This window comes from Delphinapterus leucas, chromosome 20, assembly GCF_059928025.1.
Source record: "Delphinapterus leucas isolate spDelLeu-1000000601 "Yukka" chromosome 20, BTC_Dleu_Yukka2, whole genome shotgun sequence".
NCBI classification, from domain to species: Eukaryota; Metazoa; Chordata; class Mammalia; order Artiodactyla; family Monodontidae; genus Delphinapterus; species Delphinapterus leucas.
In genome coordinates, this window is record NC_143148.1 from 664,788 (window position 1) to 725,735 (window position 60,948).

Consider the following 60,948-nt stretch of genomic DNA (forward strand, 5'->3'; position numbering starts at 1 on the left):
AAGACCTAAAGAGGAAACAAGCAATGATGAGCAACACAATAAATGAAATTAAAAATACTCTAGAAGGGATCAATAGCAGAATAACTGAGGCAGAAGAACGGATAAGTGACATGGAAGATAAAACATTGGAAATAACTACTGCAGAACAGAATAAAGAAAAACAGAATGAAAAGAACTGAGGACAGTCTCAGAGACCTCTGGGACAATATTAAACGCACCAACATTCAAATTATAGGGGTCCCAGAAGAAGAAGAGAAAAAGAAAAGGACTGAGAAAATATTTGAAGAGATTATAGTTGAAAATTTCCCTACTATGGGAAAAGAAATAGTTAATCAAGTCCAGGAAGCACAGAGAGTCCCATACAGGATAAAACCAAGGAGAAGCACACCAAGACACATATTAATCAAACTGTGAAAAATTAAATACAAAGAAAACATATTAAAAGCAGCAAGGGGGGCTTCCCTGGTGGCGCAGTGGTTGAGAGTCCGCCTGCCGATGCAGGGGACATGGGTTCGTGCCCCGGTCCGGGAGGATCCCACATGCCGCGGAGCGGCTGGGCCCGTGAGCCATGGCCGCTGAGCCTGCGCGTCCGGAGCCTGTGCTCCGCAATGGGAGAGGCCACAACAGTGAGAGGCCCACGTACCGCAAAAAAAAAAAAAAAAAAAAGCAGCAAGGGAAAAACAACAAATAACACACAAAGGAATCCCCATAAGGTTAACAGCTGATCTTTCAGCAGAAACTCTGCAAGCCAGAAGGGAGTGGCAGGACATATTTAAAGTGATGAAGGAGAAAAACCTACAAGCAAGATTACTCTACCCAGCAAGGATCTCATTCAGACTTGATGGAGAAATTAAAACCTTTACAGACAAGCAAAAGCTGAGAGAGTTCAGCACCACCAAATCAGCTTTACAACAAATGCTAAAGGAACTTCTCTAGGCAAGAAACACAAGAGAAGGAAAAGACCTACAATAACAAACCCAAAACAATTAAGAAACTGGGAATAGGAACATACATATCGATAATTACCTTAAATGTAAATGGATTAAATGATCCCACCAAAAGACACAGACTGGCTGATGGATACAAAAACAAGACCCATATATATGCTGTCTACAAGAGACCACTTCAGACCTAGGGACACATACAGACTGAAAGTAAGGGGATGGAAAATGATATTCCATGCAAATGGAAATCAAAAGAAAGCTGGAGCAGCAATTCTCATATCATACAAAATGGACTTTGAAATAAAGACTATTCCAAGAAACAAAGAAGGACACTACATAATGATCAAGGGATCAATCCAAGAAGAAGATATAACAACTTTAAATTTTTATGCACCCAACATAGGAGCACCTCAATACATAAGGCAAATACTAACAGCCATAAAATGGGAAATTGACAGTAACACATTCATAATAGGGGACTTTTAACACCCCACTTTCACCAATGGACAGATCATCCAAAATGAAAATAAATAAGGAAACACAAGTTTTAAATGATACATTAAACAAGATGGACTTAATTGATATTTATAGGACATTCCATCCAAAAACAACAGAATACACACTTTTCTCAAGTGCTCATGGAACATTCTCCAGGATAGATCATATCTTGGGTCACAAATCAAGCCTTGGTAAATTTAAGAAAATTGAAACTGTATCAAGTATCTTTTCTGACCACGACGCTATGAGACTAGATATCAATTACAGGAAAAGATCTGTAAAAAATACAAACACATGGAGGCTAAACAATACACTACAATAACGAAGTGATCACTGAAGAAATCAAAGAGGAAATCAAAAAATACCTAGAAACAAATGACAATGGAGACACGACGACCCAAAACCTATGGGATGCAGAAAAAGCAATTCTAAGAGGGAAGTTTATAGCAATACAATCCTACCTTAAGAAACAGGAAACATCTCGAATAAACAACCTAACCTTGCACCTAAAGCAAATAGAGAAAGAAAAAAAAAAAACCCAAAGTTAGCGAAGAAATCAGAAAGATCAGATCAGAAATAAATGAAAAAGAAATGAAGGAAACGATAGAAAAGATCAATAAAACTAAAAGCTGGTTCTTTGAGAAGATAAACAAAATTGATAAACCATTAGCCAGACTCATCAAGAAAAAAAGGGAGAAGACTCAAATCAATAGAATTAGAAATGAAAAAGGGGGAGTAACAACTGACACTGCAGAAATACAAAAGATCATGAGAGATTACTACAAGCAACTCTATGCCAATAAAATGGACAACCTGGAAGAAATGGACAAATTCGTAGAAGTGCACAACCTGCCAAGACTGAATCAGGAAGAAATAGAAAATATGAACAGACCAATCACAAGCACTGAAATTGAAACTGTGATTAAAAATCTTCCAACAAACAAAAGCCCAGGACCAGATGGCTTCACAGGCGAATTCTATCAAACATTTAGAGAAGAGCTGACATCTATCCTTCTCAAACTCTTCCAAAGTATAGCAGAGGGAGGAACACTCCCAAAATCATTCTACAAGGCCACCGTCACCCTGATACCAAAACCAGACAAGTATGTCACAAAGAAAACTACAGGCCAATATCACTGATGAACATAGATGCAAAAATCTTCAACAAAATACTAGCAAACAGAATCCAACAGAACATTAAAAAGGTCATACACCATAATCAAGTGGGGTTTATTCCAGGAATGCAAGTATTCTTCAATATATGCAAATCACTCAACGTGATACACCATATTAACAAATTGAAGGAGAAAAACCATATGGTCATCTCAATAGATGTAGAGACAGCTTTCAACAAAATTCAACACCCATTTATGATAAAAACCCTCCAGAAAGTAGGCATAGAGGGAACTTTCCTCAACATAATAATGGCCATAAATGACAAACCCACAGCCAACATAGTCCTCAATGGTGAAAACCTGAAAGCATTTCCACTAAGATCAGGAACAAGACAAGGTTGCCCACTCTCACCACTCTTATTCAACATAGTTTTGGAGCTTTAGCCACAGCAATCAGAGAAGAAAATGAAATAAAAGGAATCCAAATCAGAAAAGAAGAAGTAAAGCTGTCACTGTTTGCAGATGACATGATACTATACATAGAGAATCGTAAAGATGCAACCAGAAAACTACTAGAGCTAATCAATGAATTTGGTAAAGTAGCAGGATACAAAATTAATGCACAGAAATCTCTGGCATTCCTATACACTAATGATGAAAAATCTGAAAGAGAAATTAAGAAAACACTCCCGTTTACCATTGCAACAAAAAGAATAAAATATCTAGGAATAAACCTACCTAAGGAGAAAAAAGACCTGTATGCAGAAAATTTTAAGACACTGATGAAAGAAATTAAAGATGATACAAATAGATGGAGAGATATACCATGTTCTTGGATTGGAAGAATCAACATTGTGAAAGTGACTCTACTACCCAAAGCAATCTACAGATTCAATGCAATCCCTATCAAACTACCACTGGCATTTTTCACAGAACTAGAACAAAAAATTTCACAATTTGTATGGAAACACAAAAGACCCCGAATAGCCAAAGCAATCTTGAGAATGAAAAACGCAGCTGGAGGAAGCGGGCTCCCTGGCTTCAGACTATACTACAAAGCTACAGTAATCAAGACAGTATGGTACTGGCACAAAAACAGATATATAGATCAATGGAACAGGATAGAAAGCCCAGAGATAAGCCCACGCACATATGGACACCTTATCTTTGATAAAGGAGGCAGGAATGTACAGTGGAGAAAGGACAGCCTCTTCAATAAGTCGTGCTGGGAAGACTGGACAGGTACATGTAAAAGTATGAGATTAGAACACTCCCTAACACCATACACAAAAATAAGTTCAAAATGGATTAAAGACCTAAATGTAAGGCCAGAAACTATCAAACTCTTAGAGGAAAACATAGGCAGAACACTCTATGACATAAATCACAGCAAGATCCTTTTTGACCCACCTCCTAGAGAAATGGAAATAAAACCAAAAATAAACAAATGGGACCTAATGAAACTTAAAATCTTTTGCACAGCAAAGGAAAACATAAACAAGACGAAAAGACAACCCTCAGAATGGGAGAAAATATTTGCAAATGAAGCAACTGACAAAGGATTAATCTCCAAAATTTACAAGCAGCTGATGCAGCTCAATAACAAAAAAACAAATAACCCAATGCAGAAATGGGCAGAAGACCTAAATAGACATTTCTCCAAAGAAGATATACAGACTGCCAACAAACACATCAAAGGATGCTCAACATCATTAATCATCAGAGAAATGCAAATCAAAACTACAATGAGATATCATCTCACATGGGTCAGAATGGCCATCATCAAAAAATCTAGAAACAATAAATGCTGGAGAGGGTGTGGAGAAAAGGGAATACTCTTGCACTGCTGTTGGGAATGTGAATTGGTACAGCCACTATGGAGAACAGTATGGAGGTTCCTTAAAAAACTACAAATAAAACTACCATATGACCCAGCAATCCCACTACTGGGCATATACCCTGAGAAAACCATAATTCAAATAGAGTCATGTACCAAAATGTTCATTGCACCTCTATTTGCAATAGCCAGGAGATGGAAGCAACCTAAGTGTCCATCATCAGATGAATGGATAAAGAAGATGTGGCACATATACACAATGGAATATTACTCAGCCATAAAAAGAAATGAAACTGAGTTATTTGTAGTGAGGTGGATGGACCTAGAGTCTGTCATAGAGAGTGAAGTAAGTCAGGAAGAGAGAGAAAAATACCATATGTTAACACATACATATGGAATCTAAGAAAGAAAAATGTCATGAAGAACCTAGGGGTAAGACGGGAATAAAAACACAGACCTACTAGAGAATGCACTTGAGGATATGAGGAGGGGGAAGGGTAAGCTGTGACAAAGTGAGACAGTGGCATGCACATATATACACTATGAAACGTAAAATAGATAGCTAGGGCTTCCCTAGTGGCGCAGTGGTTGAAAGTCCGCCTGCCGGTGGAGGGGACATGGGTTTGTGCCCTTGTCCGGAAGGACACCACATGCCGCGGAGCGGCTAGGCCCGTGAGCTATGGCCGCTGAGCCTGCATGTCCGGAGCCTGTGCTCCGCAACGGGAGAGGCCACAACAGTGAGAGGCCTGCATACTGAAGAAAAAAAAAAAAAAGAGCTAGTGGGAAGCAGCCACATAGCACAGGGAGATCAGCTTGGTGCTTTGTGACCACTTAGAGGGGTGGTATAGGGAGGGTGGGAGGGAGGGAGATGCAAGAGGGGAGAGATATGGGAACATATGTATAACTGATTCACATTGTTATAAAGCAAAAACTGACACACCATTGTAAAGCAATTATACTCCAATAAAGATGTAAAAAAAATGTCCAAAAATGTCCTGAGGTAGGGAATGGCCAAAAAAATTCACAACTGGCAAATTTTTCAAAAAGATAATATGAAGAGGTAAGTTTTACACACTCTTTTTTTTAAAAAAGGGAAATGGATAAAAGCTCAACATCAGGAATTATTAGACTCATGCAAATCTAATCTACGAAAAGGTTTCAACTCACATCAGTCGAATGGCCATCAGCAAAATGTCTACAAACAATAAATGCTGAAGGGGTTTTAGAGAACTGTGTACCCTCTCGCTGCTGGTGAGATGTAAAGTGGTAAGAGCCAGTAATGAGAACAGAAAGGAGCTGCATTTAAAAGTAAAAACTGAGATGCCATTCGATCCAGCACGCCCACCACTGGGCCTATCACCTAAGAGCCGAATCGAGGAGACACAGGCTGACAGATCTGTACTGCAGCACTATTCAAGATAGCGAAGATATGGAAGCCGCCAAAATGTCAATCAACAGATGAATGGACAAAGAAGTGGTCCACGTACCTAATGGAAGATTAGCTTTCGAAAAAAATGAACAATGCTGTTTTCATGACTCCAGGTGAGCCCAGAAATGATCATATTACGTTAGGTAAGTGAAAAGTGTATGATATATATCCTGTGATATAAGTTATAGATGTTATCTTAAGACTCCTACCAATGAACATATTTCCAAAAGAAAAGACCATCAGAGACGTATAAAACAAACTAATAGTTAAACAAAATGAAAGGTGGGAGGATGGATGAATTAGGATTATGGGGTTAACATACATACACTAATGTATGTTATATGTATATAAACATATAACATATAAAATATATAAATTATATAATCACTAATACATATAAATTATATAATCACCAAACACCTACCAAATACCAAGGGAGGTCTACTCAACACTCTGTAATAACCTACATGGTAACAGGATCCAAAGATGAATAGATATATGTATGAAAAATTGCTCAGAATCGGTACACCCAGACAATCACAACACTCTAATAAAATTTTATCCGATAAAAATCATAAAATAAATTTAAAAAACAAACATAAGTAGGAGACATAAGCTTTTGGGAGTTTGTCCTGGAACATTCCACTACAATTTGCAACCTAGGAACACAACTTCCAGGAAGGCTCTCCTGCCCTTCCCAACCAAAGTTGGGAATGTAGAAATCTGCTGCCTTGCGGCCAATTCCCACAACAGCAGCTTTAATCCCAGTGCTATTGGTCACTTAATATTCACAAGGACTGCAGGGCTTTAAATGACACCTGCCCTCAAAAAATATCCTGCGTCAGGAATGGACATTAATATGCAAAACAGTAGAAAATCTGGAGAAGACAATTTCAAGAGGTGTTTTCACAGTGTTTTTTTTTTTAAAGAACATGAAAAAATGTTCAAAATCAAGAATTATTAGGGACATGCAAATTTAAACTACAAAAAGGTATCACCTCACAATAGTCTGAATGGCCATCAGAAAAAAGTGTCTGCAAACAATAAATGCTGAATGGGTTTCCGAGAATGGATACCCTCCTATGCTGTTGCTGGGATGTAAACTGGTAACAGCCACTAATCAGAACAGAATGAAGGTGCCTTTAAAAGGTAACAATTCAGCTACTATGTGATCCTGCCAAACCACTAATGGGCCTGTAACCCGAGAACACCAGAATTCAGAAAGACACAGGTACCCAAAAGTGCTCTTCAACGATACTTACAATAGGCAGACATGGATGCAAGCAAAATGTCCATGTACAGATGAATGGGCAAAGAAGAAGTGGTACATGTACACAATCGAATATTAGCCATGGAAAAGATGAAACAATGTCATTTGCAGCACCACTGATGAACCTAGGGGTAATCATACTATGTAAAGTAAGTCACAAAAAGAAAGACAAATATCCGATGATATCATTTACCGGTGTTATCTAAAAACTGATACCCATGAACATATTTCCACAGAGAAAGACCCATACAGACTTTGAAAAAGGTGAAAGAATGGAAAAATTAGGATGTTGGGGTTAACATGCATTTAAAAATTCATATAAAATATATAATCAAGAAGGACCTACTGCATGCCAAGGGAGGTCTACTTAACACTCTGTAATGACCAACATGGGAAAGAATCTAAACCTGATTAGATATATGTATACGTATGAATGAACCACATTCTGTACACCTAGAACAAACACAACATTGTAATCAAATATACTCTGATAACACATAAAAATTAAATTAAACAAGAAGTTATGTGACACAAGATTTGGGGTATTTGTCCTGGCACTTTACACTCTAATTTACAACCTAGGAACAGGAGTTCCAGTAAGCCTCTGTTTTCCCTAGCAATCAAGTTGAGTATGAATAAATTCCACTGCCTTGTTGCCCCTTCCTGAAACCGCAACTTTAAAAACAATGCTTATGGGTAGATAATATTCACAAGGACTGTTAGGCTGTAACTGACACCCACAATCAGGAAATGTCCAGGGGTAGGTAAGCAAAAAGTTCAAAATAAACAGACTTTTAAGATCCTATTTCCACAGGTAACTTTTACACTGTTTAAAAGAAAAGCACTTGAAAAGATGCTCTAATTCCTGTATTATTAGCGTCATGGAAATCAAAACTACAATGAGGGATCACTCCACATGAGTAAGAACAGCCATCATCGAAATGTCTACAAACAATAAATGTTTGAGAGGTTGTAGAAAAAAGGGAACCCTCCTATGCTGTTGTTGGGATCTAAGGTGGTAACAGCCACTGTAAATAACAGTATGGAGGTGACTTTACAAGGTAAAATTAGAGCTACCATATGATCCAGGAGTCCCACTCCCAGGCATATAACAGGAGAAAACCAGAATTGGAAAACACACATGCACCCATATGTACCGCAGCACAATTTACAATGTCTAAGTCATGGAAGTAACCCAAATATCCATCAGCAGATGGATGGATAAAGAAGCGGTACGTGTTCACAGTGAAATATTACTCAGAAATGAAAAAGAATGAAGGAATGCCATTTGCAGCATCGTAGATGGACCTAGAGATACATTCTAAGTGAAGTAAGTCAGAAAGGGAAAGTCAAATATCATATGATACCACTTATACCTGAAATTTAAAAATTGATACCAATGAACTAATTTACAAGAGACAAACAGGGACTTTCCAGGTGGTCCAATGGTTAAGAATCCGAGCTTCCACTTCACGGGGCATGGGTTCGATCCCTGGTGTTGGGAGAACTAATATCACGCATGTCTCACAGTAGAGCAAAAAAAATGAAATAAAAGAGAGATAAACAGACTCACAGACTTAGAAAACAAACTTATGGTTACCCAATGAGAAAGGTGAGTGAAAGGAATAAATCAGGAGGCTGGGAAAAATATTTACACACTAATACATGTAAAGTAGATAATCAACAAGGACCTACTGTATAACAAAGGGAAGTCTACTCAACACTCTCTAATAACCTATACGGGAAAAGTACCTGAAGATCAATAGACATATGAATATACATAACTGAACAAGATTCTGTACACCTACCACAAACAGAATATTTTAAATCAACTTTACTCCAATAAAAAAGAAAAATTAAATTAAGACAAAAACAAGAAGTAACAAAACAGAAGATTTTGGGTGTTTGTTATGCCACAGCCCACACTAATTTACAATTCAGAAGCCCATCTTCCACAGTGGCTCTGGTTACCCAAGTAACCAGAGAGGGGCATGAAGGAAATCCTACCACCTGTGCCCATTTCCACAACAGCAACTTTAAAACATGTGCTTATGGGCACTTAATATTCACAAGGACTGCCAGGGTGTAAATGACACCTGCTCTTAACAAACGTCCTGTGGCAGTTATTGAACAAAAATTCAAAATAGTTAGACTTTCAAAAACCCAATGTTAACTGTAACTTTTTCTCAAGTGTTTAAAAAAAAACATGCAAAGATGCTCAACATCTCGAATTATTAGACACATGCAAATCAAAATTACAACAAGGTATCACCTTGCACAAAATGGCCATCATCAAAAAGTTTACAAACCATAAATGCTGGAGAGGACATGGAGAAAAGGGGACCCTCCTATGCTGTTGGTGAGATGTAAGCTGGTAACAGCCACTATAATGCACAGTATGGAGATTCCTTTAAAAAGTAAAAATAGAGCTACCATATCATCCAGCAATCCTACTTCTGGGCGTACATCTGCAGAAAGCCAGAATTCAAAAAGACAAATGCACCCAAACCCCAACATGCACTGCAGCACTATTTACAATAGTGAAGACATGGAGGCAACCAAAACGTCCATCAACAGATGAATGGATGATGAATAAGTGGTCCATGTACACAATCAAATATTACTCAGAAATGAAAAGGCATGACCATCTCTAAGTCCATTCCTGTTGCTGCAAATGGCGTTATTTCATTCTAAGTGAAGTAAGTCAGATAGAAAAAGACAAATATCATATGATATCACTTATAGTGGAGTCTAAAAAATGATAGAAATGAACTAATTTATAAAACAGAAACAAACCAACAGACTTCAGATATCCTTCAGGGAGAAAAATTTTTAAATCTGTTACCAATCATTAAATGTCAACCTGAAAAAATTAAGCAATAAATAACATTGTAAAGGTATTAATTCTCCCCAAATTAACCTATACCAGGCACTAGCAAACTCAACCTGGAGATCATATCCAGCCTATCACCTTCTTTTGTAAATTAAATTTAACGAATGACCCACAAGAAAGGAGATGTCACGTCACACCTCTCAACGTGGCTATTATTCCAAAGTCTACAAATACGAAATGTTGTTCATGACATGGAGAAGGGAATCCTAGTACACTGTTGGTGGGATTATAAATTGGTACACCCACTATGAAAAGAATATTGAGGTCATGAAAAAAGCTAAAAGTAGAACTATCATATTAGCCAACAATTCCACTGCTTGGTATATGTCGAAAGAAAATGAAGACACCAATTTGAAAAGATACATGCATCCCGATGTTCATAGCTGCATTATTTACAATTACCAACATATGGAAGCAAACTAAATGTCCATCAACAGATGAGTGGATAAAGAAGATTTGGTATCTATACACAACAGACTATTACTCAGCCATTAAAAAGGATCAAATTCTGCCACTTGCAACAACGTGGATAGGCCTAGAATATTTACACCTCCTTAAAAATGTTAGAGAAAGACAAATACTCTATGTTCTCACTTCTCTATAGAATCTAAAAATGAAAGAAAGGAATGTATATAACGAAACAGAAATAGACTCACAGAGAACAAATTAGTGGTTACTGGTGGGGCGAGTGAAGGGGGGAGGGAAAGACAGTAGTTTGTTTCTCTAAATCCAATACGCCTATGTATGAAATAAACAAACAAGGATATATAGTACAACACAGGGAAATATAGCCATTATTTTCTAATCACTTTAGTGGAGCATGATCTATAAAAATATTCAATCCATATGTTGTAGCCCTGAGACTAATGTAATGTTGTAAATCAATGATACTTCAATTTAAATAATCCATACGGTGGCTGAATGGATTAAAGAAAGTTCAATTATACTGTGTGCAAGAGATTCATGTTAACTTCTAATCCATATATAGCATAAAATTAATGAGTGGAAAAAAATACTCCATGAAAATGATACTTGCATAACTAGTCTATTATCAGGCAAAAAAGACTTGAAGTCAAACCTTCAAAGGAAATAAGGTTATCATATAATGATAAATGGATTAATTCATCAAGAAATCATGACAATTATAAATATGTATGTATCCAGCTTTGGAGCCTCTCAACATATAAAGAATATATTAACCCACGAGAAGGGGAAAATGTGCAGAAATAAAATAAAGGTAAGAAATGTCGATACCCAACTTTCAACACTGTATAGATCATCCGGACAGAATATCAATCAGGAAACACTGAACTTGAACACACACTTGATATCAAATGAACCTAACAGACATATACAGTATATTCCACTCAACAGTAGCAAACTTTCTATTCTTAAGTACACGTAGAATATTGCCTAGGGTAGATCCTATGTTAAGCCACAAAATGAGTCTTCAAAAATCCAAGAATATTGAATTCATATCAAGGATCATTTCCAACCACAATGGTATGAAATTAAAATTCAATATTAAAAAGAATTGAAAATTCAAGAACACTTAGAAATTGCACAATAAGCTCCTGAATAGCCAATGCATACAGGAATAAATCAAAAGGGAAATTTAAAAGAAATCTTAAAGTAAACAAAATTGGAAACACAAAGTACCTAAATTTATGGAATACAGGAACAAAACTGCAATTCAGAGAGTTATGTTTACAGTAATAAATGCATATATTTTCAAAGAATTCTTGAGAGGGTATCAAGATGATAGAGTAGGAAGATACTGAGCTCCCCTCCTGCCATGGACACACCAAAATTACAACAACTTACATGGAAATTATCTCTGAAGACTAGCAGGGAACGTTTTCCACAACTAAAGATATAAGGAAGGAGAAACCACAAGGCAGGTAGGAGGACTGGAAACACAATCTACTTGGAACCCACACCTAGAGCACAGTGACCCACAGCTGGAATATATCACAATTGCATGGGTCCTCCACACGGAGGGAAGGGTCTGAGCCCTGCAACAGGCTGCTCAGCCCAGGGTTCCTGCACTGGAAGAAAAGAACACAGCAGGTCTGGCTTTGAAAACCTGCAGGGCTTATTTTCAGGAAAGCTGGAGGCTAAAGAAAACTGAGACTTTGCTCTCATAGGACACACACAAATCTCACATGTTCTCAGTCCCTGTGCAGAGCCAGTAGTGTGAAAGACCCATGGGTCAGACCCACTTGCTAATCTCGGAGAGCTTCTTGGAAAGGCAAGAGGCAGCTGGGACTCCCACTAGGAACTGAGACATTGGCAAGCAACATTTTAGAGTCTTCCCTGGAACTGATTAGAATCAGGGTCCTGCCCCATTTACCACCATGCCCATAGCACTCCTGCACCAGAAGTCCTCACAACCAGACACAATGGGGGCCTACCCTGTCTGCCTGTGCACCTGGAGCCCCACACAGCCACCCATAATGGAGGGCTGCCTTGGCTACCAGCACACCCACGGCAATCACATACAGGGGCTCACAGCCATTTAGGCCAGGGTCCAACACCGCCTACCAGCTTATCTACAGCAGTTGGCCCTGCGGTAAGAGAAAGGTTTGTGCAGCCCACACAGGGGACATCCCTGGAGCATGTGACTCTGCTGGTCAGAGGACAATGAGCTGCTGGGCCCTATCAGTCATCTCCTATATAAGGCCACTTCTCTGAGACCCGGGAATGTAACAACATGAACCTAATGAATAGAAATGCACAGAGAATTAGGAAACATAACGAAATAGAGGAATATGTTACAAATGAAGTAACAAGACACGACATCAGAAAAAGAGCTGAATAAAACAGGGATAATCATTCTACCCAATAAAAAAAAGTGTTCACACTAATGATTATAAAGATGCTCACCCAAGTCAGGAGAAGAATACATGGACATAGTGAGAATTTCAACAAAGAGTAATAACATGTCAAAAAGAACCAAACAGTGAACAATACAATAAAAGAGCTTAAAACACACACACACACACACACACACACACACACACACACACACGAGAGAAGCCACATTATATGATACAGAAGAACAGATCAGTGAAATGGAAAACAGAGTAGTGAAAATCACCCAAACTGAATAGCATGAAGAAAAAACAATTAAGACTATAGGTACAGGGACCTCTGAGACAACATCAAGAATATTAACATGAGCATTACAGGGATCCCAGAACGAGGAGGAGAGAGAAACGGGCAGAGAACTTATTAGAGGATATAGTAACTGATAACTTTCCTAACCTGGGGAAGGAAGCACACGTCCAGGTCCAGGAAACACAGAGACCCAAACAAGATGAAGACAAACAGGTCCACACGAAGACATATTATAAAGCACCAAAAATTTAAAAATGTAAAGAGGGATCACAGAAGCAGTGAAATAAAAGGGTCTAGTTATGTTCAAGGTGTTCCCATAAGACTGTCAGATGACTTCTCAGCAGAATTTGCAGACTAGGAAGGAATGATAGGATATATTCAAAGGGCTAAAAAGAGAAAGTCTACAACAGGAATACCCTACCAGCAAGATTATTATTCAGAATTGAAGGAGAGGGCTTCCCTGATGGCACAGTGGTTGAGAATCTGCCTGCCAATGCAGGGGACAAGGGTTCGAGCCCTGATACAGGAAGATCCCACATGCCACAGAGCAACTAAGCCTGTGTGCCACAACTACTGAGCCTGTGCTCTAGAGCCCATGAGCCACAACTACTGAGCCCGCAAGCCACAACTACTGAAGCCTGAGTACCTAGACCCCATGTTCTGCAAGAAGAAGAGCCACTGCAATGAGAAGCCCATGCACCACAACGAAGAGTAGCCTCCACTTGCCACAACTAGAGAAAAGTCCACACACTGCAATGAAGACCTAACGCAGCCAAAAATAAATAAATAAATAAATTTATGGGGGGAAAAAAGAATTGAGGGAGAGATCAAGAGTTTCCCAGACTAGCAAAAGCTAAAACAGTTCATCACTACTAAACCAGCCTTATATGCAATGTTGAAGGAACTTACTTAAGCTTAAAAGAAGTCTCACTAATTATTGATAGTAACAAGAAGACAAACAAAAGTAAAAGTCTCACTGCAAAAAGTATAGAGTAAGTGTAGTAGATCAAACATTTATTAAGCTTCTGTAAAGAATAAAATAGTAGTATGTTTCTTTAAAAAGGGAGGACCCAAATAGATCAGAAATGAAAGCGGTGATGTTACAACAGACACCACAGAAATACAAAGTATCCTAAGATACACACAGGGTAACTCAGGGCTCAGACTGGACAGAGCTCACTCTCCATTCCTCTGTACATGAGTTACAGGAGCCTCAGGAACTGAGGAGGGGGTCCCTGAGGGGAGGCACAAGATAGAAGATGTTAGGCATTAACATGACTGTATTTATGTTAAACGTGCCTGAACTACATTCACATGAGATGGTTTTGTTCTGTATGTACATTGGCACCTTTAGTCTGAATTGCAGATCTTTGGCTTCACCACCTCCACTGACAGCATTAGTTTCACCTGCTGTGGACCGTCTCCTATAAGATTTCCACAACCACAAAGCACTGAAGCTTCACAGGACCCAGAGTCTGTGAGACTCCACTCAGAGTCTCAACTCCACTCAGAGACATAGAGTCACAACAGAGACTCCACTCTTGGAGGGCACACAACAGTAGTGTGCACATCAGGACCCAAGGGAAGGAGCAGTGACCCCATAGAAGACTGAGCAGACCTACCTGCTAGTTTTAGAGGGTCTCCTGCAGAGGCAGGGGGTGGCTGTGGCTCACCGTGGGGACAAGGACACTGGCAGCAGAAGTTCTGGGAAGTCCTCCTTGGCGTGAGCCCTCCCAGAGTCCGCCATTAGCCCCACAAAAGAGCCAGGTAGGCTCCAGTGCTGGGTCGCCTCAGGCCAAACAACCAAGAGAGAGGGAACTCAGCCCCATGCATCAGCAGACAAGCGGATTAAAGTTTTACTGAGCTCTGCGCACCAGAGCAACACCCAGCTCTACCCACCACCAGCCTGTGACAACAGGAATTTTGCACAAGCCTCTAAGATGGACTCATCCACCAGAGGGCAGAGAGCAGAAGCAAGAAGTACTACAATTCTGCAGCCTGTGGAAGGAAAACCACGTTCACAGAAAGATAGACAAAATGAAAAGACAGAGGACTTTGTACCAGATGAAGGAACAAGATAAAACCCCAGAAAAACAACTAAATGAGGTGGAGATAGGCAACCTTCCAGAAAAAGAATTCAGAATAATGACAGTGAAGATGATCCAGGACCTTGGAAAAAGAACAGAGGCAAAGATCGAGAAGATGCAAGAAATGCTTAACAGAGACCTAGAAGAATTAAAGAACAAACAAACAGAGATGAACAATACAATAACGGAAATGAAAAATACACTAGAAGGAATCAATAGCAGAATAACTGAGGCAGAAGAACGGATAAGTGGCCTGGAAGACAGAAAGGTGGAATTCACTGCTGTGGAACAGAATAAAGAAAAAAGAATGAAAAGAAATGAAGACAGCCTAAGAGACCTCTGGGATAACATTAAACGCAACAACATTCGCGTTATAGGGGTCCCAGAAGGAGAAGAGAGAGAGAAAGGACCCGAGAAAATATCTGAAGAGATTATAGTCGAAAACTTCCCTAGCATGGGAAAGGAAGTAGCCACCCAAGTCCAGGAAGCACAGAGAGTCCCAGGCAAGATAAACCCAAGGAGAAAAATGCTGAGACACATAGTAAGCAAATTGACAAAAATTAAAGACAAAGAAAAATCATTCAAAGCAACAAGGGAAAAATGACAAATAACATACGATGGAACTCCCATAAGGTTAACAGCTGATTTCTCAGCAGAAACTCTACAAACCAGAAGGGAGTGGCATGATATATTTAAAGTGATGAAAGGGAAGAACCTACAACCAAGAGAACTCTACTCAGCAAAGATCTCATTCAGATTCGTTGGAGAAATCAAAAGCTTTACAGACAAGCAAAAGCTAAGAGAACTCAGCACTACCAAACCAGCTCTACAAAAAATGCTAAAGGAACTTCTCTAAGTGGGAAACACATGAGAAGAAAAGGATCTACAAAAACAAACCCATAAAAATTAAGAAAACAGTAATAGGAACATACATATCGATATTTACCTTAAATGTGAATGGATTAAATGCTCCAACCAAAAGACACAGCCTTGCTGAATGGATACAAAAACAAGATCCATATATATGCTGTCTATAAGAGACCCATTTCAGACCTAGGGACACATACAGACTGAAAGTGAGGGGATGAAAAAGGATATTCCATGAAAATGAAAATCAAAAGAAAGCTGGAGTAGCAATACTCATATCAGATAAAATAGACTTTAAAATAAAGAATGTTACAAGAGACAAGGAAGGACACTACATAATGATCAAGGGACCAACCCAAGAAGAAGATATAACAATTATAAATATGTATGTACCCAACATAGGAGAACCTCAATACATAAGGCAACAGCTAACAGCTGTAAAAGAGGAAATTGACAGTAACACAATTATAGCAGGGAACTTTAACACTTTACTTACACCAATGGAGATCATCCAGACAGAAAATTAATAAGAAAACACAAGCTTTAAATAACACATTAGACCAAATAGATTTAATTGATATTTATAGGACATTCCATCCAAAAACAGCAGATTACACATTCTTCTCAACTGCACACAGAACATTCTCCAGGATAGATCACATCTTGGATCACAAATAAAGCCTCAGTAAGTTTAAGAAAAGTGAAATCATATCAAGTGTCTGTTCCGACCACAAGGCTATGAGATTAGAAATCAATTACAGGGGGGAAAAAACGTAAAAAACACACACATGGAGGCTAAACAATACGTTAATAAATAACCAAGAGATCACTGAAGAAATCAAAGGGGAAATCAAAAACTACCTAGAGACAAATAACAACAAAAACACGATGATCCAAAACCTATGGGATGCAGCAAAAGCAGTTCTAAGAGGGAAGTTTATAGCAATACAAGCCTACCTCAAGAAACAAGAAAAATCTCAAATAAACAATCTAACCTTACACCTAAAGGAACTAAAGAAGAACAAAACCCAAAGTTAGTAGAAGGAAAGAAATCATAAAGATCAGAGCAGAAATAAATGAAATAGAAACAAAGAAAACAATAGCAAAGATCAATAAAACTAAAAGCTGGTTCTTTGAGAAGATAAACAAAAATGATAAACCTTTAGCCAGACTCAAGAAAAAGAGGGAGAGGACTCAAATCAATAAAATTAGAAATGAAAAAGGAGAAGTTGCAACAGACACCACAGAAATACAAAGCATCCTAAGAGGCTACTACAACCAACTCTATGCCAATAAAATGGACAACCTGGAAGAAATGGACAAATCCTTAGAAAGGTATAACCAAGACTGAACCAGAAAGAAATAGAGAATATGAACAGACCAATCACAAGTAATGAAATTGAAACTGTGATTAAAAATCTTCCAACAGGGCTTCCCTGGTGGCGCAGTGGTTGAGAATCTGTCTGCTAATGCAGGGGACACGGGTTCGAGCCCTGGTATGGGAGGATCCCACATGCCGTGGAGCAACTAGGCCCGTGAGCCCCAACTACTGAGCCTGTGTGTCTGGAGCCTGTGCTCCACAACAAGAGAGGCCGCAATAGTGAGAGGCCCATGCGATGAAGAGTGGCCTCTGCTTGCCACAACTAGAGAAAACCCTCGCACAGAAACGAAGACCCAACACAGCAAAAATAAATAAATAAGTTAATAAACTCCTATTCCCAATATCTAAAAAATAAAAAATCTTCCAACAAACAAAAGTCCAGAACCAGATGGCATCAGAGGTGAATTCTATCAAACATTTAGACAAGAGCTAACACCCAACCTTCTCAAACTCTTCAGAAATTTTCAGGGGAAGGAACACTCCCAAACTCATTCTATGAGGGCACCATCACCCTGATCCCAAAACCAGACAAAGATACTACAAAAAAAGAAAATTATAGACCAATATCACTGATGAATATAGATGTAAAAATCCTCAACAAAATACTAGCAAACAGAATTGAACAACACCTTAAAAGGATCATACACCATGATCAGGTGGGGTTTATCCCAGAGATGCAAGGATTCTTCAATACACACAAATCAATCAATGTGATACACCATATTAACAAATTGTAGAATAAAAATATGATCATCTCAATAGATGCAGGAAAAGCTTTTGACAAAATTCAACACCCATTTATGATATAAAAAAAGCTCTCCAGAAAGTGGGCACAGAGAGAACCTACCTCAACATAATAAAGGCCATATATGACAAACCCACAGCAAACATCATTCTCAATGGTGAAAAACTAAAAGCATTTCCTCTAAGATCAGGAACAAGACAAGGATGTCCACTCTCACCACTATTACTCAACATAGTTTTGGAAGTCCTACACACAGCAATCAGAGAAGAAAAAGAGATAAAAGGAATACAAATTGTAAAAAAAGAAGTAAACTTGTCACTGTTTGCAAATGATACGGTACTCTACATAGTGAATCCTAAAGATGCCACCAGAAAACTACTAGAGCTAATCAATGAATTTGGTAAAGTTGCAGGATACAAAATTAATGCACAGAAATCTCTTGCATTCCTATACACTAACAATGAAAGATCAGAAAGAGAAATTAAGGAAACAATCCCATCCACCATTGCAACAAAAAGAATAAAATACATAGGAATAAACCTACCTAAGGAGGTAAAAGACCTGTACTCAGAAAACTATAAGACACTACTGAAAGAAATCAAAGATGATATAAACAGATGGAGGTATAAACCATGTTCTTGGATTAGAAGAATCAATATTGTGAAAATGACTATACTACCCAAAGCAATCTACAGATTCAATGCAATCCCTGTCAAATTACCAGTGGCATTTTCTACAGAACTAGAACAAAAAAATCTTAAAATTTGTATGGAGACACAAAAGACCCCGGATAGCCAAAGCAGTCTTGAGGGAGATTAAAAGAGCTGGAGGAATCAGACTTCCTGACTTCAGACTATACTACAAAGCTACAGTAATCAAGACTATATGGTACTGGCACAAAAACAGAAATATAGATCAATGGAACAGTATAGAAGGCCCAGAGATAAACCTACGTATCTATGGCTAACTCATCTATGACAAAGGAGGCAAGGATATACAGTGGAGAAAAGACAGTCTCTTCAGTAAGTGGTGCTGGGAAAACTGGACAGCTACACGTAAAAGAATGAAATTAGAACACTCCATAATACGATACACAAAAATAAACTCAAAATGGATTAGAGACCTAAATGTAAGACTGGACACTATAAAACTCTTAGAGGAAAACATAGACAGAACACTCTATGACATAAATCACAGCAAGATCCTTTTTTGACCCACCTCCTAGAGAAATGGAAATAAAACCAAAAATAAACAAATGGGACCTAATGAAACTTCAAAGCTTTTGCACAGCAAAGGAAAACATAAACAAGACGAAAAGACAACCCTCAGAATGGGAGAAAATATTTGCAAATGAAGCAAATGACAAAGGATTAATCTCCAAAATTTACAAGCAGCTCATGTAGCTCAATATCACAAAAACAAACAACCCAATCCAAAAATGGGCAGAAGACCTAAATAGACATTTCTCCAAAGAAGATATACAGACTGCCAACAGACACATGAAAGGATGCTGAACATCACTAATCATTAGAGAAATGCAAATCAAAACTACAGTGAGGTATCACCTCACAGCAGTCAGAATGGCAATCATCCAAAAATCTACAAACAATAAATGCTGGAGAGGCATTTACTGGAAAAAAGGGAACACTCTTGCACTGTTGGTGGGAATGTAAATTGTTATAGTCACTATGGAGAACAGTATGGAGGTTCCTTAAAAAACTAAACATAGAAGTACCATACGACCCAGCAATCCAACTACTGGGCATTTACCCTGAGAAAACCATAATTCAAAAAGAGTCATGTACAACAATGTTCATTGCAGCTCTATTTACAATAGCCAGGACATGGAAGCAACCTAAGTGTCCATCGACAGATGAATGGATAGAGAAGATCTGGCACATATATACAATGGAATATCACTCAGCCAGAAAAAGAAATGAAACTGAGTTATTTGTAGTGAGGTGGATGGACTCAGAGTCTGTCCTACACAGTGAAGTAAGTCAGAAAGAGAAAAATAAATACCGTATGCTAACAGAGATATATGGAATCTAAAGAAAAAAAAGTTTATGAAGAACCTAGGGGCAGGACAGGATTAAGGACACAGACGTAGAGAAAGGACTTGAGGACACAGGGAGGAGGAAGGGTAAGCTGGGACAAAGTGAGAGAGTGGCATGGACATATATACATTACCAAATGTAACATCGATAGCTACTGGGAAGCAGCCACATAACACAGGCAGATCAGCTCGGTGCTTTGTGACCACCTAAAGGGGTGGGATACGGAGGGTGGGAGGGAGATGCAAGAGAGAGGGGATATGGTGATATATGTATAGGTATAGCTGATTCACTTTGTTATACAGCAGAAACTAACACACCATTGTAAAACAATTATACTCCAATGAAGGTGTAAAAGGAAAAAAAAAAAGAAAAAGAAAGCCCAGATATAAATCTACACACCTATGGTCAACTAATCTATGACAAAGGAGGCAAGACTATACAATGGAGAAAAGACAGTCTCTTCAATCAATGGTGTTGGGGAAAATGGACACTTACATGTAAAAGAATGAAATTAGAACACCCCCTAACACCACACAGAAAAATAAATTCAAAATGGATTAGGGACCTTAATGTAAGACCGGACAGTATAAAACTCTTAGAGGAAAACATAGGAAGAATACTCTGACATAAATCACAGCAAGATCATTTTTGATCCACCTCCTAGAGTAAGGCAATAAAAAAGAAAACTAAACAAATGGGACCTAATGAAACATAAAAGCTTTTGCAAAGCAAACTACAAACAAGACGAAAAGACAGCCCTCATAATGGGAGAAAATATTTGCAAACGAATCAATGGACAAAGGATTACTCACCAATATATATAAACAGCTCATGCAGCTCAATATTAAAAAAACAAACAATCCAATACAAAAATGGGCAGAAGATCTAAATAGACATTTCTTCCAAGAAGACATAGAGATGGCCAAAAAGCACATGAAAAGCTGCTCTACATCACTAATTATTAGAGAAATGCAAATCAAAACTACAATGAGGTATCACCTCACACCTGTTAGAATGGGCATCATCAGAAAATCTACAAACAACAAATGCTGGAGAGGGTGTGGAGAAAAGGAACCCTCTTCCACTATTGGTGGGAATGTAAATTGATACAGTCACTATGGAGAACAGTATGGAGGTTCCTTAAAAAACTAAAAATAGAATTACCATATGATCCAGCAATCTCACTACTGGGCATATACCCAGAGAAAACCATAAATCAAAAAGACACATCCACCACAATGTTCATTGCAGCACTATTTACAATAGCCAGGTAATGGAAGCAACCTAAATGCCCACAGACAGACGAATGGATAAAGATGTGGTACATATATACAATGGACTATTAGCCATAAGAAGGAATGAAATTGGGTCATTTGTAGAGAAGTCGATGGATCTAGAGACTGTCATACAGAGTGAAGTAAGTCAGAAAGAGGAAAACAAATATTGTATATTAATGCATATATGTGGAACTTAGAAAAATGGTACAGATAAACCAGTTTTCAGGGCAGAAATAGAGACACAGATGTAGAGAACAAACGTTACCCAAGGGGGTAACGCCATGGCGGGGGCGGGGGGGATAAATTGGGAGACTGGGATTGACATGTATACACTTATAGGTATAAAATAGATAACCAATAAGAACCTGCTGTATAAAAAAATAAAATTTAAAAAATAAAACAGAAAATAAAGTTCTTCCCTTCCCATAGATGTATTTATATGAATGAATTGTTTCCATGCTTATATCTATAAATACAAAAAAGAGGAATAAAACCTACTTTGAACCAAAAAAGAAAAAAAAAAAACAGAACCCACCAGCTATACAGATGAAAACCCTATCAGGGCACTTGCTCCAGCAGTAAACAATTCTGAAGTTGGTCAGAGGTGGGGAATCGTCTCGCATGCAGCCAGCAGCCCCCCACCCCGCAAGGAGCGTCCTCATTGCAAAGCTGGGGGACCATGCCGAGGCGTCTGTGAGTAAACGTGAGCTGAGCCCCAGGCCAGCTGCTGCTGAACTGTTCCCACCCTTCCCAGGTAAAACACCTGAATGTGTGCAAGGACTTGAAAGCCTACAGGAAGGGCCGTGGAGCCACACCAGCGACAGCACGCAGGCCGACTTGGTGCCTGCAGGCCAGCCGGGATGGTTCTGGCCGCGGGCGCTCTTCTGGAAGCTTTCCATTTCCCTGCCTGAGGCACCCCTCCTGTCCCGGCCCCCACTGCTTTTTTCTTTCCTCACCTCTGCCCGGGGAGAAATTCCAGCGGCAGGTATGGATGACACATCCTCTTCTTTAGCAGGTGGCAGCCCGGCAACTCCTGCAGAAAGTCCAGCAGAGCCCCACTCACACCGGGCCACCCACAAATCCGTGGCCCCTCACTCCCTCCCACCAGCCCAGCCCCGACACTGCTGACGGGGCAGAGAATATGGCGTCAGGCACAGTGGCAGGGGCTCTTGCTGCCTGGAGCGGTGTTTATATTGACCTCAGCCCACGCACACCTGGGGAGGGCTCACCGGCACGGGCAGGCTGCCCAGGTCAGCCAATCCTCGCCCATCAGGAGTTCACAGTTGCAGAAAATGGAACTTGCTGCACCGGCCAGGTCCAAGGAACAGGTGTGGGCTCCTGAGTCAGGATAGACAAGGGGCTGCAGCTCTGGCTTGTTTTCTAATCTTTTTTTTTTTTTTTTTTTGCGGTACGTGGGCCTCTCACTGCTGTGGCCTCTCCCATTGCGGAGCACAGGCTCCGGACGTGCAGGCTCAGCGGCCATGGCTCACGGGCCCAGCCGCTCCGCGGCATGTGGGATCCTCCCGGACCGGGGCACGAACCCGTGTACCCTGCATCGGCAGGCGGACTCTCAACAACTGCGCCACCAGGGAAGTCCTGTTTTCTAATCATTTTATCTGGTCCATGAGTGGGAGACAACTTTAAGAAGACCCTCTCGTAATGAGAGGAACCCAGGTGTCAGGGAGAGGAGGGGTGGTGGATGGAGATAGAGGCCTGGTGCCCCGGCGGCACTGGAAGCCTCTGGAAGACACGGTGGAGGGAGGCCACACAGAGTGAAGCCCAGGGTCACAGACCTGTCCAGGAGCTGCTGTTTGCTAGTTCAGGTCCTGCTCTGAGGTGCTCAGGGTCAGCTCTGACCAACAGGTGAGGTGGGGGTGCTCTGCAATGAGGGCTATGTGCACGGTTCCTGTGTGCCCAGCCCTGCCGGGTGCCTGCCCAGGCGAGCTCTGTATCCTGCGAGGGGCCTGACCATGAGAGCCCCGTGGGCTGCTGGGTACATGCCCAGGTGAGCTCCATATCCTGGGAGGGGGCTGTCCATGAGAGCCCCGTGGGCTGCTGGGTACCTGCTCAGGTGAGCTCCATATCCTGGGAGGGGGCTGTCCACGAGAGCCCCGTGGGCTGCTGGGTACCTGCTCAGGTGAGCTCCATATCCTGGGAGGGGGCTGTCCATGAGAGCCCCGTGGGCTGCTGGGTACCTGTTCAGGTGAGCTCCATATCCTGGGAGGGAGCTGTCCATGAGAGCCCCGTGGGCTGCTGGGTACCTGCTCAGGTGAGCTCCATATCCTGGGAGAGGGCTGTCCACGAGAGCCCCGTGCACTGGGAGGGGTGTACAAACAAGCTCCCTCTCTTTGCAGCTGGCACAGAGTTGCTTAGGATGTAGATTGAAATCAGCCGAGGGCAGAGGTCAGGAGCAGCGTCGGGGGTCCCTTGGGTGTGGCCACCCAGGGAAGCCCTCCTGAATCCTGAGGTGCAGGGGTTTTTGGGGTCGGTCATGTCGACATGAGGACCACCATGTGCCCGACCTCAGCCTCCAGCCCCCGGGGAAGGAAGCCCCACTGTGTATCATGCCGTCAGCACAGAGCAGCCTGGAGCGAGGCCCATGGAGCACGGACACTCCCGTCAGACTCAAGGTGACCTCTGGAGCCAGGACAGAGGCTCGGCCTCTCTGTGGGCAGGTGAACCTGCACCACACAGGCCCTGGTGCAATGCCCGTTCCGTGGGGTCAGCATGGGTGCACGCGGGTCAGCCAGTGTCCCTGTGCCTCAGCCTGTGACCGCTGACCACACTGTCCTGCTCTGCTCACAAGAGCGAGGCCAATGGAGGGACAACGGGGGTGGGAACAAAGCCGGGTCACAGTCAGGTGAGATAAGGGTCCAGGGAGCGAGAACCCGGCTGCTCTTGCCTAGTGCGCTGAGAGCTGACGTCCGCCCTGTAGTCAGTCAGTCGTCTCCCCATATCCTGAGATAGGGCTGCCTTTCCTGCACCCTGGGACAGGGTCATGCCTGTGTATACAGCAGGACACACAGCGGTGCCTGCTGCAAGCCCGATGCCTGCCCTCGCCATGTAGCTGGGGCTTGGTGACAGGGGACATCCCGACAGGACATGGGGCCGGCCCCGGGGAGGATGTTGGGGTGAAGCGTTTGGGAGCGTCTGCAGGGAACACCCACCTGTCAGCACATGGGGACTGAGGACACCTGCCAAGGGGGGGCAGGCGGGGAGCCCAGGGAGGGTCCTGGGTCATCCCCGAGGCTGGAGAAGGGGTGGTAGCTGCGGGAGATGGCGGTTGGGACGAAGAGCTTACCACCCGACAGGAGATAGGCCCGCCGGGGCAGCAGGGGGAGGTGAACACTGTGCCCGACAGAAGGACGGAGAGACCAGCAGGCCCAGCCGTGGGCGTGGGTATCCGGGCTGCTCTTTGTTGGCCCGAACCCGAAGGGCCCCCAGCGGCCCGGAGCCCGGCTCCGCCCCCAGCGCTCGGGGCCCGGCTCCGCGCCCGGAGCCCGGCTCCGCCCCCAGCGCCCGGGGCCCGGCTCCGCCCCCAGCGCCCGGGGACTGGGTCCCGCTCCGGCCCCAGCGCCCGGGGCCCGGTTCGGCGCCCAGCACCGCTGGAAAACACCCCGTGTCCAGCCAGACCCCAGCCAGGAAGAGAAGACCCGTGTACAGCCTTAACGTGATTAATATGCCCAGAAGTGTCCTTTAAAGTCGGCCTCTCCTCTGGCTCTGATTCTACACTGAATGGTGCAGATAGCCAAGCAGGAGCAGACCAGCATCCCTGGTCAGGTACACCCACAGTGGCCACCCCCAGGAGAGCCTAGAGCTACGGGTACCCACGATGGCCCAAGAGTTGGGGCGGATGCAAGAGGTCCAGCCAGCAGGGAGTGTTGCTTTGTGCATGGGATCAGAGGTCGGCTCTGGGCATACCTCAGTCAGGTGTACACCGGGGTGTATGGACAGCAGATGGGAGATGTGAGGGCACCTGGGCTCCCCAGAAAAACCTTCAGGCCAAATTTAGCCCCCAACCAATCTCCCGGGCTAGCCCGCCCACCCCCCTGCCCCCCACCTCCTGCAGAAGGAAGGCAGGCTCAGGGAAGGCTTCCTCTAACAGGGCCCCTTGGCTGGAGACAGGGACCACTCACCTGAGGACCCGTGCGTCCTGCAGTAAGGCCAACCCTACCCCAAAACCCACATCCTTACCCCTCCTTCTGTGGGGCATCGTGTGCCTCCCAGTCTTCCCACATGGCATCCGGGGCCTTGTCTCCAAATGCCACCACTGCCTGGAATGAGCCCGTGTCCACGGGAAGAAGAGTCAAAGGGGCATGGCAGGAGTCAAACGGAAACTGGTGGAGAGAGGGAGCAGCAGAGGAGAGAGACAAGAAGAGAGGGAGAGTTAGCAGCAGGCCTGCAGCCGGGCCTGCAGCCGTGAGGACGCCCGCGCCGGGGCCGGGGAGCCTGGCGAATGTGCTGCCTCACCAGCTCACCCACAACGGGCTGTAGTCTCTCCTCCCGCCCCCCCTCCCCCCCGGCCAGTCAGCAGGGGCACAGCATCATTTCAGAGGACAGAACAAGATGACAAGACGCATCCAGTGTCCCGGAAGAACAGAGATGGGAGGTGTGTGGCCGGACACTCCTCCCACCCAGGCCCACTCTCTGGATCCCTGAGTCTCTTTGGGTGCTCATCCGGGGTCAGCCTTTGCCGCCTGCAGGTCCTGAAGCCCAGCTGAAGGGTGAGCGGGCCATAAAACAAGCAGAACCCCTCTCTGAACCCCTCTCAGCTCCGTGAGCCCCAGCTCTGAATACAGGAAGAGCTCAGCGCAGCGAGCAAGGTGGCAGGAATACCGTGCCAGGGGTGCTACCCAGTGATTCCGGCTTCCTCATGGGCTTCCACTAGGAAACCGAGGATGCACTGCTCCAAAAGGGCCCAGGATGCAATAAACTCACTTGAGAATTCATCAAGGCTTCTAAAACCGTATATTTGAGAAGTTCACTTGAGACACTAAATTATTTGCTGACAGAAAAACATTTGAGGGATTAATATAATGAAATGGAAACATGCAGACCAGTGTCACTCCCATGTGAAACATGGGGAGGAAGGACCCCCTCTCCCCAACAAAGTCCGGAGGCCTCAGAACTCCCAACACCCCCTCCCCCTCAACACACACTATTTGGGGCCTCTCTTCTGCTTGAAGAGCTCCCGATAGCAGCTGATCACGTTGTTCACGCCCCGGCAGACGCGGAGGCTGCGCTCCAGGTTGGGATCGTTGTCCCTGACGATCTGCAGGCCAGCATCGAAATGTGCTAGGGCCTTGGCCAGGTGCCTGGCCGTGAGCTGGCGGGAAGCCGTCGAGCTGTCCTCACCCTCCTCCCCGGCTGCCAGCTCCTGCTCCAGCCCCACCAGCTCCTCGTTGGACAGGTCTGCGCCCTGGCTCTGCAGCAGCTCAGCCACATCCGCCTCTGCCACCTCCCCGAAACCCAAGCCGTGCGCCAGCGCCACAACGTCCCGCCTGATCTGCGGGAGGGCCTCCCCGGGTCGGGGGCTGGCGTCGTGCTGGAGGCACTCGGGCCACAGCTTCCTCCAACCCCGGTTCAACGTCGCGGGCGGAACCTCCTCCCAGGACTCGAAGATGTTGTGCACAGCGTCCAGGATGCTATAGTCCCGCCAGAAGTCCGAGGCCGCTGACCGCTCGCCGGCGCCTCCCGCCCTCGCCGCCAAGAGGCGGAAGACCCTCCGCAGGTAGCAGGCCTTGAACGTGGCGACCACGTCCTGGGTCATGGGCTGGATGAGGGCCGTGGTGTCCTTGGGCAGGTACTCCACGCGCACGTGGTCGGAGAGGTCGTCCAGGTTCCCTGGGCGGCCGGGAGTGCTGTCCAGGACGAGCAGAGCTTTATACGGGAGCCCGTGCCGGGCGCAGTACCTCTCCACAGCGGGGCAGAAGAAGTGCACGAACCACTCCTGGAAGAGGCTCACAGTGACCCAGGCCTTCCTGTGCGAGCGCCACAGCACGGGCAGGTTAGGCTTGGAGAAGCCCCGGAGGGCGCGCGGGTTCTCTGAGGGGTATACCAGCAGCGGCTTCAGCTTGAAGTCGCCGGCGGCGTTGCTGCCGAGCAGCAGGGTCAGGAGATCTTGGGCGGCTGTGAACCCGGGGCCTGGCTTCTCCGCCACGGAAGGGCCCGTCCTGCCCGGCAGCCGCCTCCAGAAGAGCCGGGTCTCGTCCACGTTGAACACCTGCCGGGCCGTGTAGCCGCCCTCCTGGATCACCCTCCGCAGCAGCGCCGGATACCTGCGCGCAGCCTCTGCGTCTGCGCGCGCCGCCTCGCCTCCGGCCCCGAGGCTGCGCAGCCCGTGCCGCGCCTTGAAGCGCGCGAACCAGCCGCGGCTGGCGCCGAAAGTCTCAGCCTCGGAGCCCTCACCCTGCGCCCGCTTGAGCTCCTCAAACAGGCTGCGGGCCTTCTCCTGGACGAGCACCACGCTGACCGGCACGTCACGCCGGTTCTGGTCCTCGATCCACACGCTCAGCAGCCGCTCCATGTTCTCCATCACCAGGCTGCGGCTGCGCGTCAGCTTACAGGCCGCGTGCGGGGTGGCCGCCTGGGAGCTCGCTCGGATCTTGTCCTTGTTGTCACGAATGGTGGCCACAGTGGAGGTGGAGAGACCCAGTGCCCTCCCGATTCGGCTGAGCTTCTCTCCGGCTTCGAAGCGCCTCAGTACCTCCAGCTTCACCTGCAGGTTGATGGCCTTTCGGTCCCGCTTGGCACTTCGGCGCTGGCCCGCCCTCGGCGGCCTCTTCAGGGGGAGCTTCGGGCCCGCATCACTCTCTCCGGACACCACAACAGAATATTTACGTTCCCGCCCTGAGCCCGCTGATTTCAGGGCCGCTGCCGCCCCAGCCCTGACCCGCTGTAAAATGGGGAGACAACGTTTACCGGTGGGAAGTGCCGACGGGCCTGGGTAAAACCCTTAGAGGTCACTGACTAGTCTCTCTCTTTAGGTGGGAGATTCGGGGCCACATCCGGCCACTCGATGAGTTCTGGCCCCGTGGACTAAATAAACCTCACCCCCAGGATTGCAGCAAGCCTCTGGAAACCCTCTACCACTTTCCGAGGGAGCCCCCCGCTGACACCACCATCCCCAGTCACCTACTCGCCGGCCTCCTGAAGCATCCAGGGTGGCGTAATAAACCACAAACTGATGTCAGACCAAACACAGAACCCAGAAATTACCAGCACGTCATAGCTGGGCCCAGGAACGGGCAGCCACAGTGTATAAACCTCGGCTCAGAGCTTGGTGGCAACCCGGGAAAGCAGAGGAACGAGCTGTCCATGGAGCCGACACGCTTCATGGCCCCGAGCTTGCAAGACCTTGAGCAATGTCATTAATTAAGGGTGTCAGGACTCGAGGTTTTTGTTTTGTGTGTTGTTTTGATTTTTTGGTTGGTTTGGCCAAGCCGCGCGGCAAGGGGGATCTTAGTTCTCCAGCCAGGGATCGGACCCGTGCCCCCTGCCGTGGAAGAGTGGAGTCCTAACCACTGGACCACCAGGGGAGTCCCCGTTTTGGGTTTTTTTAATGGAGGAAATACTTGTGCAGGGTTCAATTACCCAGACGGGCTCCTGGAGAACCCGGCGAGGGGCAGGCCTGCCTCCAGCCTTGGGGCCCCGAGGTGGCCAAGGAGACCCATTTCCCAGTGTCCTTCCACAGGGGGGTGGGCCGAGCACCTTGTTTCTTCCAGGAGCAGCACCTCTCAGAGCCCAGCTCTACACTCTCGACTGATGATGGGAGTTTGACAGTAAAGCAGCCCTGGGTGTTCTCTGAGAGCTGCCGGCAGGACACCGGCTGAGCCGGACTTGGACAGATCTAGGCAGGGCCACCGCAGGCATTCCCAGGCCTCACAGTGTCTCAGGAAGACCAGGAGTGGCAGTCAAGGGTGGGAAAGGCCAGGGTGTGGTCCACTCTCCCCCCTCACCTGGCAGGAGACCCCAGCCATGCTCCTTGGCTGGTCTGCCCTCCTTCCCATGTGTGAGCAAGTCCCTCTGTCCTCCTGGGGAAGCCTCCTGGGTTACCCACCAGGATCAAAGACATGCAGGCACCCCGTGACACAGAGATAAGCTTTGGTCCCTGTGTCTTGAGGCCATCCAGAGGACAGGCAGGCCCAGGGGCAGAAGAGCCAGAGGGGCAACAGCCAAGATGAGGGTGTGTGTTCTGGGATGAGAAACCAACAGCGGCCCACATTCCCTAGCGGGGCTGGGCACATGACTCCAAGAGAGCCACTAAAAAGAAAGGCTGGAGCTGCCTGTGCCACTGGAAGGGACCTCAACACAAGACGAAGTGAAATCAGTGAGGTGCAGAGCATTAATGGGGCTTCCTTTGGAAATGTCTGTGTGCCCCGTTCATACACACGCCCGTGTGTGTGAACTGTACGTGTGTACAGGAAAGAGGAAGGGTGTACGATGGGTGGCAGTGGCCATCTCCAGAGACGAAGACTGGCTGTGGGGTTTCAACGTTATGTGCTTCTCTTAAGGTTTGAATTACTTTATAATGCATATACATGTTTTATATACATTTAAAATTTTTCTTTAAAACGGGAGGATAAATAACGACTGCTGTATTTCTATCTCTGTGCAAGAGAGACTACAACTACAGTAAGTCCCCTACGTATGAACGAGTTCCGTTCTGAGAGCACGTTTGTAAGTCCAATGTGTTCGTAAGTCCAACGACGTTAGCCTAGGTACCCAACTTACACAATCGGCTATACAGTACTGTACTGGAATAGGTTTATAATACTTTTCACACGAATAATACATAAATAACAAACAAACACAAAAAATAAAGAAAACCTTTTTAATCTTACAGTACAGTACCTTGAAAAGTACCGTAGTACAGTACAACAGCTGGCATCCAGGGCTGGCATCAAGGGAACAGGCAGGAAGAGTTACTGACTGGAGGAGGAAGAGGAGGTGGGAGATGGTAGGGCTGAAGGATCGTCAGCAGTAGGAGACGGAGGGCAAGTTGCAATTTCACTCACGCCTGACGTGGATGGCACAGGTTCTGGCTCCTTGCTGGATTTAATTCTATCTACCCTCTTGTAAAAACGATCCAGTGATGTCTGGGTAGTAGCTCTTTTTTTCTCGTCATAGATGACACGGTAGCACTGGATTGCATTCTGAACGGCTGCTGCAACCTTCGTGTACCGTTCTACATTCGGGTCCTGTGCCTCAAACACTAACAGCGCCTCCTCAAATAAAGAAAACCCCCTTGCCATTTCCTGCGTTGTGAATCTCTTCGGTTCTTCAGTTACTTCTTCTTCCTCCTGTCCCTCTTCATCCTTTCTCTGGGCCTCCAGTTCCATCAGGTCTTCATTAGTGAGCTCCTCATGTTGCACAGCAAGGAGTTCAATGAAGTCGTCCTCTTGCAGATCTAGCTCCAGCTTCTCGCTGAGGGTCACTAAGTTGCTGAAGACCTCTTTGGACTCCTCATCCACCTTCTCAAATCCACGAAAATCGTGAACAAACTTCGGGCAAAGGTTCTTCCAAACCCCATTCATGGTGACGGCCGTAACCTCACTCCAGGCAAAGTCAATGTTTTTTATGGCCTTGTAGATGTTATAGTCCTTCCAAAATTGTCGCAAGGTTGTTCCTGATTCGTCACTCGCCTTTACTGCCTGACGAAAAGTGTGACGTAAGTAGTATTTCTTGAAAGTCGCTATAACTCCCTGGTCCATAGGTTGGATGAGCGCTGTAGTATTCAGTGGCAGATGCACTACTTTGACGTTGGGATGAAAGTCGTCCATGAATGGGGGGTGGCCCGGAGCATTGTCAAGCAGCAAAAGAATGTTGAATGGGACGTCCTTCTCCAAGCAATATTTCTCTACCTCCGGGATAAAGTGGTGGAAAAACCAGTCCTGGAAAATGGCCTGTGTAACCCAGGCTTTGGGGTTACTCTTCCACACAACAGGAAGAGAGCCCTTGGCTATGTTTTTAAGGGCTCTTGGGTTCTCTGAATGATAAACTAAGAGAGGCTTCAGCTTCATATCACCAGAGGCATTGCCACCAAACAACAGCGTGAGCCTATCCTTTGATGCTTTATAGCCCGGCATCAACTTTTCCTCCTTACTGATGTAACTTCGGTCCGGCATCCTCTTCCAGTACAATCCTGTCTCGTCCACATTAAACACCTGCTCGGGTAAATACGCGCCTTCATCAATAATTTCTCGAAGCGTTTCAGGAAATTCCCGGGCAGCTATCGTATCTGTACTTGCTGCCTTGTCACTTACTTTTACATTGTGAAGTTTGGCTCTAGCCTTGAACCGGTGAACCCAGCTACGGCTGGCATTAAAAGATTTGCCCTCTGATTCTTCGCCGTGTTTCTTCTTCAAGTCTTCATAAAGGCTCTTAGCTTTCTCTTGAATCAGCATTAAGCTGAGTGGGACTCGACGCTGACGCTGATCCTGCATCCACACACTGAGAAGTTTCTCCATCTCCTCCATCACTTTTCCACGCTTCTTTGTTATTATTGTCGACGTCATCGGCATAGCAGACTTCACGTGTTCCATGATCTTGTCCTTGTTCTTTACGATTGAGCCGATGGTTGAACGATTCAGGTTATAAGAATGAGCGACGTCTACCATCTTTTCGCCTCGCTCCACTCTCTCAATTATTTTCACTTTTGTTTCCATCGTTATCGCGTGGCGCTTCTTAGCAGTACCAGCTACATCACCGCTGCTTTTACGCTTGCTTCCGGACATCCTGGGCTTGAAATAAAGATACTGTACTACTGTACTCTATACAGTACTGTAAAGCACACAAAAGCACAACCACTTGTAGAGGATGCACGCACATGACAATGTACGCCAGACACGTGAACTAACTTACGTGATTGGACATGCGAACGCATGTTCGCATCTTTGAAAGTTCGTAACTTGGAGGTTTGTGTGTAGGGGACTTACTGTACTCTGTATTCAAATGGTGTGAGCCTGGGGAGGCCCCATCCTCAGACCCAGGAGCTGGGAGAGGGTGAAGGGCAGGTCCTGAGCCCAGCCTGAGGGCGAGGGGTGGTGGGGGTGGGGGCTGGGCACAGCTGCGGAATGTGACCCTCCACGGCCTGGGGTGAAGGGCGGGGGAAGGCGGGCGGGGTCCCACAGGATGTGGCATCTCTGACTTTGGAGGACTCACAGCTCACCTGAGCTCCATCCGTGAAGGGCTTGGCCGGCTCTGCCAGGTCTCCAAACCGTTGGTCCTCGGGAGGGGCCTGGGCCAGGGCTGAGGGGAAAGAGCAGTGTTAGTGTCTGCAGGCCCACCCTGGGGACAAAGGGGTGAGGCACCCAGGCCCATTAATCAATCCGGAGGTCAACATGTCCTACTGGCCAGACACTCTGAGCCAGATGACACACCGCTTGCCCTCTGATTCACAGAGAACACCGTACCCTGGGTGACAGGCAGCCCCTTCCGATGCCCACACACGTACGTACCTCAAGAACACACCCAAGGCCCCTGAAACCCAAGTCACTGAAACACCAAGGAAATAGTCATTAGAAGCTTCCTTCAGCTGCAGCTCGGTGGTCAGTAAAGGGCTGACTCAGCAGGCCTGAGCTGTCCAAACCCTCCACACTCCAAACGAAAGTCTGGCCCTTGACCTGCTCCTGGGAGGAGACCTCTAAGCCCTTGGAAGATTCTGCCTGATAAGAACATCTTTGTTTACCTAAGTTCTTGGGTCACACAGATAGTTCATGCTAACAATGTGACATGGTAGTAACCCTGGGCCACACTGTACAGGTCTGACCTCTGGTGGGAGTTCAGGCTGAGTAACTAAGGTCAGTCATGTTCCATAACTCGGTGACTGACCCCCAGTAAAAATCCTGGACGTCACTGCAAGCGAGCCCCCCAGTGGCAGCATCCTGTGTGTGTCGTTGCACATCACTGCTGTGGGAATTAAGCACGACCCACACGACTCCCACAGGAAAGGACACCCGGAATCTCGTGCCTGGTATCTCCCAGACTAGGCACCTTTTTCCACCGCTGACTTTAATCTGCATCCTTTCACTGTAATAAACTACAACCACGAATATAATAGCCTTGTTGAATTCTGTGACTCCTAGCAAATCACTTGAGGCTAAGGGGGGTCTTTGGGACCCCCGAACACACAGCAACAGTGACAGCCAAGGAAGAGCTTGGGACATCATTCTGGTCTCCCTGATAGCATCAGCGCAGTCATCTCCAAAACCACCCAGAGAAAGCCAGGGCCAGGTCCTACCCTCTCCCATGTGGGGGCATCGAAGGGGCCAGCAACAGGCTGAGAGCAGGTAAGGGTACGGAGCAAAGGCAGGAGTTTTCGTGTAAACGTGAGACCATGCGGCTTCAGAGCTGAGTGGACATAACCATGCATGCCCCAGAGGATCCTCGAGAGCACCAGGCCTAAGTCCGTTCAGTGCCAGCAGGCTGCTTTCTCAACGTCCACACTCTTACGATGCAAAATCTCTTCTAATAGTGCGCGTCACCTAAGCACCCGTCCAGTGGGAAGCTGGGAACGGGCACAGTTCCCTAAGAACAGGCCCCTAAGACGACAAATGCTGCCCATGGCTCAGAGAGCAGCCCAGCATGACAGCCAGACACCCTAGGAGGACTGTGGACCCATGCGTACAAGGTGTCTCACCTGCACCTCACGTTCATGCCTGGGTGAAAACCAGTCATGCATTATCAAGGTTTTCTTTAGCAGCAGCTAGATCCAGTTTGCAGTTTTTCCAACATGTGCAGAACCAGCTGCATGCTGTCCCCCTGGGAGACCCCAGCACCATCCAGCAGCAGCCCCACCTCCCAGCCCCTCCTTTGAGTCTCTAACTGTCATAATTCCGACCTCTTCCCGGAGCGGACACAGTTCCCTGCAGTTCCTACCGCCATGACACCTTAGAGTTCTTTCTCTACTTTTTTACTCCTTCAATGCCTAGGTTACACTCTCTATATTAAATCCCCTCTCTTAAAACAAGTGGTGTGTTAGCAGTTCCTCAAAAGGCCAGAGTTACCATGTGATCCAGCAATTCCACTCCTAGGTATATAACCAAGAGAATAAAGTATACGTAAGTTCACGTCAGCATTAATCGTAACAGCCAAAAGGTACAAACAACCCAAATAACCGTAACAGATAAATGAATAAACAGAATGTGGTATAACCACACAACAGAATATGACTAGGCATAAAGATGAGTGACGTACTACACTGTGGATGAACGCTGGAAACACTACACTCGATGAAAGAAGCCCATCATAAAGAGCCATGTATGACTCCAGCAAATGTATGATACCATTTAATAAAACGTCCAGAATAAGAAAGTGTACAGAGACACAAAGCAGGCTCCTGGCTGCCAAGGCACTAGGAAAGGGAAGAATGGGGAGTGGCTGCTGGCGGGCACGGAGTTTATTTGAAGGTGATGACATTAGACATGGGTGATGGTTGTACAAACCTGTGACTATACATTAAAACCCACTAAGTGTACCATTTTTTGATTATGTGGGTTAGAGCCTAATAAAGCTGGGTTTTTGTTTGCTTAAGTGCTATGGTTTCCACCCCTCGATACAAGGGGCCAAGCAGGCAAAAGGAACTGCACAAATACACATGAGTAAATAAGTAAACACATGCCAGGGTGGACCGAGGCGGTAACCAACCATCTCTCCTCCCTGCTGCACGGCTGTCACCTCCTCACAGGTGCGGAAGCACACGTCCAAGGTGAAGACGTCACAAAGCACGAACTGCAAAGCCACCCCTGGCCGGGCCAACCTCTGTGCCCACCTCCTCTTGCCTCCACCCCCTCTAGAGAAAGAAACACACCCTACTTGTGATTGGAGGTCTCACTGTCCAACTCTCAAACCAGACTGAGCTCCAACAGGCCAAGGACCTTGCCTCTCTCCCTTCCCTGCTGGACCCACAGGGCCTGCCACATGGCATGCACTCCGTGACTTTGTCAGGAAGGAGAAAAGGAAGAGAAAGAAGGCCAGTGCACCTGAGCAGGGGAAATGCTACGCCAACCCCAGGCTCACACCTCTGGAGGCTAAGAGTCTAGAAAAGTCTCCAAACATGTCACAGCTTCTGAGTCTTCTTCCCAGAGATGAGGACACAGGGCCTGGGCAGAGCGGGCAGGCACTCAGGACCCGGCGTCATGAGTTGTGTCCCCCTGCACTTTCCCTGCCCCCAAGCCCAGTCCCCCGTGGCTCACCAGTCTCCTGCAACATCTGAGCGAGGTCCTCCACGAGTGCCACAGCCTCCTCGCCACTCTCGGGGCACTGGGACTCCACCCAGACCCGGGTGTCAGGTGGCAGCACGCCCAGGAACTGCTCCAGCACCAGCAGCTCCAGCATCTGCTCCTTGGAGTGCACCTCGGGCCGCAGCCACTGGCGGCACAGCTCCCGGAGCCGGGCCAGCGCCTCGCGGGGCCCTGCTGCCTCCTCATAGCGGAAGCTCCGGAAGCACTGCCGGGGGTCCCTACCAAGCCCAGGCAACAGGGTTTGGGGCTGAGGCTTGAAGAACGGTTCAGGATCCCACAGGGCGGCCTCATCCTCCTCCATCTTGATGATCACGAGCTCTTCCTGACCGATGGGTGCTGGGTCGGCTGCCATGGCGAAACCTGGGGAAGCTGGCCTCTCTGCCTTCACTCAGGCCACACACACCGTCTTCCTGGGACACACACCCACCCAATCAGGGCCATGGACCACCCACACCCCTCCACCGACTCACAGCCTGCAAGGTCACTTGCTGTGGCGGAAACTGTCCCCACACCTGGCCAGCTGACAACCTGGCAGGGGGACACCTCCAGCCTCGACCTCCCTATCTGTGCCCTCAAGAGGATGCCTCACACTGGGAATCTGGTTAGGACAGTGAGGGAGCGCTTCCTGCAGGGAAGCCTACAGGAGTTCAGGCCAGACTGGGCCCGTAGGAGGGCTGCTCCTGGGGATGGGGCGTGGACGTGTCCAGTGTCTCAGTGGTGGAGAGAACCCCATCAGCAGCCAAGCAGAGGTGCTGGCGGGAACTAGCAGAGACTCAGTGCCCAGGGAGGGTCCGTGCCCAGGGAGGCTCTGTGCAAGTGAAGGATGCAGTCTGTGGGGCACTAGAAAGAGTGATGTGGGGGACAGGCTGGAAGGCCAAGATGGTAGTGGGGACGGCTGCAGTGCAGCCGCACAGGGAGAGCAAGAGCTGGTTCCTACACTGGAAGGACTTCCTTCCCTCATGGCACAATCCTATGGGGCCTGAGAGGCTCGGCCCAACTCAACTAGTCAAGGTCAACAATGGACAGTGAGAGAGACGTCCACGCTACAGTGCTAAACAAGAAAGTAAGCTGTGGTCCTCCTCAATTGACATGATCCCACTAATGTTAAAATTTCAAAACAAAAAACAGGAGCTACTGCTACAAGTGTTCAGAAAAGGATCCTGAAAACCAGCAACGCCTCAGCTGGCAATTCTGGAGAAAGGAACTGGGGGAGGACATCTGCTTTTTCTTTTGTAATGTCTGCAGGGCACCTGAATTTTTCTGCCAACGGCCATTTGCTACCACTGTAACTTTAGAAAAGAACACAGATTGGGACTTCTTCCCTGATGGTCCAGTGGTTAAGAATCTGCCTTCCAATGCACGGGGTGTGGGTTCAATGCCCCGTCCGGGAACTAAGAACCCACATGCCGCGGGACAATTAAGCCTGCGCGCCACAACTACTGAGCATGCGAGCCGCAACTAGAGAGAAGCCCGCGCGCAACGAGAAGCCCACGCGCCGCAATGAAGATCCCGCGTGCCGCAATTGAGACCCGACACAGCCAAAAAGAAAAATAAATAAATATTTAAGAAAAAAGAACACAGATCATTTTCAATGCCAATGCACGTCTTTAAAGCATTGGTCAGGATTCCCCTGAACCAGGCCGCCCCATCCAACAGCCCCCAACCCCCGGCTCTCACCCCCAAGTACCCTGAGATGACAGCTAGAGTAGAGGACGGTCTACGTAGCGGAAACAGCAAATGCGAAGGCTGTGTGGCCTGGGCGAACTTGCACAGCCTTCGGCCAGGGAAGGATCTGGATTTAATCCCCCTGTGCGGGGAGCGTCCCCCCACCCCGCCCGCAGTCTCACTTTATAGAGGGACGCACGCAGGTGCAGCAGGAACAAAGAGGTGGTCTGAGCTGCAGAAATCCAGGAAGACTTTCCAGGGGAGGTGAGTTTACGGGGAGCTGGGTGGAAACGTGGACAGAAGCCCAGGAATTCCGCCGAGAAAGGGACTAGCGCGGGTGCACGTGCACGACCCCCGAGGCATGGCGAGAGCCCAGCTCGGCCCAGAATCACTTCCGGTGCAGGCCCAGCCCCGCCGGACTGCATGTCCCAGCAGCCCACGCGCCGCCCTTCCCCGTGGACTCGCCGGAGTCCTCGGAAAGCAGCTGGTGTTCCCCCGCCCCCCCCTTCTCCTGCCGCCCTCTGGCCAGCTGCACACCCTACCCCGGGCTTTTCCGACGCCTCCACCGCGTCGCGCCCAGACTCACCGCCCCAGGAAGCCACGCGGACGGCGTCAAACAACACCGTGCTGGAACAAAGACCAACCACCCTGGGGCCCCAGGACCACGAGCTTCCGTCCGTCCCAAGGACTACTTCCGGTGCCTTATGCCCACCCCGCCCCTTCCCTCTCTTCCCTAGCAACCACCCACCTCCCCACGACAGGCCAGCGCACGGAGGTGAAGGGGAGGTAACAGTATACTTCTGCAACTCTTTGGCGACGTGCGGCGCCCGGAAGTGGAACGTGCGCAAGCCCGGCCCTGTCCGCGAAGCCCTCTGGGAAATGTAGTCCTTGGCCCGCCACAGTAACAGCCCGGGTGACCTATAGACACTACATTTCCCAGAAGGCAGCGAGCACCAGCGCTCGGCGCCGCCGGGAAATGGAGTTCTTCAGGGGCCTGCAAGGGGGCGCCAGTGGTGCGACTGGCGGTGTCCCGGGTTCCGAGGTAGAGTTATGGAGCCACATGGGCCCGTCCGCGCGTTGTCTCCGCCACGCCCTGCTCGCGCGACCTCATATCCCCTCGCTATCCGTCCGCTCGACTGTGCCAGGTTGCCCCTCAGCTGCCTCTCTACTCCCGCCCGGCGGATGTGGCATTTCCTCCCACCTGGTCACCTGCCTCTTGCAGCTGCTGTGCCGCACTCCGCCTCCATCGAGGCTGCTCCTGCTTCCCCGTCCTCAGGGCTTCACCAGCCAAACCGTGCTGGGCCGCCTAAACAGGCCCCTCTGTGATGCCTGGCATTTTGAAATGACCGGTTTCCAAAAGCTGGGGCAGCACCTCCCCAAAAAGCCTTCCCTATCATGTCCTCTCCTCTGACCCCAGCTAGGTTTAGGTCCCTCACAAGTCGCCCGTCATAGCCGTCGTCACACAGAATGTAACAGCCTTTGGACCGGCAGCTCCTGAAGCCAGTCTCTCCCACCCTGGTCTCCCCAACACCTAGCACATTACAAGTGCTTATAATTTGTGCAGTTTATTAATCCAGTCACCAGGCTCCTAAAAAAAGCTCTTCTACTTCTCCTTGCCATCCCTTTTGCCACTCTCCCCAAGAAAGCAAACAAGGGGCCTCATCTGACCTTTCTCCCAGGAAGGCTGGACCCTGGAACCCCTCCCTGGCCTCCGGCCCCTTTTACGTATTGACAGCAGGCCCAGCACTTCAAGTGTTAGCTGGGACAGAGGTAGAAGGAATCCTTTCTCCCAACTTTACTCTTGGCATGCGTGTGTGTGTCGCGCGCACACGTTCACGGACACATGCGGGTACCTGTGTCGAAAGGAGTCCAGGAGGCCAGGCAGCCCTGTCTCACCGCCTGTGGCTCACCTAGCTGGAGTACAAGAACTCCTTCCCTTGATGACTCTCTGGGTTTTGGTGGCCCATATGGTATGTCTACAGAGTCAAGTGGATACCCCAGTGTGCTTGCTGTTACAATCTAGGGGGACAGGAGAACAAGCTGGAATGACGGAGATAACAAGACCGTCCAAGGAGCCAATCCACTGGAATTGGAGCCATGTTTCTAACCTTGGGGAGAGGCTGGGCTGCAGCCAATGTGCTGGGAGCTGACCCTGAGGTAGCCACTGAGCCCTCAAAAATGGCTGAGATTTTCCAAAGAGCTCTAGATCTGGGAGACCATCAAAGTGTCAGAAGGCTCAGCCTCAGAGGCTGGAGGGAAGCCAAGACAACCACGGCACAGAAACCCAGGGAAGAAAATATCTCCAAACCAAGGAAAGCCACACACGCCCATAGGCTCGGGCACAGGGAAGGTACCAGAAACCTCAGACAACACAAACCGTGGAAGCCAGAAAGAGTGAGGATGGCACGGAACGTGAGCAAGGAGAGCAGGAAACCCCCACCTAGAGTTGGCTACGAAGAGTAACAACGGTGCACGGACAGGTCAGGGTTGACAAATAGGAGAGGCTTGTCTCAACCCTGGCCCCTCACCACAAGGAAGGCTACCCTGGTGGGCTGTGCTTGGCAAATGCTGTGCTACAGGGTGTGTCTCTGACACGGATGGGCACTCCTGGGTCCCGCAGCTCATCTGCCAATCAGAGAACGCCACCCTCTTGTTCCCCAAGCCTGACACTCTGGGTGCCACTGCACAAAGATGGCAGTGCATGAGGTACGAGAACCATGGGTGAGAAGTGGCAGTGTCTACCCTCCAGAAACAAAACATCATCAGACAAAGCTCATCTGAGGTCAGGCCCAAGCCCTAAATCACACAGGACAGCCAAAGAGGTCTGTCCTTCAGGGTTTGTGCCCTTGGCCACTTGCCCACCCTCTGTGGGCCCCACCTGGGGTGAGTGCAGGCTTTCTGCCAACTCCTTTGTTGCCACCATCATGGGGCCCCTTGAGGCCCCGCAACTGCCCGAGCCTGTCGCCTCCTTTCCCGCTGCAGCTCTCGGAGGTGGGCGAGGGCACAGTGGACACCCCGGGACACCCGCAGGCTGCGTTCCCGGTTGGGATCGTTCTCTATGAGGACTCGCAGGCCAGCAGCAAAGTGCGACAGCGCCTGGGCCAGGTGCTCAGGGCGCAGTGCACCCACACTTACTTCCTCAGTCTCCACACCCACCATGGCCTCCATGAGATCTGACTCTGGTCTTCTGGAGGCCAAGCCTTTCCCCGCCTCACAGGGCAGCCCAGAGTCACTGACACCCCCAACCTCCACCTCCTGGGGGATGCTGCGGGGCGAGGGCTCCCCATGGGCCTGCGGCAGGTGGGCAACACCGGCCTCAGCCACATCCCCGAGGCCTGCGTGGCTGGCTAGTGTCACAGTGCTGTGACGGAGCTGGGGGAGGGCGTTGGGCTCGGGGGCAGCAGCGGGCACGCACTCGGGCCACAGCTTCCTCCAGGCACCGTTCATGGTGGCAGGCTGCAGCTCTGCCCAGGCCTTAGCAATGTTGTCTACAGCGGTCATGACAGTATAGCTGCGCCAGAACTCCCGCACGGAGGGCCGGTCTGTACCCGCCGTCTCCTGGACCAGCTGGCTGAGCGTGCGGCGCAGATAATGGGCCTTGAAGGCAGCAATGACACCCTGGTTCATGGGCTGGATCAGGGCTGACGTGTTCTTGGGCAGGAACTCAACACGCACATGCGCTGAGAGGCCACCCAAGTGGACAGGGTGGCAGGGTGCGCTGTCCAGCAGCAGCAGGGCGCGGTGTGGGAGGCCATGGCTGGTACAGTAGCTTTCCACAGCTGGGCAGAAGCAGCCAGTAAACCACTCCTGGAAGATGCTAGGTGTCAACCAGTCATTGCGGTTGGAGCGCCAGACCACAGGCAGGCTGGCCTTGGAGCAGCCCCTGAGGGCACGCGGGTTCTCCGAGGGGTACACCAGCAGGGGCTTCAGCTTGAAGTCACCAGCCGCATTGCCACCAAGCAGCAGGGTCAGGTGGTCCTTAGAGGCCTTGGGCCCAGGCCCAGCTGTCCCCTCCAGTGCCAGAAGCATGCGCTCAGGCAGCCGCTTCCAGAACAGGCCCGTCTCGTCCACGTTGAAGACCTGCCGTGGTGAGTAGCAGCCCTCCTCCAGAATGGCGCGCAGCACCACGGGGTAGCGTGCGGCAGCCTGGGCGTCGGCCACAGCCGGCTCATCCGTCAACAGCACATTGTGGCGAACCTTGAAACGGGCAAACCAGCCATTGCTGGCCCCGAACGTCTCGGCCTGGGCGCCGCTGCCCTGCTCGTGCTGCAGCTGGGCAAAGAGCCGGCGCGCCTTGTCCTGGATAAGCAGCGTGCTGACAGGCAGGTTCTGCCGCTTCTGCTCCTCAATCCACAGGCTCAGGAGGCGTTCCATGCGGCCCATCAGCACACCCCGGCAGCGGGTCAGCTGGGTGGTGCTGACGGGCGTGGCTGCCTGGGAATTGGCCCGGATCTTATCCTTGTTCACGCGGATCGAGGCAACCGTGGAGGTGGCCAGTCCCAGGGCCCGGGCGATCTGTGTCAGCTTCTCACCCTCCTCAAACCTCCGAAGCACCTCCAACTTCACATGCAGGGTGATGGACTTCCGGTCCCGCTTGGCACTGTGGCGGAGGCCAATCCCAAGGGGCGCCTTCCCCAGCACCTGCGGGTGGGGGGTGGTCTTCATGCCGCTTCCCCGAGCCATGCACCTCAACAAGCTCTCTCCCCACTGCCCGTCCACGGTAGCTACTGCCGTGCCCACAATGGCCTCTGGGCCTCTCCCGCCACGCCCGCCTCTGCCTGAAGAGGAGAACACATGGGCATTAATGTGTGAGTACATGAGAGTCTGGACCACTGCCTGGCCTTCCCATGCTCTGACCTGAGGCCCCCAGCCCTGCTGAGCACTGCCTCAGAGGCAGGCCCAGTCCCTTCTCTCCCTAACGCTAAAGACACTGCATACACACTTCCGAGCATACTTTGCGTGTACAGGAGCATTTCATTTAGTTTTAGCTTATGAGACCAAAAAAAGTGCTGTGGGGAGACTTTGTTCTTCCCCCAGAAAACCTCTTGCAACCACAAGGAGATGCAAAGAGTCTAGAAATCCTGACCCATCTCTCAGACACTGATGAGCAGAAGCATCTCCATGCTATTCAGAGACATGGAACATCAGTGTGGGAGACTGAATAATGGCTCCTAACCACACCCACATCCACATCCCCATCCCAGGAACCTATGAGTAAGTTCACCTTTCAGGGCAAAAGGGACACTGCAGGTGTGATTAAGTTAATAATCGTGAGAGGCGGAGATTATCCTGGATTATCCCAGTGGGCCCTAAACGTAATCAGAGGGATACTTGTAAGAGGACACAGAAGATTTCACTCAGTCAGAAGGCAATGTGACCACTGAAGCCTAGAGCTTCCAGAAGGAACCAGCCCTGCCAATACCTTGATTTTAGCCCAGGAGCCCCATTTCAGATGTCGGACCTCCAAGACTCTAAGATAATAAATTTGTGTTGTTTTAAACCACTAAGTCGGGACTTCCCTGGTGGCGCAGTGGTTGAGAATCCGCCTGCCAACGCAGGGGACACTGGTTCGAGCCCTGTTCCGGGAAGATCCCATATGCCGCGGAGCAACTAAGCCCATGCGCCACAACTACTGAGCCTGCGCTCTAGAGCCCGCGAGCCACAACTACTGAGCCCGCGCACCTAGAGCCCGTGCTACGCAACAAGAGAAGCCACCGCAATGAGAAGTCCGCACACCGAAACGAAGGGTAGCCCCCGCTTGCCACAACAAGAGAAAGCCCGCACGCAGCAACGAAGACCCAACGCAGCCAAAAATAAACTAATTAATTAATTAATTTAAAAATAAATAAACCACTAAAGTCTGTAGTAATATGGTAAAGCAATCACAGGAAACTAACACAGAAGGTAACCTCCTTAATTCTTGCCACCACCGTGGAGTACCTGGGGATAGAGGAGGAAGGTGGTTCTCCACACAGCAGTCAGAATGATTCTCTAAGAACCAAGTCGGGGGGAATTCCCTGGCCGTCCAGCGGTTAGGACTCCAGGCTTCCACTGTAGGGGGCACAGGTTCAATCCCTGGTCAGGGAACTAAGATCCCAGCAAGCCGCACGGCGTGGCAAAGAAAAAAAAGCAAACAAACAAAACAGTGGCTCCTCTGCTCAGAGCCCTCTCAGGCCTCCCACCTCTCTGAGTCAAAGCCACAATAATCACCAGCTTTGTCAAGGGCCTCCTTTGTCCTTTGCGTACTCCTGACCACATCCTCAGGGTACACTAAGGGCACTCCCGACCCAGGGGCCTTAGCTACTGTGGCTCTTTGGCCCACTGGGGGCTCTTCCCTGTAATCTGTATGGCTTATTCCCTCTTCTGCAGGTCTCTGCTCAAATGTAACCTAATCACCTATATTTTATTATGCATCCATCACACGTTGCCTGAGGTAAGGAGCTGTACATACTGAGCACTCTGTTGGGTCTCCAGGCCCAGGAAGAGAGCCTGGCACTTTGGAGGCATCCAACAGTCACTTGCTGACTGAATTACTTAATGAAGTATAGTGATGGAGGCAGGCTTCTCGCTTTGTCCCTTTTGCATTTCAAACCATGTGAAAGTAGCACCTGATCAAAACAGTAAAAGTTTTTTTATGAAGGAATGCGTGTGAAAAACAAGGACAGTACCTGACAGGTCTTTGTGTTTTGGGAGTGTCTATGGCACCGAGGAAGAGTACCTTCAGGGACCCATGGGCTGCACCTGGCTTAAAGGGGAGGTGGGCATGGGGAAGGCTTCCTGCCTGGAAGGAGGCCCCAAATTCCGAACCACTCACGCGCCCATCCCTCCGTCTCCACATGCCTGCCTTCGCCTGCTCACCCACAATTTTTTTTTTAATAAATTTATTTATTTATTTATTTTTGGCAGCGTTGGGTCTTCGTAACTGTGCACGGGCTTTCTCTAGTTGCAGCCACTGGGGGCTACTCTTCGTTGAGGTGCGCGGGCTTCTCACTGCGGTGGCTTCTCTTTGTTGACGAGCATGGGCTCTAGGCGCGTGGGCTTCAGTAGTTGTGGCACGCGGGCTCAGTAGTTGTGGCACACGGGCTTAGCTGCTCCGCGGCATGTGGGATCTTCCCCGACCAGGGCTCGATTCCCAACCACTGCACCACCCGGTAAGTCCCTCACCCACAATTTTAAATTAAATTCATTCATTTTCACCCTCCCGCTCTAGAAAGTCCCCAAGCCCGCCCACGGGGAAGGCTCGAGACTACATTTCCCAGAAGGCCGCGGGGCCGCCGGAGGCCCCGATTGGCCCCCTCGCGCGCGTCCGTTCCCTTCCCCCCACGGGAACCAAGGGTATAGGCGCCTCGGCCCCTTCCCCCCGGAGCCCGGGCTCCCACGCGCCCGACCGCTCTCACCTCCGGACCGCGACGTGGGCCGGCTTCCTCAAGTGGGCCGACTGAGCTGCGGCCCCTCCCCATCTCCGGCTTCAGGTGCCGCTTCCCGGCGGCGGCCGAAGCCAGCCTCCATCTTGTCGGCGGAGGCGGAGGTTGCCGGGCGACGGCCGGGATTGGAGGAGGCAGCGTGGGCCCCGCCCCCGATGGCGGGCTAGGTGCTGCGTCCAGTCGCCCAGGGCCTACCGGGAAACGTAGTTCGGCGACGAGGCCGCCGAGCACAGAGTCCAGGCGGGGGCGCCCAAGGCCGCCTCTGCCCAAGGCCGGATTTCTCGCCTATTAATTTCTCTCTCCTGTCTTTCCTGCCATCTACTTTCGGTCTCTTTCTTTTCTTTCTTTTTTTTTTCTTCTTTTATAAAGTTTTTAATAACCTATAATTTTCTTACATGTACACTAGTAACCTTAAAAAGACAAATATTTACTACCAAATGTTAACTACTGTACAGTTTACAAAAACATATAATTTTAAGAATTTGGAATAATAAAGGGAAGGTACCTACTTCAAATGAATTAAATAAGAAAATTCCACTTTTTAAGAAATTTAACCAGGAAATGGGAACTTTCCAATTTCTCTAAAGGAACACCAAAATATTTTACTGAAGTCAGAGAACTTACTATTTTTGTTCAAGACTTCATCTACATAGTTTTAAATAAACCCTAAAAAATATTTTCCAGTATATGTAAGGCCTCTACACAGAGCGCACGACTAGGGAAAAAAGGACTCCGTCAGAATGAGAAGCCATGAAGAACAGAGATATGTCTTGTTCACCTTTACATCTCCAGTTCCTACCATAGTGCCTGGCTCAAGGTGAAAATGCTTAAGCAATGGTTGCCACTTTACATTGAACCAGGCAGATACATCTTTGGTCCAGTTTTCATTCCATATTAAGCATGACCTGAGCTGCAGTCCCGGTTCTTGGCCCTTGACCTTAAATTGAGTAAGGTAAGCCAATATACATACACTTTCTACATCAGCCTTCTGACAGGATCCTCAGAACTAAATTATCACAGGTTGTGAATCTTCTCTTACGTGGTCTAATTCTTATTTCTTGAATAATATCAGTGTGCAAAAGTAATGCACTTTCGGGAGTTCCCTGGTGGCGCAGTGGATAAGACTCCATGCTCCCAATGCAGGGGGCCTGTGTTCGATTCCTGGTCAGGGAACTAGATCCCACATGCATGCTGCAACTAAGAGCTCGCATGCCACAACTAAGGAGCCTGCCTGCCGCAACTAAGACCTGGTGAGACCAAATAAATAAATTTTTTTTTTTAAGTAATGCGTTTTCAGTGCAGTATAAGTATATTCGTACGAGTAAGAATTGAATAAAGGCCTTACTTTTCCATGTCTTAAATAACAGATACATAGCATCTTATATTATGATGTAATTAGCAATTTTTAGACACTGAACATAATACACTGTATTACAATGCAATGTGGTAGGCTTCCATTTTAGGAACAAAGATCAATTTCACACGAAAAAAGAGTTATTTTAAATTCACATAAAATACATTCAGAATAAGTCTAAAATTTTAGCATTAAGTAATGTAAAACAAACACAAAGGAGCTTTCTTTATTATTATTACTTTTATTTTGGCTATAGCAGGTCTTAGTTTTGGCATAGGGGATCTAGTTCCCTGGGATAGAACCTGGACTCCCTGCACTGGGAGCACGGAGTCTTAACCACTGTACTACCAGGGAAGTCCTTCCATATGGGTCTGATTTTTTATGAGCTTTGGATTTTTCTTCATTTGGACCTGATGAATAACCTTGGGCATTTTTTTCTTTCTGTGTTTCCGATTCAGTTCCTTTATCACTATTTTTTTTCTTTAAACTTTACTTTTAGCTTTTGCATTTCTGTAGAGACCTCTCCTTTCCCCCCCCCTTTTTCTTTGATTTATTTATTTTTGGCTGCATTGGGTCTTCGTTGCTGCGCGCGGCTTTCTCTAGTTGCGGCGAGCGGGGTCTGCTCTTCATTGCTGTGCGCGGGCTTCTCATTGCGGTGGCTTCTCTTGTTGCGGAGCACGGGCTCTAGGCGCGCGGGCTTCAGTAGTTCCGGCACGTGGGCTAAGTAGTTGTGGTTCGCGGGCTCTAGAGTGCAGGCTCGGTAGTTGTGGCGCACGGGCTTGGTTGCTACGCAGCATGTGGGATCTTCCTGGACCAGGACTCGAACCCGTGTCCCCTGCATTGGCAGGCGGACTCTTAACCACCGCGCCACCAGGGAAGTCCCACTGTCCCCCCCCCCCTTTTTCTGCTTGGTGTTCCACATCAGAATCACAACGTGAATCTGATGATTTGGACTCTTCTTGGGTACCAAGTGACTTTTCATTGACTTTACTAGAAAGCAGATCGCCACAGTGTGGAATGAAATCATCAGGTTTTCCCCATCCGGATTCCCCTGTTTCTGAATTATAATAATAGGTATAACCATCTTCACTTAAACCTTCTACCCAAACAGTCTTCACTGCCGTCTTTTTAAAATTTCCTTGAAATCCTTCAGGTTTCTCCCACTGAGATTCTCCTGTGATAAGATCATAATGGTAATGGTAACCCTCAGAGGTTATGCCTTCTACCAATCTGCCCTTTGAAGGGTCTTTTTTTTTCTTTTTTTCTTTTGCTGATTTGATGCAGAGGCGGATGGGATAGTGCTGGTTACTGGTGATATGCTTGGCTCTGAAGTTTCTGACTCTAAGCCAAGGCTTTTCAAATCCTCTTGGTATTCTTTCAGGGCAGCTGCCTCCATTGCAGCAAACTCCTTTGATGCCTTCTCTTCTTCCTTTGCCCTATCCAGCCTTTTCGGTTTAATCTCACTGATCCTCTTTGCCACATTTTCCTTATGATTCTTTCCTGTTTCATGAACTTCAACACTAGACCTATTGTCCGCAATCCAGCACCTGCAGTAATCAGAGAATTTCTTTGGTTGTGACCTCCAGTAGTCTGCCATGACTGGACCAGCCGCCCCGAGGGTCACCCTCAGGCCCGGCTGAGGCTCGCGTTCCCCACGCGGGATGAGTCAGGGCCCAGCTCACTGTGAGGCCCACCGGAGCCTCCGCGCCTGGACCTGGTCTCTTTCTTTCCCACCATCCTCGCTACCTCCTTTCCTTTCCTGGGTCTGTCTCACTGTTTTCTCTTTCTCCCTGTCTGTCCCCCATTCCGGAGAAATGGTTCCCTTTAGACTGTCAAAATATAATTTTCGAAACAGCTAAAAACAAACTCCGTGAGCACACGTCAAATATCTATTTACCTCCGGTGGCAACTAGCAGGATGACACAGGTGGTTCCGGGAAGATGAGAGAGAAGGAACAACAGAAAGGGTGAAAGAACGAACAGTGAAATAAAAGTCCAAGTCGGATCGGTAGTGCCCCATGGGGCAGTGGGCAGGCATCTTAGTGTCCTGCTTAGTGTCCTACTGGGTGACAAAAAACTTGGGGTACTCTTCTCTACTGGACAGAAAGCATTTACAACCTATCAACCTTTTACTCGTTAGCATCTAACTTCACAGTATCTGGACTCTGATCAAAAGCAGTTAACTTAAAAAAAAGTTGCTTCACTTAGGGAATCAGATGACCTGAAGCAGGCTTGGTAGAGACGGTGCTAGTTCTTCCAGTCATCTTTTTTTCTCTTAATGGCAAGTTTTGGATAAGTTTTCTTAACATGTGTCCCTCCCGCTCCGCCTTTCTCTCTTCTTGCTGTCACCCTTCTCTGAGTCTTTAAAAACTCTCGATCCACTTTACTGTATCTCTAATGTCTGTCCCTTTCTCCCCTCTTGCTTCTGTACTCCTGATCCTTGTCTGTCCCTTGAATCTCGAGCTGCACGTCTTGTCGCTGTAAATCTTTGTCTCTCCTTTCCTCTCCATCCCGCCCTGATCGCTCTCCCTCTTGTTAACTGTTCTGACACACGTCTGCCCAGCCCTGACTCTCTGACCTAGGTCTCTTTCTGTCCTGCCCGTGTCTCTGTCCCTGTGTCTGTTCACTTACTTTCACTGTCTCTCCTCACAACTCTCCCCGCCCCCGAGTCTGTGTCTGTCTGTCCTGTCTCTCTCGCTCCGCATCTCTACCCTCAGCCTACCTCTCCCATCTTCTTTCAGACGCCGGCCGGTACCCAGGGTTGCCCTGGAAACCGCCTGCACGGCCCACTGGTTACCATGAAGACGCCCGGGCCCGCCTACCGCCCACGAGCGCAAAAAAAAAAAAAAAAAAAAAAACCTGTCATCGCGCCGCGCACGCGCGCGGAGGACTGGCTGACCTCCTCCCGGACAGGAGCCGGCCGAGCCTCTCTCCAAGGCGAAAGTGGGAGAGGCTCGCTTGCGGTCCTGAGGGCGGTGGAAGGGGTGGCCGGGTCTCCACAGGGGGTTGCCATGGAGACAGGGGGCTGACGGCGTCCTGGCGAGGGCCGTGATTGGTGCAGAGCCCTGCTAATCCCCGGAAGCCCCGTAGAGAATTCAGGGAGACTTGGTGGCGGCATGAGCGGCTGGGAAGGCGGTGCGGCCGCCCGTTGCCCCCTGAGAAGCTTGCTCGCATCGACGGGCGCCTGGACGCCTGGCTTTGAGGCTGGGAGCGCGGGAAGACGCGGCCCGGAGTGTGACCCGATCTTTGCGAACAACGCTGCCCCGGGGCACAGCGGGAGGAGGGTGGAAACTGAGGCGAGGGTGGGGGACGGGCAAGGCGGCGCTTCCGGCTGGTGCGTGGAGCGTTCTGGGAGACATAGTCCGGCCGGGGAGGGAAGGTCGGCGAGTGCGCATGCTCAGGAGCGCGGAGCGGCCCGCTGAGCGCGGAGGTGAGGGCGGGGGCCCCTCAACCGGGAAGGTTCGGGCGGGGACGGGGGCGGCGGCCCAGCGGGATCGGGAGCGTAGGACAGGGGCCTGGGTGCCCCCCGTGGCCGGGCCCAGCGCTGTCGCGCGCGGCTCGTCAATCCCTGCGCGTTGCCACGGCGACAGAATCTGGAGTCCCCGCCCCCAGTTGCCATGGCGGCACCCGGACCTGTCCCGGCTCCCTAAAGCAGAAGGTGCCCGCCCAGGCTTCTGGTAAATGTAGTTCAGGGAGCTCCGCAGGGCCGGCCAGATTACGGAGGCCCAGCTGTCTCCTGGGGTTTCAGGTTGACTTGGAACCTTGAGGAGCGAAGGTTAGACCCACGGGATCAGGCGGCCCTCGAAATCGAATCCACTTCCTTAATAAACTCAGATCTCTCTACAAAGGTTGCACTGTACCTCCAGTTGCATAAGGAGCAGCGCGAGTGTGGTGGGGGTGGGGGAAACGGAGGTTCACAGTGGCACAGCGACAAGCCGAGGTTACGCGGCAAATAGGCTGGGCAGAATCTCCGACTTTCCTTGCAGGCTCCGAGTCCAGTGGTCTCGGCTCCTTTGTAGCTCCCCTCTGAAAACTCCCCTGTTACCTCCTAGTCCCACCTAAATCAGGAAACGGAGGAGATAGTGGGGCATTGCGTGTTGTGATAAGTCGGGCTCAGAGAACGGGGCTGAATGGGGGGAGAATGGTGTCTGGGTGCTGGGCCATACAGGTGACCTTGCACAGGTGTGGGGTGGGGCAGGTGCAGTCAGGCTGCGCTGTGAAACCGCGCTGGGAGGGGAGTGGTCTGACAGACAAGGCGGGAGAGTGGACGCTGCAGTGATAGACTGGCGTTGGTGGGGGAGGGGTGGTAGTGGTGTAGATGCCCAGGCAGTGGAGGTTGTAGGTGGCATTCACCTGGTAGAGAGAGGGATGCAGAGCAGGGGTTAGGTGGTGCATGTAGAAGAAGCGTGGGCTTTGGGGGAGAGACGAGGTGCCTTCTGGGCCTAAGAAGCAGCCCAGGAACAGGGGGCTACCAGAGACTCTGCACAGGCCCAGCTAGAGAGGCTCACCGAGGGCTCACCAGCCCCACAGGTCCTTGGTACGGGACTGCCTCTGTGCCTCAGTTTCCTCATCCTCCTTCCACTTGGCAGGTCTCGGGATTCAACAGCACAGCATCCAGTAGGCTCTCAATAAGCATTTGTCACCACTGTCCTCATCGCAGCAGCCTCATCCCATTCCTCCCCCAGGGGGAGACACTGGCCTCAGAGCTCCAGCCTGGTCTTTCCAATGAGGCCCACAGCTCTGGGCTCCCCGGGCCACGCACCCCCAGAAGATGAGGGGCCCATCACAGTGAAGCTGGAGGAGTCTGAGGAGGAGGGTGAAGCCGCCCCATGGGATCCCGGCCCAGAGGCTGCACGACAGCGTTTCCGGCACTTCCACTATGAGGAGGCAGTGGGTCCCCGCGAGGCGCTGGCCCGGCTCCGTGAACTCTGCCGCCAGTGGCTGCGGCCCGAGGTGCACTCCAAGGAGCAGATGCTGGAGCTGCTGGTGCTGGAGCAGTTCCTGGGCGCGCTGCCCCCCGAGATCCAGGCCCGCGTGCGGGGACAGCAGCCAGGTAGCCCTGAGGAGGCCGCTGCCCTGGTCGAGGGCCTGCGCCGGGAGCCAGGAGGGCCCCGGAGATGGGTGAGTCAGTGGCCCTGGGGTCGGGGCTGGAACAGTATGCATCTCCGCCTCTCCCTGGGAGGTGCCATGCTCAGCCAGACACTGGTCCCTTGTGGTTTGGAAGTGGTCACCTGCAGCAGACCTTGTGTGAGGGCAGACGGGGTTCCAGGGCCAGCATTACTGGCCCATCCCTCCATCACCTAGAGGCATGGACAAGGGATGCAGGGTGGGGAGAGAGGGTGGGTGTCAGCAGCAGGAGAGCAACTGCAGGTGGTCCATTTGCTCCTTGCTCAGTCCCTGGTGGACATGGGTCCTTAGAGGACCTAGTCAGTCAGGACCCCTGGGGTCCCAAGATAGGGTGGGTGCCCATGAACTCCCTACCTGAGCTCCTGATGGTGGGGGGCACCTCCCCAGGTCACAGTCCAGGTGCAAGGCCAGGAGGTGCTATCAGAGAAGATGGAGCCCTCCGACTTCCAGCCCCTCCCTCAAATCACACCTCGGACTCCAGAACCTGGACTTGAGATGCCCCGTGGGGCCACACAGGAGTCGTCACTGGGCCTATGGGTGAAAGAGGAGCCTGGGGTTACAGAGGATCCAGGTGAGGGTAGGTAACTTGCCCATGCGTTGGTGGTCCCCACATCCCGCCCAGCCAGTGGCCGTCATTATCCCTCGCATGCCAAGCCTGACTGTCACCACTGTGGCTCCTTCCATGTTCTCAGCTGGCATGGAGCTGGCTATTGGGGTTTCCTGGTGTGGGAGGCATGTGGGGTTCACTCCCTGAGGAGATCCATTGGGGGACATTAGCCGATTGCTCGAGAGCAGACAGAAGGCTGGAGTATGGGTGGGCACAGCTGAGGGAGGACCCCAAAGTGCTGGGGAGCATTCCCTTCTCTCATACGCCTCCCAGGCAAGTGCCAGACATGCCCACCCACACTCTCTGCCATTCCTGTGTGGACACTTAGAGCCCCCCTGACATGCCCAGCCCCAAGTCTACACCCAGGTCTCACCCCACCTGGACCCCAGCACCTGGCACACCACTGAAGAGGGCAGCAGGGTGGGGAGCCCCTGGAGCTGCCTGACCCCACCCTTCCTCTCCAGAGCTTCTGGACTCTGGGCCTCTAACCAACCCCCAGGAGGCCACTTCCACTGTCCTACCTGAGGAGGCCCAGGTGAGCCCCTGCTCTGGGAGCCTCAGTGGGTGGGGGTTGGGTAGGTCCCTCCCTGGGCCTAGCCAGACACAGGCGAGCAGTGACCACTGTGGTTTCAGGGCTGTGGCGTGGCGCTGGGCCAGGCCTCTCCCCATAGTGAGACTGGGCCTGAGGGGTCCTCATGGACGGAGCACCCTGAGGCCCTGTGGCAGGAGGAAGCTGGGAGCATCTTCTCCCCGGGTGAGTAATGTGGGGCCCTCCACACGGGCAGCACCACCCCTGACCATCCCACTCCTGGCCCTGCTCAGGTGGGCCCCTTACTCCGGCATTCCCCGAGCTCCTCCATTGCCTGCAGCGTTCAACCTGCTTTAGCATCTCCTGCCCGCGAGAGCCAAGCCCCCCACTAACCTCATGGCCCCTCCAGCTGCTGCTCCCCGCCCCCAGTAAAACCTCCTGAGAGCAGGACTTGTGCTCCCCACGTCCGCTCCCAGCCCCGGCACCCTGGATGGCCCCCGGGTACTGGGCTTGCATCCCACTGATTGGGGGGTGGGGCAGAGAGGGACAGCAGGTTAGTAGACAGGGTGGGCAGACAGGGGGGACCTTGACACAGGGTGGGGCCTGGGCAAGACAGAGCGGTACCCTGCTCTCAGGCCAGATGCCCTGTGCTGTCCACCTCAGCCACACAGCCTACAATGGTCTGCCGTCGGCCAGGCTCCCTGTTCCCTGGACCCCTTCTCTATGTTGGTTTACTCCCTTGTTATTTATTTTATTTTGGGGGCTGCGTTGGGTCTTCGTTCCTGCGCGCCGGCTTTCTCTAGTTGCGGCAAGCGGGGGCTGCTCTTTGTTGCTGTGGGCGGGCTTCTCATTGCAGAGGCTTCTCTTGTTGCGGAGCACGGGCTCTAGGCACATGGGCTTCAGTAGTTGTAGCACGCGGGCTCAGTAGTTGTGGTTCGCGGGCTCTAGAGCGCAGGCTGAGTAGTTGTGGCACACGGGCATCGTTGCTCCGTAGCATGTGCATCTTCCCGGACCAGGGATCAAACCCGTGTCCCCTGCATTGGCAAGCGGATTCTTAACCACTGTGCCACCCGGGAAGTCCCACCCCCTTGTTCTGGTGAATCTTCCTGTGAACTCTGGTGTGGGAAGTAAAGTTCTGAGCTATGGTCCATATCTGAAACACATTTGTATTACACTGAATTTTGGCTGAAGAATTCTTTTTATTAACTCTGTCTCAAAACATTTTTTTTAATTGCTGTGAAACTGGGTCAAAACATTTTTTATCACCACTGTTGGTGAGCCCTTAAAATTTGAAATTCAGGACTTCCCTGGTGGCGCAGTGGTTGAGAGTCCGCCTGCCGATGCAGGGGACACGGGTTCGTGCCCCGGTCTGGGAAGATCCCACATGCAGCGGAGCGGCTGGGCCCGTGAGCCATGGCCGCTGAGCCTGCGCGTCCAGAGCCTGTGCTCCGCAAGGGGAGAGGCTACAACAGTGAGAGGCCCGCGTACCGCAAAAAAAAAAAAAAAAAAAAAAAAAAAATTTGAAATTCACATTTCTCAGTTGTGGGAAACTGGCTTGCATTGTTTCTTTGATTTCCTTCCCCTCCATTGTTCTGTTCTCTTGTTTCTGGAATGCCTGTTACTTGGTTATTGGACTCTAGGACAGATCCTCCAATGTTCTCTTCACTGCGATTTCCCCATCCCTTTCTTTCTGCTCTATTTTCCGGAAAATGTCTTCAGTTATAGCCTCCAGACCCTCCTTTGAGATTTGCATATCTGCTAGCAGAGTTTTAATTTCCAGGAGTGTCTTCTTTCCCTGAACGTTCATTTTTTTAAACCACTTTCTGTTATTCTTACAGTTGTAACATCTTTCCTTATTTCTCTGAGGATAACAATAACTTGTTTTTTAAGCTTTCTTCTCCCAGTGTGGTCTCTGGTCCCTCTGGCAGCTCTGAGCAGATGGGTGAGGGTCTTATCGGCCAGGACAACAAATCAGGGCTGGGAGGGGAGGAGACTCACTTCTTGGGAAACGTGAGTGGGTGGGTGGAGCATGAGTGGATGCCACTGAAGCAGTCGTAGGGCAGTCTGGCTGGGCTGCTTGAAGGCACCCCTGCTGTGAGGATCTTCAGTTCTCTCCTCTGAGTGTTCTAAGAAGGCACTCCTAACCTCTTGCCAGCATCCCGGGAGAGAGGCTAGCGTCGCGGCGCCCAGTGTGACTTCCCTTAACTCCCTTGACTCCCTCAGGGTCCTCTCCCGCCCTCAACCCAGCCCTTTGCCAGGAAGCGAGAGGAGGTCCAAAAGTCACAGCTACAGCACTGCCCACCGCTTCCTCAGAATTCTGTGCAGACAGACCCAGGGCTGTTCCCTGCAGTAGCCCTGCCCAGCTTCAGCTTCAGCTTCTGAAACAGCTTCCTCAGCCCGCCTGGTGCCCCTGCCCCTTCACCTGTGTGGCCAGAGGTACCTGGTACCTCCAGCTCCTGAACTTTTCAACGTCTGGGGTAAAATGGGTTGATTTCTTTCAGTCTTCCCCACTGCTGACTTACTATTTGCCTTCTCCAGTCTGCTGCACAGTTACCATTTGCCCATTTTGCTTTCCAGAGTAGAAAATATCAGGGATTTGTTTGTTTCCTCTCTTCTTCTCTTCATCCCTGTGGATTTTATGCCTTGAAAAAACAAAACAAAACCTTTATGGTGGTTTTTAATGTTGTTTCACAATGAAACAAATTTAAATAGATACCATTATTCCCCAGAAGTCCCCATTTGCTGTTTTTTATCAATAAGGATCCAAACTCATTCTTTTTTCATAGCGTCCTTGTTTTGTGGATACTGATCCATCCTTTGAGAATTTGCAAGTACCTTATGTTATTTCCGGCCTTGTTAGTTAGCTTGGTTTCCTTGGGTGTGAATGCTCCCACTGGGTGCACTGTGGACAGCCTGCCCTGCTCAGCTCTGGGGGCTTCTTGTTTGTCCCTGCCCTAAGCATCATCCTGGGTGAGGGACTGCCACAGGGTCCATCATAACTCAACTGGAAGGCTCATCTGGGCCCCTAGCCATTCAGTGGCGATACCTCTGAAGCCTCACTGAAAGCAAAAGGTCCATGGATGGACTGGGCTCACCCAGGCTATGTCCTCAACCCCCAACTTCATGACAGAGCCTGGCTCTCATCCTCAGTCTCCACAGCCTTGGCACTGTAGAGCACCATGCACCAGGCTCTGGATTCCTGAATCTCACCGTCCTTTCTTGCTTTGGAGCTGCCCCACGTATTTTGAAAGCTCTTTTCTTATGTTCTGTCTGTCAGTCGCGCATGTTGAAGCTGAGAGAGTAGCATGTGATACATGCCCCTTCTGCTGTTTCAGTCTTCAGCTGGCTGGCCAGGCTTGCCTCATGCTGTGTAGCTGACACTCCAGCCTGGACCTGCTTCTCTCAGCCCACAGCCCCACAGTCTCTCTGCTCTCTCCAGCCACACCGGCAGTTCCACCCCAGGCTCCTCGGCGGGTTCCTTCTCTGCGGCCCCATTCTTTCCTCAGGCTGCGCTCTTCCCCAGACAACCACAGCTCACCTCAGCCACCTTGGCCTCCCCATAAGGTCTCCTGGCTGCTCCCCTTGCCCTCAACCGAACATCTGTGCAGCCAGTGCTTTTATCAGGAGAACAGTTTGAATTGCTAGGACATTCACGTGTTAGAAAATTCAGAAAGCACAAGGGAGTATACAGTGGAATGCCCCTCTCCTGCCTGTATCACATGGTCCTGCACCCCAACAGCCAACATCACCGGTTTTTTGTGTGTACTTCCAGAAAGATTCTCTGCATAGAACAAACACAAATTCAGGTGCATACTCATTTCCCGTTTTTAAAACACACGTGGATGCTTAACCTTCACACTGTTCCACGCCTGACATTTTTCGTGCATCTTCCCACTTGAACACACAGCAGCGAGCGCCCTCCTCTTTGGACAGCTGCATAGAGCCCACTGGGGCTCACCGTGGACACACTTGTTTATCCATCCAGGCCCCTGCTGACATTCCTTTGGGTTACTTTTCAGTGAGAACTGAGAAACCTCCTACACCGATCATTTCACACAGGGGGAACACAATTGGTGGAGAAGTACCTAGACGTGGAACTGTTGGATCAGAGGGTGGGAAATTGGACATTCTTATGCACTTTGCCACACTGGCTTCTGTTTATGCTGGCAAGCGGTGCACACGAATGCTTGGGTTCCTAGAGTTAGGGTGTGGAAACGGTAACGAGTACGGCCCTAATACACACTTTGCTTCCGAGGAGGGGACTGAGCATATTTTACGGAATTTAAGCATCCGTGACATTTCCTTTCTTTTCCTGCCCTTTCCCCACGTTTGTCAGGTTGTCCGTCTTTCTTGTTGATTGACTGGCGCACCTTACTCTGGTTAATTAGTCCCTTGCCTCTGGAGAGTTCGCAGTTTGTCATTCGTCTTTTGACTCGGAGGGTTTTTGCTGTGCACAGATGATTTCCTTTGACACAGTATAATTTTTCTGAGTTTTCTTTGGCATCTGATAGGTCTTCTGTCACCTACTGAAGCCCTTGCTAGTCTCCCAGTCTCCTTGCTTTAACTTCCTTCTTCTCCGTTGCCTGTGCTCACATCGCCTCCCTTCCCCAGCATCTAATGATGGAGTGCTCACAGCGTGGCTGGAACCTGCTCCTTTTATCCGCAGACACCCACCACTGTCTGATCACATGCAAGCCCAGGACTCCATAGGCCATGTACACACCATGGCACCCGTGTTCACCTTTCCCGGCAGACTGGGCCCGACTCCTGTGCCCCACAGCCTGCGCGTGCCCTCTGTCCCTCGGGAGTCCCGTGGCATCTCAAGGAAGGCACGGCAGACAAAAGTCCTGGTTGCCTGCATTCCCTGCCTCTGTCCCCTGCCCTATTCCCTTCCTGTTGGCTCCACTTCCAGCCTCCCTCAGACCCACCCACAGCTCTGCATTTGTGGAAACCATCATCACCCACCCGGACAGTGCAAGGGCCACCTGCCCCACCTTTGCCCTACAGCCCTTCCAGAAAGGCGGTTTTTACAAACTTAAGTCAGACCTGGAAAGCCTGTCCCCAGCTTTTCAGTCTTCCACCTCCTGCAAGGGTCTGTCCCATTGTCACCTCCTTAAGAAAGCCTGCACATATACAACCCCTGCCCCTGCCCACGTCACTTCTGTCTGCCTCCTTGGTCAGTTTCAGGTCGCTGTAGTTCGCGCCGTTTCTGCAGGGCTGGAGTGGCTCTGGGCACAAGTGGGTTCTCTGTCATGAATGAGTGGATCCCCTTCTGCAATGCAGGGTTTACACTCCAGATGGACAGCATCTCTGCTGGCCCAGACACTGTGAGCCCCCACATCCACCTCCCCTGGGACCTCGGCGTGGCCAGCCTCACGGGCCGACTCGAGTCACCCTCCCTCGAAGGTGGCTTCTCACACGCGCTGGTGCTCTCCAGCGACCCGGGAAGTGAGCAGGACCCCACGTACGATCCCCGCCAGGGCGTGGGCCCCGGGCTGGCCGCCGCTCGCTGGCGTGCCCCCAGGGGCCGGAGCCGGGGTCGAGGTCGCCCCAGCACAGGCGCCGGAGCCGTGCGAGGTGGCCGCTGCGACGTGTGCGGGAAGGTGTTCAGCCAACGCAGCAACCTGCTGAGGCACCAGAAGATACACACGGGAGAGCGGCCGTTCGTGTGCGGCGAATGCGGCCGCAGCTTCAGCCGCAGCTCGCACCTGCTGCGCCATCAGCTCACGCACACCGAGGAGCGGCCGTTCGTGTGCGGCGACTGCGGCCAAGGCTTCGTACGCAGCGCGCGCCTGGAGGAGCACCGGCGCGTGCACACGGGCGAGCAGCCCTTCCGCTGCGCCGAGTGCGGCCAGAGCTTCCGGCAGCGCTCCAACCTGCTGCAGCACCAGCGTATCCACGGCGACCCCCCGGGCCCCGGCGCGGCACCCCCGGCGCCTCCTGGCGCGCCGGAGCCCCCAGGCCCCTTCCCGTGCAGCGAGTGCCGCGAGAGCTTCGCACGGCGCGCCGTGCTGCTGGAGCACCAGGCGGTGCACACAGGCGACAAGTCTTTCGGCTGCGTGGAGTGCGGCGAGCGCTTCGGCCGCCGTTCGGTGTTGCTGCAGCACCGGCGCGTGCACAGCGGCGAGCGGCCCTTCGCCTGCGCTGAGTGCGGCCAGAGCTTCCGGCAGCGCTCCAACCTCACGCAGCACCGGCGCATCCACACGGGCGAGCGGCCCTTCGCCTGCGCGGAGTGCGGCAAGGCCTTCCGCCAGCGGCCCACGCTCACGCAGCACCTGCGCGTGCACACGGGGGAAAAGCCCTTCGCCTGCCCTGAGTGCGGCCAGCGCTTCAGCCAGCGCCTGAAGCTCACTCGCCATCAGCGGACGCACACCGGCGAGAAGCCCTACCACTGCAGCGAGTGTGGCCTGGGCTTCACGCAAGTCTCGCGGCTCACCGAGCACCAGCGCATCCACACAGGCGAGCGGCCCTTCGCCTGCCCGGAGTGCGGCCAGAGCTTCCGGCAGCACGCCAACCTCACGCAGCACCGGCGCATCCACACGGGCGAGCGGCCGTACGCATGCCCCGAGTGCGGCAAAGCCTTCCGCCAGCGGCCCACGCTCACGCAGCACCTGCGCACCCACCGGCGCGAGAAGCCCTTTGCCTGCCAGGACTGTGGCCGCTGCTTCCACCAGAGCACCAAGCTCATCCAGCATCAGCGCGTCCACAGTGCAGAGTAGCCAGTGCGCGCTGCACCCCCTCTCAGCCCTCACCTCGTTCCTCCGTGCGGGGGGGGGGGCGGGGGGGGCTGCAGAACACCTACCTCGCGGGGATGCTGTGAGGCCTGTGATCACGTGGGTACAAGCCAGCCCTCTTAGGGCCCGGTGCCCAGTAGGTGCTCAATAAACAGTACACGGAACCTGCGTCTGGGTCTACACCAATTCAGTTCCTCCCCACTTGCCTGGGTCCCTCTCTGCCCACCCCACAGGTCCACCACTTTCTTTGCAACCACATGATTCCTGTAAGAGCCAGAGCCCCCTGCAGATGTGGCCCCTAGCAGAGCCTGGCCACATCTGGGGATGCCCTCCTTGCACCACAGCTCCTGTACTATTTGCCCATGTTCCCTTCGACCCACACGTCTGCCGGCCAAGCCAACTGCCAGATGAGGACGTGGACTGGCAGTGGGTGTCATCAGGGGGTGAAACATCAAACTGGTGTCCAGCGTGCCAGGGCCGGCCTGAGGACACGCGCTCATGAAACTTTAAACCTAGGGGGCCACTTCTCAGGCGTAAAAGCTACAAGGCTTTACCTGGGAATCCATATTCTCTCAAGGCTTTCCTCTGTTCCCCGCAGACTCCAGCCGGTCCGAGACCCGCAGGTGGCTGCAAGCCCCAGGCCAGTCCCCCGGCCCTCTGGTGATCGTTGCCATCATGCGCCGTTCTCCTCCCTCCCTGGCCCCACGCACAGCCCCTAAGGGCTCCCGCACAGTGGGAGGTATCTATCGTGTGTTCAGTAACTAGTCACAGGAAGCACGGCTGGCAGCGGCTTTCATGAAGATGGACGATACTGCCAGTTCCAGTTCAGTGTCCTGCAGACTTGAGGGCCGGTGTCTCTGGAACCCTCCAACCTCTTCCTGTGCCACTGCTTCTTTTGCCCTATCTTCCCCTTCCATCCTATTGTTCAGGCCTTGACACAGTCCCCCATTCCACCCATGGGTGCTGTAAGTGCCAGAGACAATGGAGAAAGGCAGTTCCAAAGAGGGCATCTTCATGCAGCAGGGTCTGGCTTGGGACTTAAACCCCACTCTAGGAGGGTGTCAGCCTGCCCTTGGCCTAGAGGTTCCAGAACAGCCCTTCTAGGCCTGTATGTCCAGGCTTCTTCCAGAAGTGCAGCTGGACTCGCCCCTGCCACTTTGAGTGACCCTGATCCCCTCAAGACTTGGGCCCTGGTATCAGGGAAAGACAAGCCAGCCCGGGCCAAAGGGTTCCTACAGACATGCTAGAGAAGGCATGCTCCCTGCCTCAGCCCCCCTTCCTCCCCTCCCCCATTCCTCTCTTTTCCCCACCTCCCCGCTAGTCTAGCCCTAGCCAAGACCAGAGCCACTCCGGCATCTACTACGTCTGGCAAAGTCAGCAGCCCCCCATGCAGGGGCACTCTTGTGTGGCACAGTCAGGGGTGGGGCGTCCCCGGACCCTCTGACAGCACTCACGGTTCTCTCTGATCACAAAGGGGATTCTAGGAAACCTGGTCTAGAATCTGTAGAATCAGAGGGGAGAGGAAGGCAGGGAGGGGCTGGGAGAATCAGATCAGGGAAGGCACATGAATGAACACTGAGGTAGCCAGTGGTCTCAGGTTGGAGGAATGTTGCCGGAACTTTATAAATCCTGTAACATGGCTTATTTTTTTTTTTTTTTTACAATTTGTATGACTTTTATAATCTGAAACAAAGAAAACAAGAAAGCTCTCATCTTTGATCATCTTCGTGTTAATTATGAAGTGAA

At 50.0% G+C, this 60,948-nt stretch overlaps 2 protein-coding genes across 7 annotated transcripts; one reads left to right on the forward strand and one right to left on the reverse strand.

The window, feature by feature from the left end:
- Nucleotides 1-26,057: 26,057 nt before the first annotated feature.
- On the reverse strand, nucleotides 26,058-38,104 carry LOC111170024 (tigger transposable element-derived protein 1). Of its 5 annotated transcripts, none has more exons than XM_022564806.3 (4): nucleotides 37,611-38,004; nucleotides 35,716-36,173; nucleotides 32,691-32,770; nucleotides 26,058-28,415 (listed from the first exon to the last, which is right to left on the reverse strand). In XM_022564806.3, the coding sequence occupies exons 2-4, from the start codon at nucleotides 36,113-36,115 to the stop codon at nucleotides 26,679-26,681; spliced, it is 2,217 nt and encodes a 738-aa protein (XP_022420514.2). In that variant the 5' UTR covers nucleotides 36,116-36,173; nucleotides 37,611-38,004; the 3' UTR covers nucleotides 26,058-26,678. The 5 variants fall into 5 exon arrangements, with proteins under 5 accessions (XP_022420514.2, XP_089758073.1, XP_089758071.1 ...); XM_089901947.1 differs by lacking the exons at nucleotides 26,058-28,415; nucleotides 37,611-38,004 and adding exons at nucleotides 30,340-32,277; nucleotides 38,015-38,104; XM_089901945.1 differs by lacking the exon at nucleotides 26,058-28,415 and adding an exon at nucleotides 30,340-32,277 and having other exon boundaries at nucleotides 37,611-37,955.
- A 10,981-nt stretch (nucleotides 38,105-49,085) lies between these two features.
- On the forward strand, nucleotides 49,086-60,519 carry MZF1 (myeloid zinc finger 1). Of its 2 annotated transcripts, none has more exons than XM_022564819.3 (6): nucleotides 49,086-49,635; nucleotides 50,795-51,326; nucleotides 51,720-51,903; nucleotides 52,404-52,474; nucleotides 52,573-52,693; nucleotides 57,752-60,519. In XM_022564819.3, the coding sequence occupies exons 2-6, from the start codon at nucleotides 50,931-50,933 to the stop codon at nucleotides 59,185-59,187; spliced, it is 2,208 nt and encodes a 735-aa protein (XP_022420527.1). In that variant the 5' UTR covers nucleotides 49,086-49,635; nucleotides 50,795-50,930; the 3' UTR covers nucleotides 59,188-60,519. The 2 variants fall into 2 exon arrangements, with proteins under 2 accessions (XP_022420527.1, XP_022420525.1); XM_022564817.3 differs by having other exon boundaries at nucleotides 49,087-49,635; nucleotides 51,720-51,909.
- Nucleotides 60,520-60,948: the final 429 nt, after the last annotated feature.

What these genes read in the sequence shown, in the direction of transcription:
- LOC111170024 (XM_089901947.1), bottom strand. Translation starts at nt 36,115, where the DNA reads ATGGCAGCCGACCCAGCACCCATCGGTCAGGAAGAGCTCGTGATCATC. An exon ending in TCAGATGTTGCAGGAGACTG is followed by an intron (nt 32,771 to 35,715) that starts GTGAGCCACGGG and finishes CTTTCCCCTCAG; the next exon opens with CCCTGGCCCAGGCCCCTCCC. An exon ending in CCTTCACGGATGGAGCTCAG is followed by an intron (nt 32,278 to 32,690) that starts GTGAGCTGTGAG and finishes ACAGTAGTACAG; the next exon opens with TATCTTTATTTCAAGCCCAG.
- MZF1 (XM_022564817.3), top strand. Translation starts at nt 50,931, where the DNA reads ATGAGGCCCACAGCTCTGGGCTCCCCGGGCCACGCACCCCCAGAAGAT. An exon ending in CAGGAGGGCCCCGGAGATGG is followed by an intron (nt 51,327 to 51,719) that starts GTGAGTCAGTGG and finishes GCACCTCCCCAG; the next exon opens with GTCACAGTCCAGGTGCAAGG. An exon ending in TACAGAGGATCCAGGTGAGG is followed by an intron (nt 51,910 to 52,403) that starts GTAGGTAACTTG and finishes CTTCCTCTCCAG; the next exon opens with AGCTTCTGGACTCTGGGCCT.